General features: G+C 38.5%; 1 protein-coding gene and 1 long non-coding RNA gene across 2 annotated transcripts; both read left to right on the plus strand.

The window, feature by feature from the left end:
- Nucleotides 1–26,811: 26,811 nt before the first annotated feature.
- Nucleotides 26,812–27,282, plus strand: LOC121990424. The gene is made up of 3 exons (XR_006114592.1): nucleotides 26,812–26,872; nucleotides 27,006–27,107; nucleotides 27,212–27,282. It is a non-coding gene; the product is annotated as an uncharacterized LOC121990424 (long non-coding RNA).
- Nucleotides 27,283–35,812: 8,530 nt separating this feature from the next.
- LOC121991241 (chloride conductance regulatory protein ICln-like) lies at nucleotides 35,813–38,306 on the plus strand. Its single transcript, XM_042545252.1, has 4 exons — nucleotides 35,813–35,979; nucleotides 36,047–36,170; nucleotides 36,642–36,756; nucleotides 38,275–38,306. Exons 1-4 carry the CDS (start codon nucleotides 35,813–35,815, stop codon nucleotides 38,304–38,306), a joined length of 438 nt encoding a protein of 145 aa, XP_042401186.1.
- The last annotated feature ends 33,783 nt before the right edge of the window (nucleotides 38,307–72,089 follow it).

Below are 72,089 nucleotides of genomic sequence, written 5' to 3' on the forward strand. Positions count from 1 at the left end.
GGCAGTATTGCTTCTGTTTTTCTCTTCTCGAGTGGACGGTCGGGACCGTTCTCTAGACGCCCGGCGATTATCCTGTCTCGGAGATCGGTGCCGATCGGGTGTCTGTTGATGTCGCCTCTCGGTGCGGGTCCGGTCAGCTTCATGAGTCCTTTGTCTCCTGTCAATGGGAGGTGACCGTCGTTCGGCATTCCTGAGAACGGGATTGGCCACGAAGGGAAGACTTCGACAATCCTTCGTGTTGTGCGTATCCGTCCGGTGGAAGGAGCAGAACATAGGGGTCCACCTCTTCTTGGGCTTGGGCCGAGCGGCAGCCACTTCTTGTACGTGCGACCTGGCGTGGGGGGATCGGATCGCTTCGGCTCTCGGTCCTTTAGGTGGCTGCTGAGCGGCGTGCTGTTTCCGCTCGGCATGAATAGGTGCCCGCTCGGTAGGAGTTTCCTTTTTCCGGGCGGCTTGTGCTTCTTCCACGTTTATGTATTCATTGGCCCGATGTAGCATATGATCATAATCTCGGGGCGGCTTTCGGATGAGCGACCGGAAGAAGTCCCCATCCACAAGGCCTTGCGTGAAGGCATTCATCATCGTCTCCGATGTGGCCGTTGGGATATCCATCGCCACTTGGTTGAATCGCTGTAGGCTCGAAGCGATTCTCTCGACTCTTGCTTGATGGCAAACAAGTCGACACTTGTCTTCCGATAACGCCGATTGCTAGCGAAGTGGAGGAAGGTCGGAAGTCCTTGAAGCTAGTGATGGATCCGTCCGCCTCCGAAACCACCGTTGAGCCGATCCCGAGAGAGTTGTAAGGAAGACGCGGCACTTTACTCCATCTGTATATTGATGGAGTGTAGGTGTGTTATCTTACCCGGATGATCATCCGGGTCCATTGTTCCGTTGTACTCGCCGATCGTCGGAGGCACGTAGTGCTTGGGTAGAGGGTCTCGAAGAATAGCCTCCGAGAATTGGCGATTGATCCGCTGGGAGATGAGTCCGCCCGGGAGCTTTCCCTTTTCTGTCTGGCATTTCGTCTGAAGAAGAGCCTCTATCTCTTCGAGTTGGTCCGGGGTGCGAAATAAGGCCCGGTGAAATACGACGGTGGCTCGAGGTGCTTCCGCCGGCCACCCGACGCAGATGTTGCTTGTTGCTCCGCCTGCTCGGCTGCTTTTTGTTTTTGCTCCACCGTTTGGCGGCCCTCATCTCGACCGGAGCGTCCAAGCGTGTCGTCCAGCCTCGTCCATCGTTCCCGTTCGGATGCAGGAGTGTTCCCACAGACGGCGCCAATTTGATCCTGTCCGAACCAGGAGTCAACGGACATTGGGCACGTGGCGCTCCCTGCTGGATCCTCAAGTGCTCCGGTGAACCTGCAGCAAAACCGAGCCGAGAGGGGTGTCCCGGCGACGGCCCTCCGACGCTCAAGTCAGGCGAGGAATAACAAAAAGGTGGCCTCAAGATGAAGACTTTTCATACCTCCGGTGAAGAAATGGAGGCCTTATATAGACCTCTCGAATAAGCCTGGGCGCGCCAATCAAAGCAACCACCAGCCTTTGACCATGCCCAGGCATGGGTCTGTCAGAAGGGCCATGCCCAGATATGGATCTGGCAGGAAGACGTCCATGAGGCCATACTGCTACTGTATCAACCTTTCCATGATGTGACGGCAAGATCCTCCATCGTGCGATCTTGTGTACGGCCTAATCATCAGACATGCTTCTGCTGATATCCCATATCCCGAGCCGAGAGCATAGGCCGCTCAGCCACCTTTGTACCCTCGCCCTTATCTTGGCCGAACGGACAACCCGCTCGGCCCTTTGGCCCCAGCCGAGCGGACTCCCGCTCGGCCCTTCGATCCTCCTGCCTTGGCGTCGGAAACCCAAGCCCCTGGATGGGTTATCTCTAGATCCGCTCAGACCTACTCAGCTGCTCGGCGCGGCCATTAACCGCTTAGTCAGCTCTTCATCGGTCCTCAAGCTGAGACCCTTCAGGAAGTGGGTCCCCCATTCTTACCGCCGGATCACAGGTCAAAAGTATGCATCCAACCAAAATGCAGCAACCAAATGCAGCAAACACAATCATAAGAATATAAATGCATCAATGCATATGATGCTAATGATGCGTCCTGGTCACCCCTGACGCCAGTCAGTTATCTCACACTCAAATAGTGAGACCGTGCACTCTGTCGTCACTGCTCCTGATGAGTGACCGAGTGGACGGGATGCTGTCGGAGTACTCCTGTCCTGTGACCCGAAATCATAAATGGGGGAGCTCAATGCTCTCATCTCCCGGTACATGATGACGGGGAGGTATCTCTGCCGGCTACCACGCCGAGTCACCTGACCAACGGAGCCAAACAGAGTCCACCGTCTGCCGGCTACTACACTGCTACACTAAATGCCAGCGGAGCCAAACAGAGCGGAACTGACTGCCGGCTACCACGCTGAGTCATATGACCAACGGAGCTAAACAGCAGAACCGCCACACACCTGCCTGATATACCACTAAACCATGAGTGGGGGTGTGTGTGTGTGCAGTACATGTAACTGGCGATGGGCTCAACCATAGTGGAGCCGACAATCACACAGCATGCAATCATGATGCATGTCACTATGCATAAAAAAAACTGATTAACAAAACCATATCCATATATACAAAATGGGTACTGTAAAAGCGATGGTCACATACCAAAATCTATAGTACACAGGTCAGATAGAATATCAAAAACCTATGTCCTGAACATAATAAGTATGGAATATCCTGATCAGCATAGAAAAATCCATATATACATAATATGGGTACCACAGTATCAGTAGGTAATCCACGGGTCTAGGGCATACAGGTCCTCTATGGTATAGCAACCTAGATCCTAAACATATCTCCTTCCATAACATATGTACCAACAATATGCACATATCAAGAATCAAGGTCTAGGTACACGAATCATATATGATATACAAATAGAGGTACACAAGCCAGTCACGACATAAAACCTAAGTATCAGATAATCTCGATACACATGACTGAAACCAAAAGTCCAGAACCTAGTCCTAACCTCAGTAAAACATGGTATGTCACTTATTCTAGAAACTAAGATACTCATGGTAATACAGTACTCATGGCAATAAATCACATGATATAAGCACGGATGCGTCACAGGCGATAAACCTAACATGCTATGGATATCAAACAGTGACATACCAAAGACAAACATGTTCATTGCTTGTAGTTATAAAATACTATGCATATCCAAAGACAATATCATAAAAGATAAGTCAAGAGGTACCCGCCTTAAAATTTGTCGATCGTGATAAGCTATCCCGCGTCGAGACGCTCGCCTCGAAACAAAGTCCTGAAATCACATACTGTATTTAGTTAATTACTTATACAGTAAATAACTAAATAAACTCCCCAATCAAATTAGGGAAAACCCTAATCGCAACAATTAACCTAATTTCATAATCTAATTAGGTTTAACTAAATCCAAAATCATTCACTTCAATCCAATCAACCTATCAACCATATCATCAATCACAAACTCTACCATCCTTTAGAAACTAAATTTAGCAACAATCCTAATCAACAACCGAAGCTTACCTCAACACTGACCGCCGGAAATCCCTAGATCAACGATGGCGGTATGTGATCGACAGAGGACCTCAACTTCTAGCTCCTGTCCAAAACCCAAAGTGAGCTGCTGGATGAAGGTTGTTTGCTGCTGGAAAAATGTGACCGAAGCAAACCAGTGTGGCTGTTGATCCCTAAAGCAAATCCAGCACTCGATAATTCATAGCAAACAAAGATTCATTGTTGAAATCGATAATCAGGGTTGGATGAAACTACTAACCTCCAAATCAAATCCCCTTAGGTGTCGAGGAATCCACGATTCTGTCAGGGTGGATTGTGGCATTCTGTGGCAAGAAAAAGGGAGGAAGGAACGACGACTAACCAAGGCTAGTGCATGAATCCTTCCTCTTGGCCGAAGTCCAGCCCATACCGAGGCTACACTCTAATAGGGAAGAAGGGGCGACGATGAATCAAGCTAGGCTCGGGTGGCGGTTGTGCTGCCAAGTCGCAGCAAAGGGGCAGCCATCTGCCGGCGCTAGGGTAGAGAAGAGATTCTGGCCGAAACAAAGGAGATAAATCCAAGAGAAAAGAGTAAAGCTCCGACGTCCAGTGGATGATGATCGGCGGCCGGCTGGCTGGCGACTAGGGCACAGGTGAGGGGGTCGGCGTCGGTAGAGAAGGGAATCGACTGGGCCGATTAGGGCATATCTTGCGGTCCGCGAGGAAGACACGAGGAAGAGAAATCAAAGGAGAGGAGGAGAACTGGAGAAGAACTGGCGTTGAGGAAATGGAAACCGTCGGTGTTGGGGAGAAGAAAAGGATCGGGCACGCGGGGAGTCGGCGAAGAAAAAGAAGTAAAGAAAATAAAAGAAAAAGGAAAAATAAATAAACATTTCCTCGCTAAAACGGGGTAGTCTACACAGGCTTTTCCGGGCCCCGTTTTAATCCCCGTTAACTCGTCCGTACGAGTTCCGAAAAATTTCCGAAAAATTTCCAAAAATTCCCTTATCAATATTTGCCTATTTTTGGTATTTTACATTCTCCCCCACTAATAAAAATTTGGTCCCCAAATTTCGTTATCTACCATCAGCAAACACTAACAACAGGTAAAGCGTATAAATACTGAACGGTAAATTAAATCACATACCTCAAGGAAAAAGATGGGGATATCGAGCTCGGATAGTATCCTCGAGCTCCTAAGTAGCCTCCTCATCCGAATGATGCTGTCATCCGACTTTAACCAGCCGGATAGTCTTGTTCCGCAATTGACGCTCTTTCCGGTTAAAAATCCGTACCGGAACCTCCTCATAAGTGATGTTCGGCTGAACGGGAACTGATATATCTGTCAGCACAATGCATCGGGTCGGGTACGTATCTTCTCAGCATAGATACGTGGAATACATAGTACACGCCTACCAAGGACGGTGGTAGTGCTAGCCAGTAAGCTACCGCTCCAATCCTCTCCAAGATCTGGAAAGGTCCAATGTATCGCGGAGCTGGCTTACCTCTGAGGTCAATCTCTTCACTCCTTTCGTGGGTGAAACTCGCAGAAATACATGGTCGCAAATGGAGAACTCTAAAAGTCTCCGACTCCGATCAGCATAACTCTTCTGGCAGTCCTGTGCCTCTGACACTCTCCGTCTAATAGTACGGACCAACTCCGTCTCAAGCTGAGCTCTATGAGGTCCCAATAACTGGGCCTCCCTAACCTCCTCCCAGAGGGTGGGTGTCCGACAAAGTCTACCATACAACGCCTCAATTCTCGATACATGCAGTTCCGCCTGGGTGGACCACAAATCGAGAGCGATGAGCCTCCCGAAGTAGCTCCTGTAAGACCGGTTGATACTGAGGTACACAAAATCTGCCTCAGAAGTGTATAACACCCTCCTCGTCTCGTGTGAACTTGGTCTGCTACCCGGAAGCTATCTGGATGCCAATAAACTACAAATGCTGATCTCCAGCCTGGGCCTCTCGGATCCTCATCCTGGGCGACGACTGAGCAACCACGGTAACAAGAATACCCTGCTCTGTCTGTCCCTTTTACTCGAGGCCCAATTCGGAGAATTCCTGTACCAAGTCTGTGACCACAACTCGGTGGCAAGCTAGAGTCTCTCTGGACTTCCGACTAAGTGCATCGGAAACCACATTAGCTATCACCTAGCTAATTGTACAATTGTAATCCTTCAAAAATTCCATCCACCTCCTCAGTCAGAGATTAAGTTTCTTCCCAAGTGAACAAATATTTGAGACTCTTATGGTCAGTGAGAATCTCAAATGTAACACCGTACAGATATTGCTGCCAAACCTCAAGGTAAAAATAATGGCGGTCAGCCACAAGTCATGAACGGGGTAGTTCTCCTCATGCTCCTCCAACTGCCGAGAAGTAGGAGACTACCCTGCCGTGCTGCATCAAAAGCAACACTCAAACCCTATACAGATGCATCGGTATTGAGCACGAATCCGTCCTCTCCAGAAGGTAAACCCAAAACTGGAGTCGACACTAATCTCCGCTTCAGCTCCTAAAAGCTGGTCTCGTAGTCCTTGGACCATGTGAACTTCACGCCTTTCCTAGTCAGGCGTGTCAGTGGCATAACAACGTGTGGAAATTCCCAACGAGCCTCCGATAATCACTAGCTCGACAAAGAGAGTTGCGAGTCTCATGTATAGACTATGATAACTCCCAACTGGTAACAACCTCTATCTCCTGTGGATCCATGATATGCCCCTACTGGTGACCTTGTGTCTCAATCATCTCTCAGAAGAAAATCAAAACACGCACTACTGATCTTCGCATATAGACGTTTCGGTCGAAACATCTCTAGCACTTTGCGAAGATGGTATACGTGATACACCTCAGATCAGGAATAAAACACCACGTCGTCAATAACGATAACGAATTCTGATCCAATATCCTAGGGATACCCAAATCATTGAGTCCACGAAAACATCTAAGGCTTCGCAAGCCCTAATAGTAAAACCAAGACACAAAATGTCCGTATCACAGACATTCCTAACCATAAGATCCTCAACAATAAACAGATCTGATCACCAACTAATAACATATCACCATAGAATAGATCCTCCAGTGTGAGAGCAACGCTCCATCACACGAAATACCACATATGTGGGAGCAACGCTCTACCACAAGAAATCCTCCATATGTGGGAGCAACGCTCCACCACAAAATACTCTGAAATATGTATCTATAATAAACATGGGAGCAATGCTCCGCTACAAGTAATCCGCAATATGTGGGAGCAACGCTCCACCACAAAACAATCCCTAAATATGTGGGAGCTACGCTCTACCACAACAATCCAGAATATGTGGGAGCTACGCTCTACCACATTCAAACAATAATATGTGGGAGCTACGCTCCACCACAACAATACATAAGTGCCCAAAGCACCTAACTATCTAGCTAGAGACTGCACGAGATCTCTCTACCACAGATCACTGTGGGTAGCCTAGGGTATAACCACCCAGTAAGCAAATCAAATCCATAGTCAACTCTATCATCCTTCTAGTGGGTCGGTCACCCACTAATAGGAGAATTAGTTGACAGGGTAATACAACCAATGTCATAATATAGACATTTAACATTCTACATTCCACATAAATAGACTCATCATGATGTTACCAACCATACACCTAACACACGTGCACACACAACATAGGTATGATCAACATAATCCTCTAATTAGTGCACACCCAACATACTCACAATATAGGTGTAAATCACCGTGATATCTCCAACAATACATACCGAACCCGTGTGCATATATCATCATGGGTAAAATCAATAATACCCCTCAAACAACACTCACATGCCATACATACACCTATGCCAAGAATATAATCAATGTACACTTCCAATAAGGCATACCAGGTGCACTCACAAATCACACATAATCAACAAGATACCTCAGATACCACACCAAACACATATGTACATATCACAATACCGATTTAAATCGATAAGATACCTCCAACATGTCAATCAGGCACGTACAGCTAACTAAATAGCTATAATCCATAAGGAACCTACAATAACCACATCAAGATGAGAATACCCACACTATCTGCAAATGAACTATCCATCATAGAATTCCTTCAACTCATAACAATCATATCTACACACCACATAAATATGCATAATCAACATATTTTAAATCCAATCTACCACACAAACCCTACGCCACCTTCTAAGTTATCCTACAAGATACATACAGTCTAAATTTAAAGTACCCACGGAATAGGATAAATCAATCCTCTAAAGACTGACCAAACCAACAACGATATACGGCTAATTCAGTCTTTTCCCACGTCAGTAACAGTCATGTACTCCAATGTGCTCATAATATCCAACTAAGCACGAAAAATCAAAAGATTCGAACCTCTAAAAATAGAGTATAATTGTCCTCTACTGATCAAACGAACAAAACTAAATCAATCATCTTCTAACTAATCAAGAATACCTTAATCCTCCACAAGCAACTAAGGTATATCAATATACGACTACCCAAATCAATAAGTGTAAATCAGACTCCTACTGACCAATCTAACAAGAGTAAACCAATATTTACTGATGAAATTAACTGAGGTAATATGGTATTCTACTAGCTAAGTCAGCATGAATATATAGATAATATTCACTATCCAGCTAATAATATCAGAGGCTGGTATGTGCCTCGATCTTCTAATCAACTAATAATAACAGAAACTAAAAACTACTGGTGTATGATATGATAAATCACCAGAAACTGTAACCCTTAACCTCTATCAAGGTCGATCATCATCAGTGGTTTACCTAATGCATAAAATGTATGATATATCAACTAGACAGGTACTAGTAAAGAGTGCTAATACATGTCATAAACTGTAATACTCAACAGTGCATATACTAACAGAAAGGTAGGATAACAGTATTCCAACATACCTCCTATAGCTTGGAGATGTCCTGCTGCTGCCCAAAATCCAAAAGTCACATCGAGAAGACCAAAACACAAAACCAAACACCAAAAATTAAACGTAAGTCGATCTCGATACCAAATAAATTGATATCGATAAATCTGAAATCCGTAACACATAGCAAGTATCGACACCGCCTGATACACTAAATCACACGCCCGGAGGAGTCTCAAGAAATTTCAAAGATCTCCCCATTTACGGACAATCCAAACTTTCTACAAGCACTATATACCTCCACATGCGGCTAGAATAATAACAATAAAAGAAAACAAACACCACGCTTAATATCAAATTCACCGTCGACACAACCACGCAAAAAATAAAGCAACCCACACTGCAAAACCAAAACACAAACTGCTAGCCACTAGACTTACACAACCAATAACATAAATACAAAATACCACATAACAACGTCAACACTCCAAAAATAAAACCAGAGTACAGAGTTAAACAAACTGATACATAAAACAAACAAAACATACGTGAAACCGATAAGTCTTCTGATGTGACGTGGGGACCAGCAGACATGATGCTCCAAACGACACCATAAATAACCTGGTACCTGAAAAAGATAGTGTCAACGGGGGTGAGTTCAACAACTCAGCGAATACCAATGGACATGAGTAGTAAGATATATCTAACAGCAACAAACATGGAATACAGCTTCCTAATCATATATAGGGAATATGCAAAACTGAAAGGTAACTGAGGAAACTGTACTCACCAGGAACTCCTATCCAGACAAAAGGGTCGTCAAACCGAAAGTGTCAATAATCCTGTATGCAGGTCAAAAGTATGCATCCAACCAAAATGTAGCAACCAAATGCAGCAAACACAATCATAAGAATATAAATGCATCAATGCATATGATGCTAATGATGCGTCCTGGTCACCCCTGACGCCAGTCAGTCATCTCACACTCAAATGGTGAGACCGAGTGGGTAGGGCTGTGACAACCGTGCACTCTGTCGTCACTGCTCCTGATGAGTGACCGAGTGGACGGGATGCTGTCGGAGTACTCCTGTCCTGTGACCCCAAATCATAAATGGGCGAGCTCAATGCTCTCATCTCCCGGTACACGATGACGGGGAGGTATCTCTGTCGGCTACCACGCCGAGTCACCTGACCAACGGAGCCAAACAGAGTCCACCGTCTGCCGGCTACTACACTGCTACACTAAATGCCAGCGGAGCCAAACAGAGCAGAACTGACTGCCGGCTACCACGCTGAGTCATATGACCAACGGAGCCAAACAGCAGAACCGCCACACACCTGCCTGATATACCACTAAACCATGAGTGGGGGTGTGTGCAGTACATGTAACTGGCGATGGGCTCAACCATAGTGGAGCCGACAATCGCACAACATGCAATCATGATGCATGTCACTATGCATAAAAAAAAACTGATCAACATAACCATATCCATATATACAAAATGGGTACTGTAAAAGCGATGGTCACATACCAAAATCTATAGTACACAGGTCAGATAGAATATCAAAAACCTATGTCCTGAACATAATAAGTATGGAATATCCTGATCAGCATAGAAAAATCCATATATACATAATATGGGTACCACAGTATCAGTAGGTCAATCCACGGGTCTAGGGCATACAGGTCCTCTATGGTATAGCAACCTAGATCCTAAACATATCTCCTTCCATAACATATGTACCAACAATATGCACATATCAAGAATCAAGGTCTAGGTACATGAATCATATATGATATACAAATAGAGGTACACAAGTCAGTCACGGCATAAAACCTAAGTATCAGATAATCTCGATACACATGACTGAAACCAAAAGTCCAGAACCTAGTCCTAACCTCAGTAAAACATGGTATGTCACTTATTCTAGAAACTAAGATACTCATGGTAATACAGTACTCATGGCAATAAATCACATGATATAAGCACGGATGCGTCACAGGCGATAAACCTAACATGCTATGGATATCAAACAGTGACATACCAAAGACAAACATGTTCATTGCTTGTAGTTATAAAATACTATGCATATCCAAAGACAATATCATAAAAGATAAGTCAAGAGGTACCCGCCTTAAAATTTGTCGATCGTGATAAGCTATCCCGCATCGAGACGCTCGCCTCGAAACAAAGTCCTGAAATCACATACTGTATTTAGTTAATTACTTATACAGTAAATAACTAAATAAACTCCCCAATCAAATTAGGGAAAATCCTAATCGCAACAATTAACCTAATTTCATAATCTAATTAGGTTTAACTAAATCCAAAATCATTCACTTCAATCCAATCAACCTATCAACCATATCATCAATCACAAACTCTACCATCCTTTAGAAACTAAATTTAGCAACAATCCTAATCAACAATCGAAGCTTACCTCAACACTGACCGCCGGAAATCCCTAGATCAACGATGGCGGTATGTGATCGACAGAGGACCTCAACTTCTAGCTCCTGTCCAAAACCCAAAGTGAGCTGCTGGATGAAGGTTGTTTGCTGCTGGAAAAATGTGACCGAAGCAAACCAGTGTGGCTGTTGATCCCTAAAGCAAATCCAGCACTCGATAATTCATAGCAAACAAAGATTCATTATTGAAATCGATAATCAGGGTTGGATGAAACTACTAACCTCCAAATCAAATCCCCTTAGGTGTCGAGGAATCCACGATTCTGTCAGGGTGGATTGTGGCATTCTGTGGCAAGAAAAAGGGAGGAAGGAACGACGACTAACCAAGGCTAGTGCATGAATCCTTCCTCTTGGCCGAAGTCCAGCCCATACCGAGGCTACACTCTAATAGGGAAGAAGGGGCGACGATGAATCAAGCTAGGCTCGGGTGGCGGTTGTGCTGCCAAGTCGCAGCAAAGGGGCAGCCATCTGCCGGCGCTAGGGCAGAGAAGAGATTCTGGCCGAAACAAAGGAGATAAATCCAAGAGAAAAGAGTAAAGCTCCGACGTCCAGTGGATGATGATTGGCGGCCGGCTGGCTGGCGACTAGGGCACAGGTGAGGGGGTCGGCGTCGGCAGAGAAGGGATTCGACTGGGCCGATTAGGGAATATCTTGCGGTCCGCGAGGAAGACACGAGGAAGAGAAATCAAAGGAGAGGAGGAGAACTGGAGAAGAATCGGCGTTGAGGAAATGGAAACCGTCGGTGTTGGGGAGAAGAAAAGGATCGGGCACGCGGGGAGTCGACGAAGAAAAAGAAGTAAAGAAAATAAAAGAAAAAGGAAAAATAAATAAACATTTCCTCGCTAAAACGGGGTAGTCTACACAGGCTTTTCCGGGCCCCGTTTTAATCCCCGTTAACTCGTCCGTACGAGTTCCGAAAAATTCCCAAAAAATTTTCAAAAATTCCAGAAAATTCCCTTATCAATATTTGCCTATTTTCGGTATTTTACACTTTTCTTGTGATCTCTTATTACCTTGATCCCAAGAATATGTGCGCATTCTCCCAAGTCCTTGATATCAAATTGCTTGGACAACCATACCCTTACTTTCAACAATACTTTGATATTGTTTCCAACTAACAAAATGTCATCTACGTATAGTATAAGAAATACCATCATGTTTCCATCACACTTCTTCTTTTACACAAGACTCATCCGGACACTGAATAAATCCATATGACTGGATTACTTCATTAAATCGAATGTTCCAAGACCTTGAAACTTGCTTTAGTCTATATATAGACCGATTGAGCTTACATACTAGATTCTCTTTGCCCTTTGCAATAAACCCCTCTGGTTGCTACATATGGATGTTTTCTTCAAGACTTCCGTTAAGGAAAGTTGTCTTGACATCCATTTGCCAAACCTCATGATCTATATGAGCAGCAATAGATAAGAGTATCTGGATAGACTTAAGCATAGCTACTGACGAAAATGTTTCCTCATAATCAATTCCCTCTTTCTGAGTATACCCCTTCGCAACAAGCCTTGCTTTGAAGGTTTCCACCTTCCCGTCTGTCCCTCTTTTCCTTTTGTAGATCCATTTACATCCAATAGCTTTTACACTATTTGAAGGTTCTACTAGCTCCCAGACTTTGTTAGAATACATAGATTCTTTTTCTGAATTCATTGCTCTTTGCCAAGATGCTGCATCTTTATCTTGAGTGCTTCGTCATATGTACGGGGATCAGGTTCATGTTTACCTGGGATTAAGTCCGACGACTCTCCCAAAAACATGAATCTTTTAGGTTGCCTAACAACCCTCCCACTACGACGAGACACTGTCTGTAGTTGTGTATCATTTATGACACGTGTTGCAGTTTCTTATGGTATCTTATCTTGTACTGTTGGTACTAGATTAGACGTTTCCTTTATTATTTCCTTAAGAATAAATTTACTTATGGGCTTGTGGCTCATTACATAGTTCTCTTATAAAAATCGGGCATTGGTGCTAACAATGACCTTCTGACTTTTAGGACTATAAACCTCCTTTCGTTTATCTAGGATAACCCACAAACAAGTGAACTCTTGTTCAGTGTCTCCCTTCAGCATATATGCTCGACTACCCCAAATTCGAATATGCTTCAGACTAAGCTTACGCTCATTCTACAATTCTATGGGAGTAGAGGGTTCTGACTTAGAAGGTGCTATGTTCACTTCCATTTCCAGAGTATATCCTCAAAATGAATTTGGTAATTCTGAATAACTCATCATTGATCTAACTATTTCCATAAGAGTTCTATTCCTTCGTTCAACACACCATTCTGTTGGGGTGTACCAGGTGCAGTTAGTTGGGATTGAATCCCGACTTCTGATAAGTGACTCTTGAACTCTCCTAAGAGGGACTCTCCACTACGATATCACCGTAGTGTCTTGATACTTTTATCATGACGTTTCTCCACATCAGCCTTGTACTCTTTGAACTTATCAAAGCACTCAGACTTGCAGCATATCAAGTAAAAGTACCCATATCTCGAATAGTCGTCTCTTAAAGAGACAAAATATTTGAAACCACCTCTTGCCTGGATAGTCATAGGTCCATACAAATCAGAATAATTTCAATACATCTTTGGCTCTATACCCCTTAGATTTAAAAGGCCTTTTGGTCATTTTCGCTTCCAAGTAAGACTCGCAGGTTGGAAAGTTTTCTACCACCAATGAACCCAAAAGTTCATCGGCTATTATCCTTTGAATCCTACTCAAGTTAATATGACCTAGCCTTAGATGCCAAAGATATGATTTGTTCATTTCCGAAGGTTGTTTTATCTTATTAGAGTTAGAAGATGCGTTATTAATTCTCATTTGTTGCATCGTGGGAGTTTTTGGATTTAGAATATATAAATTGCCAACCAACGTACCAGAACAGATAACTTTCCTATTTTTCATGATAACAACTTTGTTATTAGGGGTGTAAATGAGTCAAGTCGCTCGTGAGCTATTCGAAGCTCGATTCGATAAAAGCTCGTTTGAGCTCGTTGAATAAGGCTCGTTAAGATAAACAAACTAAGCTCAAGCTTCACAATATTCGGCTCGTTAGCTCGTGAACATGTTCGTTAAGCTCATAAATCAACTTTTAAATAAAAAAATAATAGTTTTGATATTGAATTTATAAATTTTACACTCTACTTATGAAAAACATAGACAAATATATTAAATTTATTTATTAGAATAAAATTATAAATTTTAACAAGAATATTATAATTTTTTAAGAATATATCATTTAGTTTTTAATGAACATTTAAATTTATAATTTATATTTATTAAGCTTGTTTAGGTTCGATAAAAGCTCGATTAAGCTCGTGAGTCATGAATATATTCGTTAAATAAAGCTCGAGCTCGGCTTGATTATAAACGAGCCAAACTCAAACATCCAAGAGTTCGGCTCGGCTCGGCTCGATTACACCATTATTTGTTATCAAAAGAGACAGAATATCAAGTTCTTTGAATATTTTAGAAATTGAAATCAAGTTCTTTCTAAACTTGGTACGTAAAGATAATTTCTCAAAATCCATGTTTTATTCCCATTTAAAACACGTAAAGATAAGTTCTTTCTTAGTATGTAGATTAATTGTAAGCATGTGGTTCTATTAAGCATATCAGTACAGAATTCCCATTTAAGTTTATGGTAGTTCTTGTGTTGGCAGTAGGCGTGATCAATAGATGAAACAGTGCAGACTTCTCATTTAGCTTCTAGTTTCGTTCGCCATGAGTTGAGCATGACCAGTTTTCTTTACCATTAGAATGACATGAACAACATGTGTTTAAGTGGTTCATTTTATGTTAGCTTTGCAGATTTTAGTTCGTATGCAATTAATTGGACATGTACAGCTCTCATTGCTATTAGTTGAGCACCAGTAGTTTTCATTGTTACGAATATGAGCAGTCTTCCTTGTTTTGCTATTAGACTTTATTTATGCACTGTAGTTGTAGAATTGTTTAAGCATTTTATTGAGCTTAAGTGCAGATTTTTATTAGTCATATGTGCAGATTTTTATTAGTCATATTTGCAGATTTTTATTAGTCATATATGCAGATTTTCTAGTATTCATTTGCTATTATTGAGCACGTGCAGCTTTTAATTGCCATGAGTTGAGCATGATCAGTTTTCCTTACTACTAGATACACATGAGCAGTTTCTTTAGTTTTCATTTGCTATTTTAACAAGCATGAGCAGCCAGGTATTTAGTGGAATGATTATGTGCCCTATTAAATCTTTTTAGAGGATTATTAGAAGTTATAAGTAAAGAAAAGACCAAGGTCTAGAGAAGAAAAGATAACAAGTAAATCTTTTAAAGATGCTAGTACCCGACTTCCAAGGTTGTCGTTAAACAAATCCAGGTGACCAATTCCGAATTCTTGGCCCTAGTAAGACCAAGGTCTTTATCCTCATAGGACTAGAGGCTCGCTACCTCAGTCACTATTAGAGAGCGCGCATAAGATGGTACTAAGCCTGGGCCCAAGAAAAGACAAGAGAAAGAGAAATTTAATTAAATAATAATTTCTAAGTGTAAGACTATAAGTATAAGACCATAAGTATAAGACCATAAGTATTTGGGACAAATGAAACAAGCTTCATATATGTTTAGGATTAGCAAGTGTAGCTCTTTTAATTCTAAACACACAGTATCAGTTTTCATTTATTTTCCTTATGAGTTTATTGAGCATGATTAGCTTTATTTCTAGCATGCAGATTTATTCTTATATCATGAGTATGCAGATTTATTCTTATATCATCAGTATGCAGATTATTTTAGTGTTTTGCTATAGATGAGCATGTGTAGCTTTTCTTTTTAGCACTTTAGTTTTAGCATCCTTTGCATCGTATGCATTTTTTGAGTTTTTGTGAGATAGATTAGTACTTACTAAGCGTTTCGCTTATAGATTTATTTTCCTCCTACTGCAGATAAAAGTAAAGGGAAGTTATAGTCAGAAGAAAGGTGACAAGGAGATGTGTGGTGGATGTGCGATGCCTGGACTATGGAAGCCTTGTGACTAGAAAGGAGTTTTTTTTTAGTTTTCTTTTCCTTTTGCTATGTTAGAAGTATTAGGGATGGTATATGTTATCTTGATGTTATTAGGACATAGTAGATGAATTGTGATCTTGTGTGATGATTTTTGGTATAGTTCTCTTGTGTTTTGGATTATCAACTGCGTGAGTTGTTTGATATATGTTCCAGCCGCCTGTGGCTGAAGTATATAGTGTTTGTATTTAAGATTTTGGTCACCGGTACAGGGGAGACTCTGCCGAAATTTTTCGGTAAGGACTCCTCGTGGTTTCGATCACACCGGTTAAGTGGAGTTAGTAGTTAAGTAACGGTCACCCTTAGAGAGTAGTAGTAGTAGTAGTAAGAAGGGTGGTCGTTACAGTTGGTATCAGAGCAGGTCTCATTCTCTAGCATCACACACATCAGCATCATCCTTGCCATCTTTAAGTAAGAAAGTATTTAAGTTCTTTCTTTATTGCTTTCCTTTATTATTATTTGCAGTATAGAGTAATTATTTATAAGTGCCTAAGTCAGATAAGAGTTTTTACTATTTTCTTTATTCATATACACATATGTTTGTTTAGAAATGATAGGGAAGATATCAAGCCTTTTTCCTTGCATAATTAGATGGCAAGAAGAGGACACCCTCGTACTGAGGAACCAGCTCAGGAGAACCAAGTGCCCCGAGCAACTGAGCCCAATCTCTTTTAAGTTGTTGCTCAACTCCAGAAACAGGTAGCAGAGCAACAGCAAGTGATTGCCAATCTGATGGCAAATCAGCAACTAGTTCCTCCCACTCCTCCAATAGTAACTGTGGAGACTCCAGGGGTAACCGAGGTTCCAGCAGCTACCCTAGGAGTCTTGACAGCACCTCAGAGATAAGAAGCTTACCTCATACAGTAGCTGAAACTGAAACCAGAGAGCTTCTCAGGCACTACTGGGCCCTGGGATGCCCAGGCTTGGTTCAAAACACTGGAGAGCACAATGGATCTTCTTGACTGGCCAGAAGTCGAGAAGGTCAAGTGCCCCTCTTTCTGCTTGTCAGGAGATGCTCATATGTGGTGGGAGAGGATAAAGACCAAGAGGGCAGCCAATCAGATGAGCTGGGCTGATTTCCAGTCAGAGTTTTATGAAAAGTACTTCCACCTACAAATCACCAACAAGCACTATGAGGAATTTATAGAGTTCAAACAAGGTGACCTAATAGTGGAAGAAGCAGTCAAAAAGTTCAACAGACTAGCTCGTCTCTGCCCAGAGCTAGTAAGTACAGAGAAGGAGAGAGTCAGACTGTTGCTCAGAATGCTGAAACCACAAATAGCACTGAATGTGAGTAGTGGAGCTCACCGGCCCCAGACTGGTGAAGAGTTGATCAGTAGGGCATTAATTGCTGAGCACTACCTGAACGACATCAAAGCACAACGAGCGCAGCACAAGCCAGTGAAGATAGAAGGCAAGACAGTGGGGAGCCAGAAATCCCAGTCAAGTAAACAGAACTGGAAAGGCAAGGGCAGCAAAAGAAAACAGTGGAACTCAGGAAGTAACCAGAAGGGAGGACCAGCAAACAAGCAGACCAAGTTTCCTCCCTGTCCCAAATGTGGGAGAATGCATCCAGGAGCCTGTCTTTTGGGTAAGACTGGATGTTATTCCTGTGGTCAGGAAGGACACATGGCTAAAGAATGTCCTAACAAGCTCAAAGCACCTCAGCCACAACCAGTACAATATGGAGGTAAGCCTGCACAGTTATATCACATGGAAGCAGCACTAGAGGGACTCTATATCAGTCAGGGAAGGTTGGAAGCTCCACCAGTTCCATCCTTTGATAGTGCCAGAGTATTCTCCCTCACCAAAGAGGAAGCTACTAGTGCCTCCACGGTTGTAACAGGTCAAGTAGTTATTTTTTAGCATTTAGCTACTGTACTATTTGATACTAGGGTGACCCATTCTTTCGTATCAGTACCCTTTGCCAGTAAATTACAGGTACCTACAGAAAGCATGAACTCCAAGTTCTTGACGACCCTACCTTCTGGGGAAGTCATGGAGTCCAATCAGTGGCTTCGAGCTGTACCGGTCAAAATTGCAGACCGAGAACTATATGTTAGCCTGGTAGTCCTCACCGTGCAAGATTTCGATATCATTTGGGGTATGGATTTCCTCTGCAAGTATAGTGCTTCAGTAGACTACCGCAGAAGGAAAGTAATCTTCAGTCCAGAGGGTGAACCACCTTTTGAATTCACGGGAGTGCCAAGGAAGAAGACCCAGAAGTTCCTTTCTTCTCTCACAGCTCACCAGATGTTAGCTAAAGGATGTGCTGGTTTTCTTGCACACATTGTGAGTATAGAAGAACAAGAAGGACCCAAGCAGGAGGAAGTTCGGGTAGTCTGTGAGTATCCAGAGGTATTCCCAGAAGAACTACCTGGACTACCTCCCAACAGAGAAGTGGAGTTTGAGATTGAACTGGTTCCTGGTACCGGTCCAATTTCAAAAGCTTCATACCGCATGTCTCCAGCAGAGCTGAAAGAGTTACAAGAACAACTTCAGGAGATGCTTGACAAAGGCTTCATTCGTCCTAGTCATTCACCATGGGGAGCTCTTGTGTTGTTTGTCAAGAAGAAGGATGGATCTATGCGGATATGCATAGATTATAGGGCTCTGAATCAAGTGACCATCAAGAACAAGTATCCACTGCCCAGAATCGACGACTTATTTGATCAATTGAGAGGGGCGACAGTATTCTCAAAGATAGACTTGTGCTCTGGGTACCATCAGTTGAAAGTAAAGGAAAATGATATACCCAGAACGGCTTTCAGGACTAGATACAGATACTACGAGTATGTAGTCATGCCTTTTAGTGTGACTAATGCACCAGCGGTCTTCATGGACTTAATGAACAGAGTGTTCAGAGAATACCTTGACAAATTTGTCATTGTGTTCATCGACGACATTCTATTCTATTCTAAAACCCCAGAGGAGCATGACACGCACTTGAGGATAGTTCTGCAGACTCTTCAGCAAAAGCAGCTTTACACTAAATTCTCAAAGTGCGAGTTCTGGTTAGATCAGGTGGCATTTTTAGGTCACATAATTTCTAAAGAAGGCATCCAAGTGGATCCAGCCAAAATAGAAGCAGTCAACAACTGGAGTAGACCCAAGAACGCCAGGGAGATCAGAAGCTTCCTTGGTTTAGCTGGGTACTACAGAAAATTTGTGGAGGACTTTTCCAGGATAGCCTCTCCACTGACAGCCCTGACCAGAAAGAACAAGAAGTTTGAGTGGTCAGACAAATGTGAGCAGAGTTTCCAAGAGCTGAAGAGGAGACTGACCAGTGCTCTCATTCTGACTATTCCAGCTAGTGACAAGAGTTTTGACATCTACAGTGATGCCTCCAAGATGGGTCTAGAAGTTGTTCTCATGCAAGAAGGAAAAGTGATAGCTTATTCTTCCAGACAACTCAAAGATTATGAGAAGAATTATCCCACTCATGATCTTGAACTGGCAGCTGTGGTCTTTACACTGAAACTATGGCGACATTACTTGTATGGAGTCCAGTGCAGAATCTTCACAGACCATCAGAGTTTAAAGTATTTCTTTACCCAGAAGGACTTAAACATGAGACAGCGTAGGTGGCTAGAGTTGGTCAAAGATTATGACTGTGAAATCCTCTACCACCCAGGCAAAGCTAATAAAGTGGCAGATGCACTAAGTAGAAAATCTAGTGTATCCCCATGATGTCTTTGTCATCATTAGCCCTACCACTGTAGAAGGAGTTGTTAGACTTTGGAATAGAAATTATTTATGGGCAACTCTCTGCATTGACCTAAGAGTCAACCTTGCTTGAGGATATACAGAGAAAGCAAAGTGAAGACCCAGACATCCAGAGGATCAAGCAAGGGATACAATAAGAAGACATTTTAGAGTTTTGAGTATCAGGCAGTGGAATTCTTTATCAGGGGAGCCACCTTTGTGTCCCCAATGATGAAGAGTTGAGAAATAAAATTTTAGAGGAAGCTCATAGTACACCATACTCCATGCATCCTGGTTCTACCAAGATGTATCAAGACGTGAAACAGAGGTTCTGGTGGTCTGAACTCAAAAGAGATGTTGCTAAATATGTCAATACCTGCCTGACATGTCAGAGGGTCAAAGCAGAACACCAGAGACCAGGAGGAGTTCTACAGCCTCTCCCAATACTAGAGTGGAAGTGGGAAGACATATTCATGGACTTCATAACATGTCTCCCAAGAACCACAAATGGATATGATGCGATATGGGTAATAGTAGATCGATTGACCAAGTCTGCTCATTTTCTAGCCATCAAGGTGTCCCACTCTATAGAGCAGTTGGCACAGTTAAGGAGGTGATCAGACTTCACAGAGTTCCTAAATCTATTGTTTTCGATAGAGATGGACGCTTCACCTCACACTTTTGGGAGTGAGTTTAGACTGCACTAGGCACCAAACTCAAGTTCAGCACAGCCTTCCATCCTCATACTGATGGACAGACAGAGCGAGTAAATCAGATCTTAGAAGATATGCTCAGAGCTTGTGCACTAGATTTCAAGGGAAGTTGGTGCAAGTATCTGTGCTTAGCTGAATTTTCCTACAACAACAGCTATTAGGCCACCATCAAGATGGCACCTTATGAAGCGTTGTATGGCAGGAAGTGCAGATCACCCATTTGCTGGCAAAAAGCAGGTGAGAGAAAAGAAATGGAAGTAGAGCTAGGCAAATTAAGTCCTTGCTACGTAGGACCCTACCTAATCACAGAAAGGATTGGGAAAGTAGCATACAAGCTGGACTTACCTCAAGACATGTCAGCAATACATAATGTATTTCATGTCTCCATGCTAAAGAAGTGTCTCCTCGACCCTAGCCAAGTGATTCAGCCTCAGTCAGTACAGATCCAGAAGGATCTTAGCTATGAGAGCAGACCTATACAGATAGTGGACAAAGAAGTTAAGAGACTAAGAAATAAAGAAGTACCACTAGTGAAGGTCATCTGGTAGAATCAAAAGCACGAGGAAGTCACTTGGGAACGTGAGGACAGTATGAGGCAGAAATATCCAAAACTATTCTAAGTTCGAGGACGAACTTTTTATAAGGTATGGGGGATTGTAACGACCTAATTTTCCCTATTTCGAGTTCTAAATATCCTTAAAAATATTTAGAAATGCTTTTAAAATATTCTAGAGATTTTTAGGAATTTTTAGAGTATTTTTATGTAATTTTTGGAAGTTGTTTGGTATTTTTACTAAACGAAATAAGTTTTGACAAAAAATGTCCAAGCCGAGGTTTGAACTGGAAACCTTGGGTTAAACAGAGATTCGCTTAACCAACAAACCAGCCAAATGTTTCTTAATTAAACTTACAACGAAATATATTTAAGTTGTAGTTGGAACCCGAAATAACCTAAGGGATAAGTTGAGGCTCGGTTTTCCTGTGACCTAAATCTCTCGATTCCTCTTCCCTTTCTCGCGTGCGACGGCGTCGGCGTTGCTTGGGCGAGGACGAAGCCGAACCTAGGGCTTCACTCCGGCAGCCGGCGAGCGCCCTCCTCCGCGGGTCCTTCACAGATCCGAGCCCCTCTCGGCACGGTGACCGCGCGGGCACAAGAAGAGGCCGAAAGCTTGCAAGCACCCGGAACCCTAACAGCCTCTCCCTCTCGGTTGTAAGTCCAAGCAAACAAGGGGTAAGTTGCTACTCACCTGCAGTATGATAGCTCTGAATCTCTTTGTCCCTCTTTTTGTTTCCGATGCATGCATGAACCCTAGAAGTTTCTAAGAGTTTGTTAGGAGTTTCCTTAAATCGTTAGGGAAATTTATGGATTGATTCTTTTGTTATAGCTAGAATCGTTCCTTCTCGTTATTGCTAGAGTTGCTTCTTCTTGATTCGGTTCTGTTCCTTACCGTTAGTGCTATGCAAGTGAATGAATTTGATCCTTCTCCTTGATCCGAACCCTAGCTTTAAGTTGGGGATTAGTTCATTTTTATTTAGCTTCAGTTTTAGTTAGCTTTTAGTGCTACTCTAACATGTGTTCCAGATTCCTTGATTTAGCATTCCAGTTTTGCCTTTAGTTTGATTGCAGTTTTATTGGTTGCTGTAAAGTATATTAGATTGCTGTTAGCCCTTTTTCGTCCATGCTCGGTATGGTTTTTCTTTTGGTGTAAACGGCTTTAAGGATTAAGCTTAGTATGTAGATTAATTGTAAGCATGTGGTTCTATTAAGCATATTAGTACAGAATTCCCATTTAAGTTTATGGTAGTTCTTGTGTTGGCAGTAGGCGTGATCAATAGATGAAACAGTGCAGACTTCTTATTTAGCTTCTAGTTTCGTTCGCCATGAGTTGAGCATGACCAGTTTTCTTTACCATTAGAATGACATGAACAACATGTGTTTAAGTGGTTCATTTTATGTTAGCTTTGCAGATTTTAGTTCGTATGCAATTAATTGGACATGTACAGCTCTCATTGCTATTAGTTGAGCACCAGTAATTTTCATTGTTACGAATATGAGCAGTCTTCCTTGTTTTGCTATTAGACTTTATTTATGCACTGTAGTTGTAGAATTGTTTAAGCATTTTATTGAGCTTAAGTGCAGATTTTTATTAGTCATATGTGCAGATTTTTATTAGTCATATTTGCAGATTTTTATTAGTCATATTTGCAGATTTTTATTAGTCATATTTGCAGATTTTCTAGTATTCATTTGCTATTATTGAGCACGTGCAGCTTTTAATTGACATGAGTTGAGCATGATCAGTTTTCCTTACTACTAGATACACATGAGCAGTTTCTTTAGTTTTCATTTGCTATTTTAACAAGCATGAGCAGCCAGGTATTTAGTGGAATGATTATGTGCCCTATTAAATCTTTTTAGAGGATTATTAGAAATTATAAGTAAAGAAAAGACCAAGGTCTAGAGAAGAAAAGATAACAAGTAAATCTTTTAAAGAGGCCAGTACCCGACTTCCAAGGTTGTCGTTAAACAAATTCAGGTGACCATTTCCGAGGTCTTGGCCCTGGTAAGACCAAGGTCTTTATCCTCATAGGACTAGAGGCTCGCTACCTCAGTCTCTATTAGAGAGCGCGCATAAGATGGTACTAAGCTTGGGCCCAAGAAAAGACAAGAGAAAGAGAAATTTAATTAAATAATAATTTCTAAGTGTAAGACTATAAGTATAAGACCATAAGTATTTGGGACAAATGAAACAAGATTCATATATGTTTAGGATTAGCAAGTGTAGCTCTTTTAATTCTAAACACACAGTATCAGTTTTCATTTGTTTTCCTTATGAGTTTATTGAGCATGATTAGCTTTATTTCTAGCATGCAGATTTATTCTTATATCATGAGTATGCAGATTTATTCTTATATCATGAGTATGCAGATTATTTTAGTATTTTGCTATAGATGAGCATGTGTAGCTTTTCTTTTTAGCACTTTAGTTTTAGCATCCTTTGCATCGTATGCATTTTTCGAGTTTTTGTGAGATAGATTAGTACTTACTAAGCGTTTCGCTTATAGATTTATTTTTCTCCTACTGCAGATAAAAGTAAAGGGAAGTTATAGTCAGAAGGATGGCGACAAGGAGATGTGTGGTGGATGTGCGATGCCTGGACTATGGAAGCCTTGTGACTAGCAAGGAGTTTTTTTTTTAGTTTTCTTTTCCTTTTGCTATGTTAGAAGTATTCGGGATGGTATATGTTATCTTGATGTTATTAGGACATAGTAGATGAATTGTGATCTTGTGTGATGATTTTTGGTATAGTTCTCTTGTGTTTTGGATTATCAACTGCGTGAGTTGTTTGATATATGTTCCAGCCGCCTGTTGCTGAAGTATATAGTGTTTTTATTTAAGATTTTGGTCACCGGTGCAGGGGAGACTTTGCTGAAATTTTTCGGTAAGGACTCCTCATGGTTTCGATCACACCGGTTAAGTGGAGTTAGTAGTTAAGTAACGGTCACCCTTAGAGAGTAGTAGTAGTAGTAAGAAGGGTGGTCGTTACACAAACGTCGTGTGGGTGACGATCTAGCAAGGCGAGAATCCACCCAAGCCTTCTTCTTCCTTTCAAGTTTCGGCCACCAACTTTCTCCAAGAGATAATGAAGTTCGGCCACCAACTTTCCTCCAAGGGATGCTAGACAAGAGAATCTCCTTCTCTTCTTCTTCTCCTTCAAGCAACTGGCCATCCATGGATCTCACACCAATATGCCGCCGACCACCAAGAGGGAAAACAAAGGAGAAGAGAGAAAGAGTAAGGGCCGGCCACCGCCAAGGAAGAGAGGAGAGGAATAGAAGATGTATTGTTGTGAGATGAGGCACCTCTACCCTCTCTTTTATATTCCTTGGTCTTGGCAAATAAGGAAAGTTTTAAACATAATTAAAACTTCCTTATATTCCTTGCCAATGACTAAAAAGGAATGTTTTAAAAAAAATTAAAACTTCCTTTTCTGCTTGTCATGGTCGGCCACATGCTTGTTCTCCAGGCAGGGAAAGATTTTAAACAAAAATTAAAATATCTCTTTTAAAAATCCCTTTTGTGGATAGTTCTAAAAGGAATGTTTTATAAATTAAATTTTTTCTCTTTTAAATCCTTTTATGAATATCTATAAAAGATAAGATTTAAAATAAAACATGGGTTTTAAGAAAGGAAAGTTTTATCCAAAAATTAAAATCTTTCTTTCACATTATAGATAACTACAAATAAGGAAAGATTTCAAATCTCTCTTTTATTCCTTTTTAGAAAGCTATAAAAGGAAAGATTTTAAAATTTTAAAACCAACATAGAAGGAAAGTTTTCAACAAAATAAAAACTTCCTTTTATTTCCTTTTATGACCGATTTAAAAAAGAAAAGTTTTATATTAAAATCATCCTTTTAAATCCTTTTAATGGATCTCTATAAAAGGAAAGATTTTACTAAATAAAACTTCCTTTTGAATTCAATGTGGCTGACCACCCTTGCTTGGGTTCCAAGCTAGGGTCAGCCACAACTTGAACTCATCTAACCTTGGTTTGGCCAACCCTAGCTTGGGCTCCAAGCTTGGCTTGGCCGGCCACCTTAAGGTGGGTAAGAAGTTGGGTTTGGCTGGATATAAGACTTTATAAATAAGAGACTACAATACAGACCGCGAGGAGGAATTGGTTTTGGTCTCCCGATAAGCTTGAGCTTCCCGTGTTCGCCCCGAACACCCAACTCAAGTTCATCAATAATATCTCATTCCACTAAAAAGTTATTATTGCACTACTGCACCAATCTCATATTACTATATGGGCTCCTTCTTATCATGAGTGTGTTAGTCTCCCTATGTTTAAGATATTGAATGCCCACTAATTAAATGAGTTACTGACAACTCACTTAATTAATATCTAGCTCCAAGAGTAGTACCACTCAACCTTATCGTCATGTCGGACTAAGTCCACCTACAAGGTTTACATGACAATCCTTATGGGCTCCTCAAGGGGGCATCATCAACCTAGATTATTAGGACACAGTTTCATTCTATAATCAACAACACACCATATAAATAATATCATTTCCCAACTTTTCGGACCTATTGATTTAACGAGCTAAATCACACCCTTTGTTAAATCAAAGAAATAAATACTAAGTATATGTGCTTGTTATTATATCATGATTAAGAGTACACACTTCCATAATAACAGAGGTATTGTTCTTTTATATAGTCAGTATAAAAAGATACTACCTCAATTGGTCCTGCTCACACTATAACAAAAACCCTCATAGACATCGGTGGAACAACAACAGTTTTAAACAAAAACCGATGTCTTTGAGTATTTTACACCGGTTTTTCCAAAAACCGGAGTCTATGAGCGCAGATTTTCGCTCATAGACATCGGTTTTTTAGCCGATGTCTATGAGCGCCCTTTTTTTCGTTAATAGACACCGATTTTAACAGTGGTTTTTTAAAACCCGATGTCTATGCACCAAAATAAAATAATATAATTTTTCCACCAATACTTAGTCAAAATTTTCAACACTTCACTCTTCCCTCCAAACCTAAACCTATATCGCGCCGTCCACCGTATACCGTCGCGACGCCACCACCACTTTCCTCCTTGCCTCATCTCCCTCTTCCCCTTCCTAGATCTACGAAAGATGGCATCTTTTTCGTGGACGGAGGAGGATATGCTACGGTGCTGCGGTAGCAAGCGTTTCGCCAAGGAGCTCGCCTCCACCTCTCCATTTTCTGACCTCCACCACGCAATCCAGTCCGCCCACGGGATCTGGTTCAATAAGGTCGCACTTTTGACCTCTTCTTCTACCTCTTTCTCTTTTTCAGTGTTTCTTTTTTATTCTTCCTTCCAACCTCACCACCTTTCTTCTTCCATAATTCTATCTTTATATTTGCTTTTGTTTTCTTTAATCTGAATCTCTTATTTCTGCCCCGTTGTTGTTTTGGTGCTCGATCATCTGGTAAATCTCATTTCTTTTTTCCTTTAATCCATTTATCAAAGGTATACTTTCCGATCTGAAATTTGTCTTCCATCGTATTGTTGTTTTGTTTTCGATCCTTAGGTTTTATCTCTTTTTTTTCTCGATTTTAACTTATGCGACTGCTTTGATTTGATTTGGTGAAGAAAAAGTGGAGTTTTCTACTGAGATTTGATGGATTCTCTATCTATGATGGAGCGAGAGCTGATTTCGTCTCGAGTTTGATGGTATTTGTTTAGCGTTTAGTCTGGCGATTGTTGAGTTGCTTTTCTTTTTGTATCTGGAAGACGAGATCGATTATTTCTCATCTAGTGGCGATGCTACTTATTTTGAGACATTTAATGATGTCTTTAACCGTGTGTTTGATGTCTGCTGTGTAGAACACCTAAGGAAATGGTGAAGGTTGTTGATGTCTTGGGTAACAGTGAGGGTGTTAAGGGCACAATTTACTTCATCCAGGAAGGAGATGGTGAGAAATCTCTTGAAATACTACTTGTGGAATGCTAAATTCCTTTCAGATCTAGGGTTTCAACTTCAACCATTTTGATTTTTCTGTGAATTTGTGATCCGATCTAATTTTGGGATGTAAATCTCTGTGATAGGTCCAACCACCGTCACCGGATCCATCACTGGCCTCAAGCCTGGGCTTCATGGCTTCCATGTGCATGCTCTTGGAGACACCACCAATGGATGCATGTCAACTGGTAAAATTATTTACCTTTTCCTTCATGGCGATCTATTGAGTTGCAAGTTTATGATTGAAAGGATTAAATTATTGATTATGTACTCATGCTCTTGTATACTGCAGGGCCTCATTTTAATCCTGCTGGAAAGTTACATGGTGCTCCTGAAGATGAAAACTGACATGCTGGTGATCTAGGCAATGCCACTGTTAGCGAGGATGGTAAGTTACTTTATCATCAGCTCATGATGTTACTTTTGTTATCTATTTTTACCCATATTTACTATAACGCTTTTTCTCGTAACAAAAAAAAATCAAATGATTTACCCATTTACTATAACGCATTTACTATAAAATGATTTATGCAGATTGAGGCTTCAGGACGTCAGGCTCTCACTTATGGAGGAGATGTTTCAAAAGAAGAGGATGTGTAATCCATTGTCAAAACTGTTAGTAATGAAGATTGCATAGATCTGGCTTCTTACAATTTCATCTTTGACTTATTTTATTGCATGTGCAATGTTTTTTAGGCAGTAGATGCTTGGGGATCAGTTGACATTTTAGTTAACAATGCAGTTGTCTGGAATTATACTTATGTTCATCTTGTCATGAGACACACTGTTGATGAGAATGAAAAAATCACAATGGAAGGAAGTCATTGACCTGAATCTTACTGGTGTCTACCTTTGCACACAGGCATGCATTTTCATATCTTATTATCTTGCAATCTTTTATGATGAATACTTATTTCACCACGATGACATTTCTCCTGCAGGCAGCAGCAAAAATTATGATGAAGAAGAAAAAGGTATTCTCTTCATATATATAATTTTAGCAGTTGGTTACCAATTAGCTAAGTCATTCAATATAGTATTTAACCTGAAGGATTTATATCTATATGAGCAGTTGGCTTGGTAAAAACCATATTTATGATTATTCATTTGTTATTAGCATAGACATTGTGGATTTCCAAAAGTAAATCTTGTTATTGAGTTGTCAAAATGTTGCTTCTAATTAAACCCTATCATTAAAATTGATTATTACAAGGAAGGGAAAATGCTACTAGAAGAGCTAGAAAATAATTTGGAGGAAATGGATAGAAAAAGATTTCTCAGTTTGTGATTTCTAGATAAAGAAAAAATGGGAAATCATTTGATGTGATTGTTCTTTTATTTTGTTGATCCTTAGCATTAGCTAAGATCAATGTTCCCTTTGGTTCAAATACTACCTAGACCAATCAAGTGTTTGGTATACCTAAATTCTGGAAATAATGGTGCCAAAATTGTTGGAACATTGATGATTTAGGTGGATGGGATGAATAGATGGCATGAAGTTTTCGATAAAACATAAGTCAAATTAAGGTTAGTAGCAAATATGCATGTGTGATAATATCAAGGCTCAGAATTTGGAATCGTGCTAAAGTTTTAGACTTTGACTGAAATGATACAATTTCTTGTTTCATCATGTGGTGTTGGTGTAGAGTTAGAGAGGAAGGAGATAAAAAAGAAGAGAAGATAACTATATACCTAACTTTGATCTGTGTCCGTAACTTCTAACTTTGTGTCCATGTACAGAATTGACATTGTATTATATGAATACAAGGTACAAAAGGATAACAAACATTATTAATTCAGCTTGAAGTATTTTGTAGTGTGTCCAAAATTTTTGGATTTCAATACGGCGTGATACTTATCAACATGACTGACACAATAACTTAGGATACATTACTTGTTGTCCGACATTGTACAATATTTTATTAGAACAATATTTATAATATTCAGTTTTGATAATTTATTAGAATAATTTATTAGAACCATTTTAAAAACTCGTCACTACCTTAAATAAATTCAACATTTACATTCATATAATCATAATTCAGATAGGTTCACAATGGAACTGATAGAATTTTTTGGGAAAATGTTTAAAATGATTTAGTATTCCAAATTCTAATAAAACGCATATTTGCAAACGAAACTTCAAAAACTTTGTATGGAAATATGTGTTATGAAACATGAAGTAGCCAATACAAAATCCACAACTTTGTAAAGTTGCATGCTAAATTATGTTTGTTGTAATTATCAGGTGCATTCTAAATTGGTGATATTTAACAGGTGAATTCTAACTTGGTGATAATTAACAGGTGAATGCTATTGTGCCGGGGTTCATTGCATCTGATATGACAGCTAAACTAGGAGAAGATATCGAGAAAAATATTTTGGAAACTATTCCAATGGGTATGTATGTTTTGAAATATTCATTCCTTGGATATACCGAACTATCATATCGCCTTCACAAGTATCGAAAATACACTTGCTAGATTTAAAAAATGAACTATCGCCTTCACAAGTATCGAACTATCATATCGTCTTAACTCTTATCAGTTCACTTCTATTAATCTCTTGGAGTTGGATAAATATTATTCCTTTTGCTTTGATTCTGTTTAATTTTTATCAAGATTGTAGTTATATCTAAGAGGTCAAGGAATATGCAGACCAAGGTTCTAGGTGCTCTCTAGCCCACATTTTGCACCTCCTTTGAGCTGGAGCATTATTTTTTCTAGAAGAATTCATGTTCCTTTTCAATCTCATGTTTAATGAACCTTTCAATAAATTAGTGTTAATGTGAAACAAATCTTGTGCTAGAATCTCTCTTGTGGTTACCAGCAGATTCCTCCTTTCAGCAACAATCATTTATATGAATCCTTCCGAAACTTCATCTAAAGACTTCTTTTTTCTGGTCGGCAACATTAATCTTTCACTAATACATGTTTTGGTATATTGTCTTTCTTTTCTGCATCAAAATCATTTATTTGGTCGCTGTCAGTTCCTAAATTAGGCTAGCTTCACTCATAAAATTCTATCATTTCACTGCATATTTTTTGGTTCTGTTCTATTTGCTCAACTGCATTAGATCCCAATAGAGCCCAGTGCTATCATGGGCTTCGTGTAAACAAATATTTCTTTTTCTTTTCCAATTTGGAGCTAGTGTGCTATTATGCTTTCATTTTGTTTGAAGAAAGCTATACTAAAAACAGGGCAACCTATTAATCCTTCATGTATTTTTCTTGCTATGAAGGGCTTCCCCTCAGAACGTACTACAACATGGACTCCATTAAGGAAAAATATTATGGCAGTAGGTGAGTCTCTCTCCTACAATATAGTGTGGTCCTATGTGGTTTTTTACAAGTTAAGATTCTCAATTAATTTAATCTCTTTTTTTAGTGGTTATTGCCTTCTTGACTTTGCCAAATGTAGATGTCAAGCTGCTTCTAATTTATTGATCCTACAGTGATTAGACCGGGTTTCTAGCTTATCTGTTTGTAGACTTTAAAACATTTTATCCAACTTGCTGATGCACCAATCAAACTTTAAGACATCACCATCTTATGAATTCTTTAAAACGTAAACTGTGTTTTATATGTTTTCCTTCTTTTATTCTCCAATCAGGATTGAGTGTAGACTGTTTAAGGATCATATGCAGAACATGTCTTTGTCTCCTCATGCTGGTCATGGGATTCCTACACAGTCCTTTGAGGAAAATCAAGGGGGCAGAAATTAATAGATGCCAGGAAATAGGTGATAGTATTGGAAATATGTTGTCAACATGTAAATTTTTTTGCTTCTTTTCTTACCTTTGTTGAAACATGGATGTATTTTGATGTGGCAATACAATTCCCACTGATTATATGCATGAAGGGCCTTGAAAATGTATAATGTGGAGGCGGGAAGGAAAGGGAAAAAACAACCAACATGGGTAGTTGTCAAGGTATGTCCTTTTGATTAGCAACTGTTTTACTTCTTTACTTATTTCTTGTTTTACTTGATGTATTATTGAGCATCCTCATCCATATATTATAGGCCTTGGAAATTATATACAGTTATATATTGACCACAATATTAGTAATTTGATTATCAAGTTGATCTCATAGTTCTGTTGGTTCTAAAGGAAATTTATTCTTTGTCACTTTTTATACTACAAGAGTTTTGGATTGTTTAGGGGAGAGAATTACAAGTCAGAAAAGCTCAAGTTCTTTAGTGGATATATATAGTTGTTTGTTTCACCTTTCTTGATCTCAATGCACACCAATCCCTTAGTTTAGGGAGGTAGTTCATTTTGTTGAGTTGTTGTTACAAATTAATCCCTTATATTTATGTGATAATTGATGAATGTTTCTTTTTTTAAGTATTTCAGTTAGTCATCTTGTTACCTGATGCCCTTACTGCTTTTTCAACTATGATTTTTTGTCTTGGTTTACTAATAGATTATTTATGTGTTTTTACAGTTTACAAATCTCAAGTACTCCAGAGTTAAAATTGATGAAGTGCGGTTCGAGTGGGCTGAATGCATGTTAGATTACATTTGAAGTGTGGTTCTACCTTGATGTGTTGTTAAAAGAATGTTCTACCTTGATTTTGATATCTATTAGCTAGCTTTTGATGTAAAAAGAATGTTTGGGTATTTTATGGATACTATTGTAAGAAGATTATTTATATAATTTGTGAATATTTGTGTATTTTATGGATATTGTTGAATGAAGAATATTTGTATAATTTGTGAATATTTGTGTTTTTTTTATTATTGTCGGTTTTTCATTGTTTCGGAAATCAAATTGTTAAAAAATATCCATATTACATCGATTTTCCACCGCTGCAAAACCGGTGTTATTAATTAATATTACATCGGTCATTTACCGCTGCCAAAACTGGTGTTATTAACATATAATATTACATCGGTTTTACACCGTTGATGAAACGGTGTCGTTAAATGATACTACACCGGTTAATAACCGATTCGAAGACCGGTGTTGTTAAGTGATACTACACCGGTTTTAAACCAATGTCTAAAATGGCAGACCTTTTACATCGGCTTCATAGACATCGGTCGAAAATGAAATACACACCGGTGGAAAATCGATGTCTATGAGGGTTTTTGTTGTAGTGTCAATACACTCATAGCGTACTAGTGTAATTTATTAGTCAAGATAAACTAATACCTAATTACACTACAACCACTCCAATGGTTTGTCCCATTCCATCTTGATTATGAGCAACTGTTTATAATTTATAAGGATATGATAACATGATCTTCTGTGTGTCTCCTCACATCATGTTATCTACAATATAAATTAAATGGACAACTACACTTAGCATAAATATAGGCATTTGACCAATGTGATTCTTATATGTTTATACAGAAAGCTAGACTTTTAGTATACACTCTAACAAGTCTGACATGTCGATAAGGTTGAGTGGTACTACTCTTGGAGCTGGATATTAATTAAGTGAGTTATCAGTAACTCATTTAATTAGTGGGCATTCAATATCTTAAACACAGAGAGACTAACACACTCATAATAAGAAGGAGCTCATATTGTAATATGGGATTGGTGCGGTAGTGCAATAATAACTCTTTAGTGGTATGAGTTATTATTGATGAACTTGAGTTGGATGTTTGGGGCGAACATGGGAAGCTCAAGCTCATCGGGAGACCAAAGCCAATTCTCCTCTAGGTCCCTATTGTAGCATCTTATATAAAGCCTTATATCCACCCAAAGCCTAGCTTCTTAAGGCTCAAGCTAGGGCCGGCCAAGCCTTACTTGGAGACCAAGCAAGGGGCCAGCCAAGCTAAGCTTGGAGCCTAAGCTAGGGCCGGCCAAGTCTTGCTTGGTACCCAAGCAAGGGGCCGGCCACACACAAGAAGAAGGAAGTTTTATTTTTTGTAAAATCTTTCCTTTTATAGAGATCCATAAAAAGGATTTAAAAGGATGATTTTAATATAAAATTTTCCTTTTTTAGATTGGTTATAAAAGGAAATAAAAGGGAGTTTTTATTTTGTTAAAAACTTGCCTTTTATGTTGGTTTTAAAAGAGAGTTTTAAATTTTAAAATATTTCCTTTTATAGCTTTCTACATAGGAATAAAAGAGAGATTTGAAATATTTCCTTATTTGTAGTAATCTATAATGTGAAAGAAAGATTTTAATTTTTGTTATAAAACTTTCTTTTTTTGAAACAATGTTTTATTTTAAATCTTATCTTTTATAGATATCCATAAAAATATTTAAAAGAGAAATTTTAATTTATAAAACATTCCTTTTATAAATATCCACAAAAGGGATTTTAAAAGAGAGATTTTAATTTTTGTTTAAAATCTTTCCTTGCTTGGAGAACAAGCTTGTGGTCGGCCATGCTATGATAAGAAAGGAAGTTTTATTTTTTGTTACAAAACTTTCCTTTTTTGCCAAGACCAAGGAATATAAAAGAGAATGTGGGGGTGCCTCACCCAATAACACATCTTCTATTCCTCTCTATTCTTCCTTGGTGGTCGGCCCTTGTTCTTTCTCTTCTCTCCTTTTGTTTTCCCTTTTGGTGGTCGGCGGCATCTTGGTGTGGAGATCTCTTGGTGGCCGATTGCTTGAAGGAGAAGAAGAAGAGAAGGAAGCTCTATTGTCTAGCATCCCTTGGAGGTTAGTTGGTGGCCAAATCTTGGAATCCTTGGAAGAAGCTTGAGTGGATTTCATCTTGGAAGATCGTCGCCCACACGACGTCCAAGAGAAGGAGAGGAATACAATAGAAGATCAAGAGGTCTATAAGCTACAAAAGGTATAACTAGTTATTAGTTTCTACATCATGACTAGTTCATCTTTTGTATAGATCTTGAAAACCAAACACAAGAGGTTTTTGGTTTTAGTTATCATTTTTGTTATTGATTTTATTTTTCGATTTCATGTTTCGATAATGTGTTTCTCTTGATGTCTCTATAGTTAAATCTAGTTTACTGTAAGAAGTTAAATATCTGATTTCTTTGTGAGGTTTTGTCTAGGAAGTGGTGGATGATCTCATACTCAAGACGGCCTAGTACCTCGCCATGTTTAACCTGGAAGCTGATCTTTGAAATAGATATTTGATAACTTCTGTAATATGGTTTAACTTAGGATGATCACATCAGTTGAATTTGGAGTAAAAATGTCAAGTTCTGTTCTCAATCCAAGTTTAACTTCTAAAGGAAAATTTGGATTAATAATGTTAAACATCGTTTGCAATCCAAATTTAACTTTAGTAGAGCACATGGGAAGCTAGGATAGTTCTATGCTTGTACAAATTTTTGTACAGGGGAACTAGGACGGTATTCCGAGTAGCAACCAATAATTGGTATCATAGCTAGATTTTAACCTTTGTATGTTTGGTTTTAGTTTAATTATGCACATGTCATACATATTTTAGGCAGGATAATAGTAGAATGTGCAAATAGATTAACTCTGTGGACTTAATGGACTTGAGCTTCCTATGTTCGACCTGAATACTCAACTCAAGTTCATCAATAATAACTCATACCACTAAAGGGTCATTATTGAACTACCGCACCAATCTTATATTACAATATGGGCTCATACTTATCATGAGTGCATTAATCTTCCTGTGTTTAAGATATCGTATATCCGTTAATTAAATAAGTTACTAACAACTCATTTAATTAACATCTGACTCCAAGAGTAGTACCACTCAACTTTATTATCATGTCGGACTAAGTCCACTTGCAGGGTTTACATGATAATCCTTCTGAGTTCCTCAAGGGGGCATCATCAACCTAAATAAATAGGACACAGTTTCCCTTTATAATCAACAACACACCATATAAATGGTATTATCTCCCAACTTATCAGGCCTATTCATTTAATGAATAAATCTCACCCATTGATAAGTTAAAGAAATAAATATTAAGTATATGTGTTTGTTATTATATCGAGATTAAGAGTACACACATCCATAATAATAGAGGTTCTGTTCTTTTATATAGTCAGTATAAATCGAACATCATCAAATGGTCCTACTCAATACACATATAGTGTACTAGTGTAATTATATAGTCAAGACAAACTACACTACAAGAAAAACCCTCATAGACATCGGTGGAACAACAACGATTTTAAGCAAAAACCGATGTCTTTGAGTATTTTACACCGATTTTTCCAAAAACTGGTGTCTATAAGCGCAGATTTTCGCTCATAGACATTGGTTTTTAAGCCGATGTCTATGAGCGCCTTTTTTTCGTTAATAGACACCGATTTTAACAGCGGTTTTTAAAACCCAGTGTCTATGATAAAATAAAATAATATAATTTCCCCACCAATACTTAGCCGAAATTTGCAACACTTAACTCTTCCCTCTAAACCTAAACCTATATCGCGCCGTCCACCGTATATCGTCGCCTCATCTCCCTCTTCCCCTTCCTAGATCGACGCCCCTTCCTCTCCCGATCAGGATCAACACAGGACGTCCTTGCTTCTCCGTCCAACCACACCGCATCTCCTCCAACTCCTCCCTTTGGGTGAGAAGAGGTTGCCTGTGTGGCTTGGAGTCGTCGTCGGGTCGCTAGAAGTCACCCTCCTCCACTCTTTCTCGATCCCATATCTGGTAACCTCGATTCCTCATCTCCTTCTTCTGATTTGATCCCTCCTTGTTGATCCTCGTGTGGCCAGGACTGATCAAAGCTCCTTGCTCGCTGATTTTGCTGCTCGCGGTAGGATTCGACGCTTCCTCCAGGTGTGTTATCAACTAATCGGTTGACATGGTGAGGGGGAAGACATAGATGAGGAGGATAGAGAACCTGGCCAGCCGGCAGGTGACCTTTTCCAAGCACCGGAGAGGCCTTCTGAAGAAGGCCTTTGAGCTCTTTGTGCTAGATTAAAAAGGGGCATTGTGTCCTGGGAACCCTAAGATACTCCCGCTATGGGTTTAGGGCTGCTGCACTTTGATGGTCACGTCGTTGACGACGATGGACGACCCCTGCTGGAATCCGACGACAGCGAGGAGCTGATGCATGTTGAGCCTGGTGTCGCCGTCGCCCTCGATTCCCGACCCATGGAGTCGCCTGGAACTCTCTACGTCACCTCAAGGTATCAGTGCCACGCTCACTCAGTTTCTTGCTTCTTGTCTTCTCTCAGATGTGAGTGGATACTGCAGGAGGGTGATTTGGCTGAGCAACACCGACAAAGGGAAAGGGTATGCGGTGGATTTCTTGTCGTTGTCCCTCCACGTTGTGTCAAGGGACCTGGAGACCTACCCCTTTCCTTGCATCTATACTCAGGTATTTGATCTATGACTGAGTTTGGGGCAGTTCTACCTGAACTTCTATTGAATCCAAAGGATCAAAATTACAAAACGTAACTTTTTTTTCTTTTCTGTTTATCTTGAACATTAGAAAGCTTTCTGTGTGTTTTTTGGGGAATTCATTGTGGTGCTCGATAATGCGCTATTTTCCCTCACTGATTGGTAAACTTGAACTTTTGTTGCCTCTGACTTGAATTTTCTAAGCATGAATTAAGGGGCTACCGGTAAGCTGTTTCTTGGATAGCTACATGTTGGTGCTTGAGGTTGCCTATTTGAGTTGGTGATTACTAACTGAGAATGGTCCTTTATAGTAATAATGTCCTGAAGGATTTGAATTATTTGAGAGGTAAATTTGATTTACACCATTGAGGATAGTCAGATTGGCTGATGGCTCATGTGCTACTTTTTGCTTTATTGCTTATGTACTATTTGCTGGATTCTTCATCAGATCGAGATAGGTGACGAAGATGAAGAGTCTAAAAGCTCAGATTCAGAAAGTAATGATGATTTGGAATTGTCAAAAGTCACTGAAATGAGACTTCTTCCTTCAGATGCTGGAAAGTGTATCCTTGCTATCATCCATGCCTCATATTGTTTTCATTTGTGGCAAGTTCATTGATTGATGCATTTTCATGTATAAAGTAGGCGTTGCTGAATCTTTTGTGGTCAACTTTCTATTTAATGCTATTATGAGTGTGTTTGTCAAAGTAGGAAATAATCTGATGAAGTTGGCATTGCTTCATCATGGATTTTAGTTATGGCATAATAATACAATTATGAATGTCATCTTATCTTATTGTTCTGATTATCCTGCAAGTTCATTGCATCGATCTTTAACTCATTGATTGCATATTCTGGGACTGTGTTTATCTTCTTATCAAGTCCCATCTTTCACTAAGAGAAAAATCTCTATGCTTTTTATATAGTTGTTAAGTTCATATCATCCTTGCATGTTGCTTTTTTTTTCTTTTCTTGATACTGAAAAAACCTTAGAATTTGGGTTTGGTCAATTGTTTCTTTCATATTCTGTATCTTGGTAATATAAAAATATTACATATTGGGTAATCATATGTTGTACAATGTTGATCTACAATGCTAGTAGCAGTTATGTTTGTGAATCATACTGTTAGTGTGTAGAGTGTACCAAGCAGTGATTTAGCTCTCTTCCGGTTGATTTACAACATCATGGTAATTAGTATATTCGATCCTTAAAACATTTTACTGTACTCAAGACCAAAGGAGGCAGTAAATTTTTGTACTTGTTAATGTTAATTTGAAGAAAATATTAATAGTAAGCCATTTGGAAATTATGAATGGAAAAACGTTAGAATCGTTTATAATGCATTTTTAGAAAATGAGAATATCATATACAATAAAACATTGGTATCATATACAATTAAACATTGGCCCTCGCGTATTCCCAGGATATGTTAATGCCGTAGACAACATTCCATAGCTTTCTACTTATATTTCCTTCTAACAACTCAAAAAAACCTTTTAACAGATTTTGTTGATTCAATTGTTCATGTTCCTTGAACAATGCTTGATGTATATTTATTTATCAAGTGATGAAGAAGCTTATGACTAGTCTGTTTCACTTTTTTTTTTTGTTTCCCAAGCAAAAGGTATGTTATTATTATTATTAAAGTCATAAACCGTGTTCTTTCTGTCTGTTGTTCTTCATCAAGCAGGATGGACTGCAAGCACATTTATGAGAAGGAACCAGTAATCCACTACATAAGCACAAAGAAACCACATCCTCGATGCCCAGTTGCAGGTAAGTGCCCTATCTATTGCAGTTGATCTTTCGTTGTTGATCTTTTTGCTCATTACAACTACATCCTATCAGGTTGCCTAAAAATTCTCCAAGTTGGACAGGTTGTATGCGACGGCTTGCTTACAATAGAAATTGATGAAATGCGTTTGGCATCAGCTACAAATATAAAGTCAACAATGGTAGAAGATTTTTACAGAAGTTGACTGAAAATGGCAACACTGCTCCCTGCAACTATAAGCTTGATATAATTTTTCAAGGTGATTTAGCCCCTGTCGGTGATTTGTCATCAGCCAATGCGATTTAGGCATCATAGTTAATTATCTTTTGATGTTGTAAGAAGAATATTTGTGTAATTTGTGGATACGGACTTGATGTGTACAATATCTATTATCTTTTTATATTGTAAGAATAATATTTATGTGTTGGTTATATGGATATTGACTTGGTGTGTTTAGATACACCGATGTATAATAATATTAACTAAATTTTGTACTATTAAAATGTTGTATAATATCAGTTTTTCACTATTTCGGAAATCGAATTGGCATCGTTAAACAATATTGATATTACATCGGTTTTCCACTGCTGCCAAAACTGGTGTTATTAATATATAATATTACATCGGTTTTACACCGTTGATAAAATGGTGTCGTTAAGTGATACTACACCGGTTAATAATCGATTTGAACACCGGTGTTGTTAAGTGATACTACATCGGTTTTAACCCGATGTCTAAAATGGTAGACCTTTTACATTGCCTTCATAGACATCGATCGAAAATGTAATAGACACCGGTGGAAAATCGATGTCTATGAGGGTTTTTGCTGTAGTGCTAATACCAAATTACATTACAACCGTTCCAATGGTTTGTCCATATCCATCTTAGTTGTGAGCTACTATTTATAATTTATAAGGAACCGATAACATGATCTTCTGTGTGGCACCACATACCATGTTATCTACAATATAAATTAAATGGACAACTGCATTGACATATATAGAAATATATAATACAGAAATTTAACCAAAGTGATTCTCATTTCAAAATATCTCAAAATAGATGTTCATACAAAAGCTAGGCTTATAGTATATATCCCAACAGTTAGTTGCATAACTAGTAATCGCTACACCTTGTAGCAGCTCACATCTCTACAGTAGCTACTACTTTGTGAGACTCCAACTCTACACTAACTCCTACACCTTGTAGCAGCTTGCAAGAATAACTGCTACACATTGAAGTAGCTAATGGTCGAAAAAACTTTTTTGTACCACTTACCTTTTAGCAATTATTTTGCAAATATATATACTGTGCCACTATATTTTTACAATCATTGACCCTTCCAATAATATGTAGATGGAAGTGTTCTATGTTGTTGCAGTTACCGACTAGTAACTGCTACAACTTCAACTTGAATAAAATTAATTTTCACCGACTCCTCCCGGCTCCCGTTGCCTTAAATGTGTTATTTGAGAATGATATTTTAGTTCTTACAATGGTGTTTATGTCTACCACAAAGTAGCTGCTCCAGCGTAGAGTTTCTTTGGTCGCGTGCTTATTCAAGTATTCATTTGTCCACTTGAATTTACCACTTCATGATATAACGATATACTTACGAAATAAAATGGGAATAATATATGCAAAAATAAATTTATCCGGTGTTTAAAAATATTTGGTAGTAGCTACTACATAATGTAGTAGCTACTTAGTACTACTACAACAAGGTATAACATCCATACATTAACTTAATACATTCACCTAAGAAAATAATGTCAATACCTTTACATTACGATTGCATCGTCAGTTATATATTGAACACTGGTCAAAACCCCCATGATCGCTTACATTGCTCTCATACAGACAATGTCATTTTCATATAGGCCAAGTTTCGTCCACATTCATCTCTATTCGGGAGCACCCTTCACCAACGTACAGAGTGTTGTGAACACCAAACAGATTAGATTATTTTCCACGTGCCTCGCATCCTTTGGAAGTGACTGGGAAAAGTACTTCGAGGCGATCATCCTCTCCCTAATGCACTCCAGCGGCCTAACCTCATTAACATACACGCATCAGGGCTAGACGATGGTGTTTGGAATAAGGAACTACGTTTACGAGTATGGAAGCATAATCTAAACCGCGGAAGGCAACATGATCGCTTTGTCTTTCCCAATTTGGGAGCTTGATACACTTCATGGTGGTAAAAGGCGATTACGTTCACCCACAACGGCCCCGACAACCCGTCCCAGGGCCAACACGGAGAGGGGATTGATACACTTCAGGATCTAGAGAGGATGACATGAAATAAATGACGAAGGTGGTGGCAGTAAAATGTGTGCATTCCATGATTAAGCTACACATTTTTGTTTTTTGTTTTTGACAACCAGGAACGGTGCGACCCTCTGTTATATAGGAAAACAGTGGCGCTATATTATTAAATATGATAATGGGTGTGGTCACAAGCCCATAGTTGCCCTTTTGACATAGCAGCTTCATATTTTCAAACACGGGTTATGATTTATGACAGTTATAACTTGTCATATGGGTTATGGCTACTATTGCTATGAGTGGTCATTTTATGGATGATGAGAGAGTAATGTACTAGATTTACACTATATTTTTCTATCAATGATTTGAGATGTGGAGCCGAATGCCTCTCTCTATATTATAGCAACTACGGATCGATAGCTGCTACAACGTGAAGTAATATGTTGTAGCAGTTTTCGGCCCCGAACTGCTACAACATCAACCTAATCACCTGCTGTGTCAAAATGCCACCAGTGGATTCGTGAATACAACTAATCCCTTAGTAATCCAATCTCACAACCAAACGCTACCTTAGTATATATAGAGTTGCCTAACGATGTAGCAGCTTCCCAAGAGTAGCTGCTACACTATGTAGCAGTTACTTCATATTAGCTTCTACATTGTGTATTAATAACTCAATGGTTAGTTATATAATTTAAATAACGTGGTAATCTGAGTAGAATGTGCAACTGATTATTAACGGCTACACGATGTATCAGTTAGTGCGGATTAGCTGCCACACATTGTAGTAGCTACTTCGGGGACGTGATCGGCTACAAAGTGTACCATCTCCTGCGGATGCAGCAAACAAACCTTAATCTATATACATAAATCCATGATCAATTATATTATTTGAAATTATTTTATTTATGGAGTTAACCAATCATTAATTGAGTGATCGCAGAAAGAGGGATGGTGATGAAAGGTAGTTTTGTGGAGAAAATGATTTTCTAATAACTAAATTTAGTTATATGTGATACATCTCAGATTCTTATCGGAATAATAGCGTAAGGTTCATAGCAAATGGAAACCGATATGTAATCAGTCATACCCGCTCGCCGATAGTTTGGCAGACCTATCCTCATAACGTAAAGGTCAAGGCGTTAGACCCTACAAAAATAGTGCAATAATTATAAGCCGCAATTTATCTAGATATAGTTATATAGGGACAAAAACACATGAACATACCAGCTATAGATGCCAAATCTTCTTCATAGGATTCGTCATCGTTGGTATTATCCTTCTCTATAGTAGTTGACCTGGCAATCGTATAGTCATTAACTTTATTGCTAATGGATGATAATCATTGATATGCTTAGCTAATAACTTATACTCTAAGGAGATAATTAATGGACGCATACCCCTGCTGCAATAATGGATAGTTACGCTTGTCGTGTGAGACACCTCGGTGACCGCATCCACCATAGCTTGGATTTTGAGGTTGACGTCTCTTTGGAAGATTTCAATTGTTTTCCATAACCCTTTGCCCTTACTAAAGAAGGATCAACAATAGAGGCGCCCCCATCAATGCCTTTCTTCCTTTCACTTAGGTTGTCAATTTTTTGACTAATGTTCAGTTCTTGAATTTTACTATATATACAATCGAATTGGTCATCCAAAAAGTTTGTCCCCTCATCAGTCTATTATAAGTAGGTTCCAGTGATCATCTGCATTATTTAATGGACAGAATATATACCTGAGTGGCTTGTCAGTGTCAGTGCTTGCTGATAGCCCAAATGCCTCATAAGACAATATTTCAAACATTTCCTGTGCCAGCAAACCAGTATTGTTAAAAGAATATATGGAGAATAAAAAACTGGGTAGTAGGAGTTGGCATTATACTCACAACAAATCCAGCAAGACAAAATATAGATGGCCAATATGGTATGTCAGAGGTTTTGGCTTCCTCTGCAATGATTGCAAAATATGCGTTGATGCAATCGCCATCTGTGCCTATAGTCCAATCAAAAACACATAGGAAAGATGACATATCCAATGAAATCATTCCGTTGGACCATATTACCTTTGTTGTAGCCCTACATAAACAAAAAAATAAAACATGTCCAAAAATTATGTTTTACAACAATAGTGTCTTTTGCTGCTACAATTGGAGCAGTTACGGAAATTATTGTTGGATCGAGACACGCTAGAGGGGGGGTGAATAGCGCTCGTGGCTATTTGTTCGATTATCGGAATCGTAAAGCGTTTGTAGAGTAATTAAAGCAGCGGAATAAAGGAAACAAACACAAGAACACAGTTGTTTACTTCGTTCGGAGCCTAGGTCGACTCCTACTCGAAGGCCCGCGATCCTTGATCGCTTTCCGTGGGCAACAACTATAATTTCGTATGAATATTACAGATTAATTACAAAATATAACTGCAATTAAAAATATACTGACAACAGTAGTAGAAAAGAAATCTGAGCTCCTGGTCTTCGGAATGTTGCAACAGCACTTCGGAAGCAGCTAAACACAGAATGGAAGCTTGGAAGTTGTGTCTTCAAGCTGCTGGTCGAATCCCCTTTATAAACAGTGTTCAAGGCGCCTTAAACCCCTCCAAGGCGCCTCCAGGCTGGCCGCATCACCCGCGTGGATCAGAACCGGCCTGGTCGAATTCTATCCTGTTCAAGGCGCCTCCAACCTCTCCAAGGCGCCTTCATCAACTTGTTCAAGGCGCCTTAAGCCTATCCAAGGTGCCTTGAAGCTTGCTTCGCAGCCAGCTTAGGTTTTGCACCCGAGGCGCCTCCAAGCTCCATGGAGGCGCCTCGAACACTATTCATCCGAGGTTAATCTTTGCACTTTGGTCCCTGCAAGATACATTAATCCCAAATATACCCTGCAGCACAAAGTTAGCACATAAAACATAATAGAAGTAATAATGACAGTCTCTGGACTGTCCGAGTCTGACTTCGGGTTTCCACCCAGAAACCCTAGGTCGACCCGACGCCTACTGTTCCCTCTACGGGGAACGCGTCCTCACCTACTCCACTCAGGAGATTTACCTGTTGCCAGTACGATCTTCCAGATCGACTAGACTTTTGCTCGGCACTCGAAGCTTCCGGATTTTCTGCTGAACATCCGCTTCACCGGCCAGTTCAGACTTTCACCTGGTTCGCGACACCAGGACTTTCCACCTAGGGTTACCACCCCCTAGGACTTTTGCCTGAAGTCATCGACCTGCCAAGACTTTCCGCATAGGGTTACCACCCCCTATGACCTAGGGTTACCACCCCCTAGGGTTTTACCTTGCCTAACCGCAGTTAGGACTTTCCTGAAACACTCAGCAAAAGCTGTCAGATAACAAAGCACCTTAACTTTGAATCCTTTGCCATTATCAAAACTTAGGTTCGATCGTCGGATGCTTCCCGCACCAACAATCTCCCCCTTTTTGATTATGGCAACACGTAATTCAAAGTTAAGAAAAACAACATATGTAATAACTGCATAAAGTTAACCCAGCTCAAGTAAATAAACTTCAAATGCAATAACAGTTAAGCTGGAAACTTTGTACTTTGTAATATTAGACTCCCCCTTAATAAAAGCCCTCCTTTATTAAATACTTTGAATTTAACTTTAATTTGCCTACTCTCTGCTTTGAATTTTCCTTTAACTTTAATTTACCTACTCTCCCCCTTTGCCATATATCAAAAATAAACCAGTTTGAAAGTAGATTTGTATTTTTCTGAAGGAAAATTTTCAAAGAGGGAAAAAGATAAATTTTCTTATTAGCAAAAACGACTTAGCTTTTTGAATTTTGGAATTTGCCAAATTTGAAAATACTTAGCTATATATTCAGCTTCGAAATGATTTGTATTGAGAAAATATTTTGCCAAATAGCTAAGTTTAGAGTACAATCTAACTAAGTCTAGTTAAAGTATTCTTAAAATTAACTAAGTTTGAAAATTTGAGTATTTGAATTTTCAATAAAAGGATTTGCTTAGAAGTTATAAAATATGAGGTCACTTAAAAAAACTTTAAAACGTTATAAAAAGATGACTAGATTTGAATACTCAATTACATGGACAAGTTTTTTGAAAAACTGTAATTAAGTTTTGAATACTCATTTTGAAGAACCTTTGATATTAAAGAAAAATATTTAGTTTTAGGACAGAGGGAGTAGCAGTAGTTTGTTTTCTAGTCCAAGCATGAGTCAAATTAAATTACTGAGTTTAATTTGATCAAGTATCAGAGCCTTAAAATAATCAGGTAAAGTAATTTGATTAGAACCTTAAAGTACAATCATGCTTAAAAAATGAAACACACTTTTCCCAATTGTCTAACCTTTAGCTACTTGCTGATTGCCTAGAGGGCAGTAGCTTTCACATGGTTAGTCAAGTTGAGTTATTTTGATCCAGGTAGACTTGACTAGAGCTGGAGAACTTAACTTGATTAATGTTTATTGCATATTTAACGCCCAGACTCATATTGATGCACAGATATAAGCATTCTTGAGTCTAGGCTGTACCCTATGCATCTCACGCCATTCTAAGTTTGTCAAACACAAGCAAGGTATACCTAGGTGATTGTGAGATGCTCTGGCTTTAATCTAGGGGTACATGATATCTAGGGGAAAACCTAGGTGTAATCCGAATTTTTTAAAATTCTAAGAAATTGGAATTTTGAAATAAGTATTTTCCTAGAATTTTAAAAGTAAATGATAAACCAAAAATAAGAAAACATTGTCTATTCTACCCAACACATTCCTATTTGTCTTCTAAGTGAGCTGAACTCAAGTTCAGGTAAGGGTTTTGTAAAAATGTCAGCTAGATTTGATTTTGACTCAACATAGTTGAGTATAATATCACCCTTAGCTATATGATCTCTTACAAAATGGTGCTTCACTTCTATATGTTTAGTCCTTGAGTGATGAATTGGGTTTTTTGTTAAATTTATGGAACTTATATTATCAATTGAGATTTTTGTGTTATGATAGTTCAGTTGATAGTCTTTAAGAGTGTGCATCATCCAAAGCAATTGAGATGTGCATTCACCTAAGGCTATATATTCAGGTAGATAAAGCAACACAATGTTGCTTTCTACTTGACCAACTTACTAGGCATTGTCCTAGAAATTGACAACTACCACTTGTGCTTTTTCTATCTAACTTGCATCCGGCGTAATCCGAGTCAGAATAGCCAAGAAGGTCAAAGGTGCAAGTTCTAGGGTACCAGAGTCCTATATTTAGAGTACCTTTAATGTACCTAAGTATTCTTTTAACATAGGTTAAATGTGACTCTTTTGCACAAGATTGGTATCTTGCGCACATACCAACCGCAAATAATATGTCGGGTCGGCTTGTAGTTAGGTAAAGCAAGCTTCCTATGGCACTTCTATAGTACTTTGGATCTACTGGTTTTCCTTCAGAGTCAGAGTCTATATTAATGTTGGTGGCCATTGGAGTATTTATTATTTTTGAATTTTCCATGCAGAATTTTTTAATTAATTCCTTTGCATATTTAGTTTGATAAATGTATATACCATCTTTAGTTTGTTTTATTTGTAAGCCTAAGAAAAAATTAAGTTCACCAACCATACTCATTTCAAATTCATTTTCCATTAATCTAATAAATTCTTTTAAAAATTTAGAGTTATTTGATCCAAAAATTATATCATCAACATAGATTTGAGCTATGAAGATGTCTTTTTCATTTTACAAATAGAGTTGGATCTATTTGACCTTGGTTGAAACCTTTGGATATTAAGTGATTTGATAATCGTTCATACCATGCCCTAGGGGCTTGTTTAAGTCCGTACAAGGCCTTTTTTAACTTAAATACATGATTAGGATATCCTAAGTCCTCAAATCCTGGGGGTTGGCTTACATATACTTCCTCCTTAATAAATCCATTTAAGAATGCTGACTTGACATCCATTTGGTATAGTTTAAATCCTTTGTTTGCTGCATAGGCTAACAACATTCTAATGGATTCGAGCCTAGCTACTAGGGCATAGGTTTCATCATAGTCCAAACCTTCAACTTGGCTAAATCCTTTAGCTACAAGCCTAGCCTTATTTCTAATTATTTCGCCTTGATCATCTAGCTTGTTTCTAAATACCCATTTTGTATCGATTATTGATTTATTTGAGGGTTTAGATACAAGTTCCCAGACTTGATTTCTCTCAAATTGGGCTAACTCTTCCTGCATAGCTATGATCCAGTCCGGGTCAGGTAGTGCTTCTTCTATTGTTTTTGGTTCGATTTTAGAAATTAGGGCAATCTGACTGGATTCTATAGGAGGATCTCGACTCCTAGATTTGGATCACCCAAAATTTGATCAGATGGGTGAGAGGTACTGGCCCTAGTTGGTCTTATAAGTGGGTCAGGGGCTGGTTCCTCTGGTTTATTAAGATTTGGTTGAATTTCATCATCTTCTATATTTCTTGGATCAATATCAACATTCTCATTTATATTTGGTAGATTATTTTCTTCATCAAATATTATATTAGTTGTTTCTTCAACTTTTAGGGTGTTTTGATTGTAGACTCTATAGGCTCGACTGTTTGAGGAGTATCCTAAAAATATTCCTTTGTTAGATTTGGGTGTGAATTTTCTTAAATAATCTTTAGTATTTAAAATGTGAACTTTACATCCAAATACTTTTAAATAATTTAAGTTAGGAATTTTATGATAATATAGTTCATAAGGGTTTTCTTGTGAAATTTGTTGATCAAAATTCGGTTTTGAATATGACAAGTTGTATTTATTGCTTCTTATTTAAATTATATTCATTTAACATGGTTCTAGCGGCTTCTTGTAGAGTTCTATTTTTACGTTCCACCAGACCATTTTGTTGGGGGGTTCTAGGACATGAAAATTCATGTTGATATCCATTTATTTTACAAAATTGGGTAAATTTATGATTTTCAAATTTCCCTCCGTGATCACTTCTTATTCTTTTAATTTTAGTATCTTTTTCATTTTCTATTAATTTACAAAAGTTACTAAATATTTCATAGGTTTCATCTTTAGTTTTTAGGAATTTTACCCATGAAAATCTAGAGTAGTCATCAATTATTACTAAGCAATACTGGTTCTTGCTTAGTGACTTAGCTCCATGTGAATCAAATAAGTCAAGGTGAAGGAGCTCAAGTAAGGAGCTGGTTCTTTCAAGATTTGTTGATTTGTGTGTTGACTTAGTTTGTTTTCCTTGTTGACAAGTATTACAGATAGAATTTTCAATGAATTTTAGGTTTGGTAAACCTTTAACTAGACCATTATGACTCATTTTTGAAATGAGTCTAGTGTGAGTGTGACACAATCTTCTGTGCCACAAAGCAGTTTCCTCTTCTTGTGTTAGAAAACACTTTGTTGAGGATGTCGGTAGATTAATTGAATACATATTATTTATCCTAAGTCCCTTAAGTAAGATTTCAGGATTTTCAATGTTTTTAACTAAACACCTGGTTTTGTCAAAAGTTACTAAGTATCCGCTATCATACAATTGACTTATACTTAGTAAATTAAACTTGAAATTTTCAACTAAAAGGACTTTTCGAATAATAAAATCGGAGTTGAGTTCGATATTACCTCTTCCGATTACCTTAAGTTGACCTTCGTTACCGAATGCAACTGATCCTAAGTTCTTGTACATGAGTTTAGTAAACTTCAATTTATCTCCAGTCATGTGTCTGGAGCAGCCACTATCCAACATTCATTGATCCAATTCCTACATAGGAAGTGGTTGAATTGTTTTAATGGATTTCACGATAGTTAAATTGAAGTAAACTTGTTAGAGATAAATTTTGAAGGAGTTTTGAAATTTAGTTTTAAAATAATTTTGAAATTGAGTTTTGAAATAATTTTGAAATTGAGTTTTAAAATAATTTTGAAATTGAGTTTTGAAATTGAGTTTTTAAAATAATTTTGAAATTGAGTTTTGAAATAATTTTGAAATTGAGTTTTTAAAATAATTTTGAAATTGAGTTTTGAAATTGAGTTTTAAAATAATTTTGAAATTGAGTTTTGAAATAATTTTGAAATTGAGTTTTGAAATAATTTTGAAATTGAGTTTTAAAATAATTTTGAAATTGAGTTTTGAAATAATTTTGAAATTGAGTTTTGAAATAATTTTGAATTTTAATTTTAAAATAATTTTGAAATTTAAGTTTTAAAATAATTTTGAATTTTAAAATAATTTTGAAATTTAAGTTTTAAAATAATTTTGAATTTTAAGTTTTTAGAATAATTTTGAAATTTAAGTTTTGAAATAATTTTGAATTTTAATTTTAAAATAATTTTGAAATTTGAGTTTTAGAATAATTTTGAAATTTAAGTTTTAAAATAATTTTGAAATTTGAGTTTTAGAATAATTTTGAAATTTAAGTTTTAAAATAATTTTGAATTTTAATTTTAAAATAATTTTGAAATTTAAGTTTTAAAATAATTTTGAATTTTAAGTTTTTAGAATAATTTGGAAATTTAAGTTTTAAAATAATTTTAAATTTTAATTTTAAAATAATTTTGAAATTTAAGTTTTAAAATAATTTTGAATTTTAAAATAATTTTGAAATTTAAGTTTTAAAATAATTTTGAATTTTAAGTTTTTAGAATAATTTTGAAATTTAAGTTTTAAAATCATTTTGAATTTTAATTTTAATATAATTTTGAAATTTAAGTTTTAGAATAATTTTGAAATTTAAGTTTTAAAATAATTTTGAAATTTAAGTTTTAAAATAATTTTGAAATTTGATTTTTAGAATAATTTTGAAATTTAAGTTTTAAAATAATTTTGAAATTTGATTTTAAAATAATTTTGAATTTTAATTTTAAATTTCTTAATCATCTCACCCGACCTAAATTTTCAATCAGGGAATCCTATAATGGTTGTGAGATGAATTATAATTCAATTTTAAGGTTTGGGTTAACTTTGTGTTAGATTCAGGTTTAGCTTTGGGTTCAACAAGTAAGCATTCTTTGGATAAACTTCTGGACTATGGTGAGTCACAAGGAACTCATTAAAGTAACCATGCTTTCGAGGTTTTCCAAATAGTCCTACCCATTGGGCTTAGTACTAAACCTTGGTCTAACTAGTTAGGATCCATTTAAGGGTAGCTTCGGTCAGTTCCACTTGGCCAAATGCACCAGGTCGAAACCATATCTTCCTAGACATGCGATGCCCAAGCTTCCCTAACGTACTATCATCCAAAAACTTCACTAGTACTGTGGTTCAAGTTAACCTTAGTCCGTTTTAATCTAACCTTAATTACCCTGCCGGGTAATCTACTCTTGTTTTACCCATTTCGGGTGGATTAGGTTCAGTTACCCTGCCGGGTAGTTTAGTTGGGGGTGCCAGCGAGTCTGGATCCTCCATCTTCATTTTGAGTTTTAATTGAATCTTGAATTTATAACTTAATTTTAAATTTTGAAGTTGCTTTTAATTTTGAATTTTGAATTTATAATTTAATTTTGAATTTTGAATTTAATTTTGAATTTTGAATTTAATTTTTAATTTCAATTTCAAATTTTGAATTTTGAATTTTGAATTTAAATTTTTAATTTCAATTTCGAATTTTGAATTTTGAATTTAATTTTTAATTTCAATTTCAAATTTTGAATTTAATTTTTAATTTCAATTTCAAATTTTGAATTTTGAATTTAATTTTTAATTTCAATTTTGAATTTTGAATTTTGAATTTAATTTTTAATTTCAATTTCAAATTTTGAATTTTGAATTTAATTTTTAATTTCAATTTTGAATTTTGAATTTAATTTTTTAGGATTGTTTTTCTTTTTGCTCCCCCTGGATCATGGCCTCGATATGGTCTATCGAGGTAGTATATTTGATCCTTCGGAACCCAGTATTGGCCAAGTCCAACTTGATTGACCAAGTTAGACTTGGAGACCCATGCTTGGACTGATTTAATACTTTGTTTGTTTATTAATGATAGATAAGATCTATATTTACTTTTGTATCCCAGCCCAGTTCTGTTGTAGACGGCTCTTTGTGTCCCAAGAATCAAGTTCAAATTCTTGGAGCCCAAAGTAAACCGTTCTAAGGTATTTTCTAAATCTTTAACCTGATTTGTTAGACTTGAATTTTCTTCCTCAAGTTTTTGAACTTGAGTTGGAAATCCAGTCTGACTTTGGTCAGGTAAGGGTTTGGTGTTAGCTACTTCTTTAAGGACACTTACTTCCTTTAGAAGTGACTTAACTTTCAGGTTTGACTTAGCTAATTTGCGCAATAAGTAGCTAACTAAAATGTTCAACCGGGAGATACTTACAGCGGGGTCTGGTCCTTCGGAAACGGATACGGATCTGTGGCTTTGCTCGGACTCTGCCTCAGACTCGCTCTCGCATCCGTATTCGACGACTTGGTCCCGGGCCATTAATGCGAGTAGACTCGTTTGTTCGAGCTCGTCGTCGTCGTCCTCCGATGAAGATTCGTCCCATGTTGCCTTAAGGACCTTTTTCCTTCTTTGCTTTTTGGCCTCCTTCAGGTTAGGGCAGTTGGTTTTGATGTGCCCTTTTTGGTTACACCCGTAGCATATAACTTCAAACTTCATCTTTGTATTTTGTGGGCCTTCCTTTGATTTTACTGCCTTCTTTAGATCTCTTTTGTCGAATCCTTTCGTCTTGTAGAGCTTTTTCACGAGGTTTACCAGCTCGGCTGTAATGTCACCTTCTTCATCGTCCGAGTCTGGTTCAGCTTCCGATGCTGGTTCGGTTCTCCGTCGGCTGTACCTGCAACCAACGCAATACCTTTCTCGGTAGGTTGTGCATCTGCTCATGAAGTTCAAATTCACTAAAAAGTTCATCTAGTTTTAAAGAAGATAAATCCTTGGAAACTTTGTAGGCATCTACCATTGATGCCCACAGTGTATTCCTTGGAAACGAGTTTAGGGCATACCTTATTACGTCCCGATTTTCTATCTTCTGGCCAATTCCGTGAAGAGAGTTAAGGATGTCTTGTATTCTCGCGTGAAGAGAACTCGCCGTTTCGCCTTCCTGCATTTTTAGATTATATAATTTATTAAGTAAAAGATCTCTTTTACTTACCTTGGTGTCGTCAGTGCCTTCGTGGAGTTCGATTAGCTTTTCCCAGAGCTCCTTTGCAGAGGAGAACGGGCCAACTCTGTTGAGTTCTTCCTTGGTAAGACCACACTGGAGGGTGCAGGTAGCTTTGGCGTCGGCTTCCACCTTTTTTATTAGAGAAGCGTCCCACTTCTCGCAGGGTGTAGTTTTGCCGTCGTCATCGATTGGCAGTTTCAGTCCCGTCTTTATAATCATCCACGTTTCGAATTGTATCTTTAGATACGTTTCCATTCTTCCCTTCCAGTAGCCAAAATCCTCTCCGGAGAATAGCGGGGGACGTACAGTGCTGAAACCCTCTTGTTGGGCCATTTATAATATGTAACAAAAGAAAATAACAGAATATGTTCCAAGACTAAGTCTTGGATTAGTAGTGCTGAAATAAAGAATAAAAAAAATGAACTCGAGTGGTGTTGCACCTACTTCGAGCAAAAGTCGATTCGAGGGAAACAAAAATTAGAATATAGCTATAAGGCTAAATTCTAATTCGACTCCGAAAATGAAAACAAAAACTGCGTAAAATTTGTTTTGAAAGGTGGTTGCACCAATTCAAAACGATCCCGCTCTGATACCAATTGTTGGATCGAGACACGCTAGAGGGGGGGTGAATAGCGCTCGTGGCTATTTGTTCGATTATCGGAATCGTAAAGCGTTCGTAGAGTAATTAAAGCAGCGGAATAAAGGAAACAAACACAAGAACACAGTTGTTTACTTCGTTCGGAGCCTAGGTCGACTCCTACTCGAAGGCCCGCGATCCTTGATCGCTTTCCGTGGGCAACAACTATAATTTCGTATGAATATTACAGATTAATTACAAAATGTAACTGCAATTAAAAATATACCGACAACAGTAGTAGAAAAGAAATCTGAGCTCCTGGTCGTCGGAATGTTGCAACAGCACTTCGGAAGCAGCACTTGAGCAGAACACAGCAGAATGGAAGCTTGGAAGTTGTGTCTTCAAGCTGCTGGTCGAATCCCCTTTATAAACAGTGTTCAAGGTGCCTTAAACCCCTCCAAGGCGCCTTAAACCCCTCCAAGGCGCCTCCAGGCTGGCCGCATCACCTGCGTGGATCAGAACCGACTTGGTCGAATTCTATCCTGTTCAAGGCGCCTCCAACCTCTCCAAGGCGCCTTCATCAACTTGTTCAAGGCGCCTTAAGCCTATCCAAGGCGCCTTGAAGCTTGCTTCGCAGCCAGCTTAGGTTTTGCACCCGAGGCGCCTCCAAGCTCCATGGAGGCGCCTCGGACACTGTTCATCCGAGGTTAATCTTTGCACTTTGGTCCCTGCAAGATACATTAATCCCAAATATACCCTGCAGCACAAAGTTAGCACATAAAACATAATAGAAGTAATAATGACAGTCTCTGGACTGTCCGAGTCTGACTTCGGGTTTCCACCCGGAAACCCTAGGTCGACCCGACGCCTACTGTTCCCTCTACGGGGAACGCGTCCTCACCTACTCCACTCAGGAGATTTACCTGTTGCCAGTACGATCCTCCAGATCGACTGGACTTTTGCTCGGCACTCGATGCTTCCGGACTTTCTGCTGAACATCCGCTTCACCGGCCAGTTCAGACTTTCACCTGGTTCGCGACACCAGGACTTTCCACCTAGGGTTACCACCCCCTAGGACTTTTGCCTGAAGTCATCGACCTGCCAAGACTTTCCGCATAGGGTTACCACCCCCTATGACCTAGGGTTACCACCCCCTAGGGTTTTACCTTGCCTAACCGCAGTTAGGACTTTCCTGAAACACTCAGCAAAAGCTGTCAGATAACAAAGCACCTTAACTTTGAATCCTTTGTCATTATCAAAACTTAGGTTCGATCGTCGGATGCTTCCCGCACCAACAATTATATGTGTCATACCAACTTCTATATCTACCATGGTAGATTTTATTCAATAAAATAAAATGTTTGTTTTACAATTCAATAAGAATACACTTCTAAAGCAATTTATCCTTGTGTTACCAATATAAGTATACATATATAATCCATCATATAATTGCATTACGGTAAATGTATAAGTCAACAAACTTTCAACTCACTTGAGTTGACTCAGTTTCAACAATACCTCTGCCACCACATCATCTTTGGTTTTCTTAAAATATGACTTTGCTTGCTGAACAAATACATAGAGAACATTTTTCAGCGAGAGACTAATTATATGTTATATAGGAGTAAAAGACAAAACAATAAACCAACCTAAATCATACCTTCATGATTTTATATTTGTGTTTGACAAGCGTATGCAATCATTTAGATGATGAAGTTGTGGCTGCTACATCAGTAGATGAGTCATGACCCTCTTGAACTTTACCAGGAACTTCAATATTTTCCTCTCCGCTGCCCTTAGCAATCTCTAGCTCGTGCTCATCTTGGAAAGTGACTTTTTAAATTCTTTTGGCCAAGGGCACTACCTTAATCTCTTTTGTAGTTGGGGGTGTGATTCTCTTTCTAGCACTCCTTTTTCCCCTTGTTATTGGTCATTTAGCAGGTAATTCCACTATATCTTTGGCAAGCAACTGACTTTGAAGATCTTTGATTTTTCTCTCTTGCTCTGCTATAATTTTATCTTTTACAATTATAATTCTGTCCTTTTCCTCTATCATATTGTCCTTGCAATCTATTGAAGTTTTTGCATCCCTGGCACCATTTTTATTCTCCTCAGTTAACTCAATAATTGTGGGCTCCATCTGGGCAATGATCTGGTCCTTGCCCTCAACCACAGACTCCAACCGAGAAATTTCGACCTCCCTCGCACTACAATTTGTGCAAGCCCCTTTCTCCTGAATATATTCTAGAGTTAATTTCTCAATAACTTGTTCAGGCATTTCTAGAGCTTCTGTTGCCTGTGCAGGAACTGGGTGGGGAATTTCCTGAGCATAGGTTGCCTCTTAAGGAAATTGCTCAGGAAGTTGTTTAGAATTTCCCTCAACAGCTAATTGTAAAAACCCCTCTGCAATTTGTTGATCAATATGCTCTACAAGATCTTCTAGGGAATCGTTTGAAAGCAGGTGTGTCTCTAGGTCCGATGGAGTTAAATCAACAATTATTTTTGCAGAAGGTAATTCAGTGATCCTAGACTTTATTGTCTCAACGCGGGAGCCTGACCACTTCCATCTGCATATTCTTAGAAGGACATGTTGTCTGTAAGGATCCATTATTCTGATATGTTCACACATCCAAACCTGCAATACAATAAAAATTGTTTAAATATGATACTCTCTACATAAATCTTATGAGACTATCATTATATTTAGGGACTTACAGTAAGGAGATGTGTGAACCCTCTAAGCATGGGGGCTTGATTTCCCGCAAGGCTCTCTGGTTTTGGCCTCTATGAAAGTATCGGACCAATGACCCCCAACTGTAGGCTGATATAGTCATATACAGCCTTATACCAATTATACCTACCTAAATTGGTAAAATCATCTACGCAATCTATTAGTGATTGTACTGGTAATCTAGATATACTGCTAGTAGTAGTAAATAAAATAGTAACAAAGAAATATTGGCAAAAGAGAGTATCGAATTCAGCAGTTGGAGGTTGTTTGCTGAGGGTGACCATCTTGTTCTCTAACTGCTTCTGTGTACACTCCACATTATGGAAGTGTTGAAGAAATAGTGGGGTGGTGGCTGCATGCTGTTGCAAATTAACTTCAGCGCCTTGGTCTGGCAGTCCAAGAATCAATGAAACGTCTTTCCTAGTGAAGCTAATCTCCTTATTTTGAAAGATGAAGCATCTGGCTTGAACACCCCAATTATCAAACATATTTTGGATTAGGATTCGAATATTTACAATTTCAGGCATGGCTATTGCCCAAGCAAATAGGCTTCCATTGATCATCTCCATCTTCCTGGCCTTTATGTGGAGTGATGATATAAACCCCTTGAAGTGAGGGTAGTTACTTTTTCAGTGCACTTTCTTGCGATATGCACGGGAAGCAGTAGTTCTTTGGCTCACCATTTAGTTTTGTATGTTGGATCGAGACCGCGCTAGAGGGGGGGTGAATAGCGCTCGTGGCTATTTTGTTCGATTATCGGAATCGTAAGAATTATCGGAGTAATTAAGCAGCGGAATAAAACAAAACAAGCACACAGAGACAGGAGGATTTTTACTTCGTTCGGAGCCTTGATCGACTCCTACTCGAAGGCCCGCGATCCTTGATCGCTTCCGGTGGGAAACAACTATAAGCTCGATAAAATGATTACAAGATGAAGTACAAGTAAATGGAAAAACTAGTTATACCGACGACAAGAGTAGAATTTTGAAGCTTCAGGTCGTCGGAGACTTGTGGCAGCACTTCCGGGCGTCTTTCGGAGCAGCACGTTGAAGAGAGCAGACTTAGAATGCGTTGTACTGAAGTGCTGGTCGAAACCCCCTTATAAAGGGTGTTCAAAGCGCATTGAAGACTGTTCAAGGCGCCTCCATGCTGCCTGGTCTTCCGCGTGGATCAAAACTGACCTGGTCGAATTTCATCCATTCAAGGCGCCTTATATCCCTCTCAAGGCGCCTCCCAAGGCGCCTTCTGCCTGCTTCAAGGCGCCTCCAGTGGTGCTTCGAAGCCAGCTCAACTTTTGCACCCGAGGCGCCTCCAAGCTCCATGGAGGCGCCTCGGACACTGTTCATCCGAGGCTTTAGGTTGCTCCTTTGCACCTACAAGATACGTTAGTCCCAAACACTATCCTGCAACACAAAGTTAGCACAATACACATGATAAATGAAGTATAGACAGTCTCTGACTTCGGGTTTCCAACCGGAAACCCTAGGTCGACCCAACGCCTACTGTTCCCTCTTCGGGGAACGCGTCCTCACCTACTCACTCAGGAGATTTACCTGTTGCCAGTCGATCCTCCAGATCGACTGGACTTTTTCTCAGCACTCGATACTTCCGGACTTTCTGCTGGACATCCGCTTCCCCGGCTAGTCCAGTCTTTAACCTGGTTCGCGACACCAGGACTTTTCACCTAGGGTTACCACCCCCTAGGACTTTTGCCTGAAGCCATCGACCTGTCAAGACTTTTCGCATAGGGTTACCACCCCCTAAGACCTAGGGTTACCGCCCCCTAGGGTTTTCCCTTTGCCTAACCGCAGCTAGGACTTTCCTGAAATCCTCAAGTAGACTTGTTAGACTACAAAACATCTTAACTTTGAATTCTTTACCGTTATCAAAACACGAGTTCGATCGTCGGATGCTTCCCGCACCAACAATCTCCCCCTTTTTGATTATGGCAACTCAAATTCAAAGTTAAGTAAACAAACGAATAGATAGACATTTTTAACACAGGCAAATCTGCTAAGTATAGTTAAACAAGGTAACTAAAGCAAATTTTCCCTATATGCTCCCCCTTAACTTTGGCTCCCCCTTAACTTTTGCTCCCCCTTAATTTTTAACTTGAATTTTATGTTTACATTTTTGCTACTCTCCCCCTTTGCCATAACTCAAAAATGGGCAATAATAGGTGTTTGAATGAGTTGTACATGATTTTATTAAGGTTAGCAATGTTCAACAGGGTTTGAAAGTTAAGGTCAATTGGAATAATAGTTTAAGTTTTTAGGACAAGATTATTCATTTAAGTTCAGTTGGTCCTTAAGTCCAAGCACAAGTCATGTTCACTAGATTGATATATTAGGTATCAGAGCCATAGAGAACAAAACATTTTTAACTAAAAAATTGAGTATCTTTTGCCAACTGTCTAACCTTTAGTTACTTGCTGATTGTCTACAGGACAATAGCTTTTACTAGGTTAGTCAAGTTAAGTTATTTTGGTCAAGATAGACTTGACTAGAGCTGGAGAACTTAACTTGATTAATGTTTATTGCATATTTAACGTCGAGACTCATATTGATGCACAGATATAAGCATTCTTGAGTCCAGGCTATACCCTATGCATCTCACGCCGTTCTATATTTTTCAATCACAATCAAGGTAAACCTAGATGTTTGTGAGATGCTCTGGCTTAATCCTAGGGGAACATGATATCTAGGGGGAAACCCTAGGCTAATTTCATAAAATTTTTAAAAATCTAGCAAAATTGGAGTTTTGAAAATAGTTTTTCCTAGAATTTGAAAAAACAGTAATAGAAATAATGGTAAGATATCTACTCTACCCAACACATTCCTATTTGCCTTCTAAGTCCACTGAACTCAAGTTCAGGTAAGGGTTTTGTAAAGATGTCAGCTAGGTTTAATTTAGACTCAACATGGTTGAGTGCAATTTCACCTTTAGCTACATGGTCCCTTACAAAGTGATGTTTTACCTCTATGTGTTTAGTCCTAGAATGGTGAATAGGATTTTTGGTCAGATTAATTGAGCTGATATTATCAATAAAGATTTTAGTATTTTTATAGTCTAGTTGATAGTCTTTTAGTGTATGCATCATCCACAGTAGTTGAGATGCACATTCTCCTAGAGCTATGTACTCAGCTTCTGTAGTGGATAAAGCAACACAATGTTGCTTTCTGCTTGACCAACTTACTAGGCACTGACCTAGAATTTGGCAGCTACCACTTGTACTTTTCCTATCTAGCTTGCACCCAGCATAGTCTGAATCAAAATAGCCGTAAAGGTCAAAGGTGCAAGTTCTTGGATACCAAAGTCCTACATTTAGAGTTCCTTTAATATACCTAAGTATTCTTTTAACATATGTTAGGTGCGACTCTTTTGCACAGGATTGGTATCTTGCACACATACCTACTGCAAACAGTATGTTAGGTCGACTTGCAGTTAGATAAAGTAAACTACATATGGCACTCCTATAGTATTTTGGGTCAACTGATTTTCCTTCAGGGTCAGAGTCAATGTTTATGTTGGTTGCCATTGGGGTATTTATAATTTTTGAATTTTCCATACATAATTTTTTAATTAATTCTTTAGCATATTTAGTTTGATAAATGTAGATTCCATCTTTAGTTTGTTTAATTTGTAAGCCTAAGAAGAAATTAAGTTCTCCAACCATGCTCATTTCAAATTCACTTTCCATTAATTTGACAAATTCTTTTAAGAATTTTGAATTAGTTGAGCCAAAGATTATGTCGTCAACATAGATTTGGGCTATAAAGATGTCTTCTCCTATAGTTTTCACGAACAAAGTCGGATCGATTTGTCCTTGGTTAAATTCTTTGGATATTAAGTAATTAGATAATCTTTCATACCATGCTCTAGGGGCTTGTTTTAGTCCATATAGTGCCTTTTTTAATTTAAATACGTGATTAGGGTAGTCTATGTCTTCAAACCCTGGAGGTTGGCTTACGTAGACCTCTTCCTTGATAAAACCATTTAAAAAGGCTGACTTAACATCCATTTGGTACAATTTGAATCCTTTATTTGCCGCATAGGCTAATAACATCCTAATGGACTCGAGTCTAGCTACTGGAGCATAGGTTTCATCATAGTCTAAGCCTTCGACTTCACGAAACCCTTTGGCTACTAACCTTGCTTTGTTTCTTATTATATCACCGTGATCATCCAACTTGTTCCTAAAAACCCATTTGGTGTCTATTATTGATTTATCTATGGGTTTAGGTACAAGGTCCCAAACTTGGTTTCTCTCAAATTGTGCTAATTCTTCTTGCATTGCAATGATCCAGTCTGGGTCAGGAAGAGCTTCATCTATAGTTTTAGGTTCAATTTTGGAAATTAGGGCAATCTGACTAAGGTTTCTATGGGATGATCTAGTTCTGACTCCTAGGTTTGGGTCACCCAGAATTTGGTCAGGTGGGTGAGAAGTATTTGCTCTAGTTGGTCTTGGTTGTGGTTCAGGTACTGGTTCTTCTGCCTCATTAAGATTAGGTTGGATTTCATCATCTTCTATAGCTCTTGGATGAATGTCGACATTGTCAGTTATATTAGGTAAATTGTTTTCTTCATCGAATATTACATTAGTTGTTTCTTCAACTTTCAAGGTGTTTTGATTATATACTCTAAAGGCTCTACTGGTTGAGGAGTATCCTAAAAATATTCCTTGGTTAGACTTGGGTGTAAATTTTCCTAAGTAATCTTTAGTATTTAAAATGTGGACTTTACAACCAAATACTTTTAAATAGTTTAGGTTAGGAATTTTGTGATAGTAGAGTTCATACGGTGTTTTATTGTGATATTTGTTTATTAGAATTCTATTTTGAATATAATTTGCCGTATTTATTGCTTCAGCCCAAAATTGATGACTTAACTTATATTCGTTTAACATTGTCCTAGCGGCTTCTTGTAGTGTTCTATTTTTACGTTCTACTAGTCCATTTTGTTGGGGGGTTCTAGGACATGAAAATTCATGTTGGTATCCATTTATTTTACAAAATTCGGTAAACCTATGATTTTCAAATTCTCCTCCGTGATCACTTCTAATTCTTTTAATTTTAGTATCTTTTTCATTTTCCGTTAATTTGCAAAAGTTACTAAATATTTCATAGGTTTCATCTTTTGTTTTTAGGAATTTTACCCATGTGTACCTAGAGTAGTCATCAATTATTACTAAGCAATATTGATTCTTGCTTAGTGACTTAGCTCCATGTGAGTCAAATAAATCAATATGAAGGAGCTCGAGTATGGTGTTAGTTCTTTCTAGGTTGGTTGATTTGTGGATAGACTTGGTTTGTTTTCCTTTTTGACATGCATCACAAATTGAGTGTTCAATGAATTTTAATTTGGGCAAACCTCTGACTAGACCATTGTGACTCATTTTTGAAATGAGTCTGATGTGAGTGTGACCCAGCCTTCTGTGCCACAGTTGAGTTTCCTCTTGTTGTGTCAATAGACACTTTATTGAGGATAACGACAAGTCTATTGTGTAGATGTTATTCTTCCTAAGTCCCTTAAGCCTAATTTCAGGGTTTTCGATGTTTTTAACTAGAGATCCAGATTTGTCAAAATTGACTAGATATCCGCTGTCACATAATTGACTTATACTTAGTAAATTAAAGTTAAAATTTTCAACCAATAAGACATTTCGAATAATGAAATCGGAACTAAGTTCAATATTACCTTTTCCGATTACTTTAAGTTTACCGTCGTTGCCGAATGCAACTGATCCTAACTTCTTGTACTTGAGTTTAGTAAACTTCAACTTATCTCCAGTCATATGTCTAGAGCATCCACTATCCAACATCCATTGTTCCAATTCCTACACATGAAGTAGTTTGAATTGGTTCTTAATAGATTTAAAGATAGCTTAATTGAAGTAGACTCCTAGGATTTTCTAAGTAATTCAGCAATTTTGATCAGGATAAAGATAATTTTAAAGTTTTAAAAGTTAAGTTTTTTTTTTTAAATAATTTTGAAATTTAGGTTTTTTTTTTTAAATAATTTTGAAATTTAAGGTTTTTAAAATAATTTTGAAATTTAAGGTTTTTTAAATAATTTTGAAATTTAAGGTTTTTTAAAATAATTTTGAAATTTAAGGTTTTTAAAATAATTTTGAAATTTAAGGTTTTTTAAAATAATTTTGAAATTTAAGTTTTTCTAAAATAATTTTGAAATTTAAGTTTTTTAAAATAATTTTGAAATTTAAGGTTTTTTAAAATAATTTTGAAATTTAAGGTTTTTAAAATAATTTTGAAATTTAAGGTTTTTTAAAATAATTTTGAAATTTAAGGTTTTTTTAAATAATTTTGAAATTTAAGGTTTTTTTAAATAATTTTCAAATTTAAGTTTTTTTAAAATAATTTTGAAATTTAAGGTTTTTAAAATAATTTTGAAATTTAAGGTTTTTTAAAATAATTTTGAAATTTAAGGTTTTTTTAAAATAATTTTGAAATTTAAGTTTTTTAAAATAATTTTGAAATTTAAGTTTTTTAAAATAATTTTGAAATTTAAGGTTTTTTAAAATAATTTTGAAATTTAAGTTTTTTTTAAAATAATTTTGAAATTTAAGTTTTTTAAAATAATTTTGAAATTTAAGTTTTTAAAATAATTTTGAAATTTAGGTTTTAAAATAATTTTGAAATTTAAGTTTTTAAAATAATTTTGAAATTTAGGTTTTAAAATAATTTTGAAATTTAAGTTTTAAAATAATTTTGAAATTTAAGTTTTTTTTTTTTAAATAATTTTTTTAATTGAATTTGAATTAATTATCAGTTTGATTTTAATTACTTAGTCATCTCACCCGATCTAAATTTTCAATGAGGGAATCCTATAATTTTTGTGAGATGAATTATGGTTGAATTTTTAGGGTAAGGTTTAACTTTGTGTTAGATTCAGGTTTAGCTTTGGATTCAACAAGTAGGCATTCTTTGGATAAACTTCTGGGCTATGGTGAGTCACAAGGAACTCATTAAAGTAACCATGCCTTCGAGGTCTTCCAAATAGTCCTACCCATTGAACTTAATACTAATCCTTGGTCTAACTAGTTAGGATCCATTTAAGGGTAGCTTCGGTCAGTTCCACTTGGCCAAATGCACCAGGTCGAAGTCATATCTTCCTAGACATGCGATGCCCAAGCTTCCCTAACGTACTATCATCCAAAAAATTCACCAGTACTGTGGTTCAAGTTAAACTTATCCCGTTTAAATCTAACCTTAATTACTCTGCCGAGTAATCTACTCTTGTTTTACCCATTTCGGGTAGATTAGGTTCAGTTACCCTGTCGGGTAGTACAGTTGGAGGTGCCAGCTAGTTTGGATTCTCCATCTATTTTTCAATTTTGAATTTATAATTTAATTTTCAATTTTCAATTTAATTTTGAATTTAGAATTTAGAATTTATAATTTATAATTTATTTTTGAATTTTTAATTTAATTTCGAATTTTGAATTTTGAATTTATAATTGAATTTTGAATTTTGAATTTATAATTTATTTTTGAAATTTTAATTTAATTTTGAATTTTGAATTTAGAATTTAGAATTTATTTTTGAATTTTTAATTTAATTTCGAATTTTGAATTTAGAATTTATAATTTAATTTTAAATTTTTAATTTAATTTCAAATTTAGAATTTTAAGATCGTTTTCATTTTAGCTTTCCCTGGATCACGGCCTCGATATGGTCTGTTGAGGTAGTATATTTGATCCTTCGGAACCCAGTATTGGCCAAGTCCAACTTGATTGACCAATTTAGACTTGGTGACCCATGCTTGGACTGATTTACTACTTTATTTGTTTATTAGGGATAAATAAGATTTATATTTCTTGTTGCTTTTATATCCTAGCCTAGTTCTATTATAGACGGCTCTGTGTCCTAAGAATTAGGTCTAGATTCTTGGAGCCCAAAGAAAACCGTTCTAAGGTATTTTTTAAGTCTTTTACCTGATTTTTTAAACTTGAATTTTCTTCCTCAAGTTGTTGAACTTGAGTTGAATCTTCAGTTTGAACTTGATCAGGTAAGTATTTTGAGTTAGTTGCTCCTTTAAGAATAGCTACTTCTTTTAGAAGTGACTTTATTTTTAGATTTGATTTGGCTAATTTGCGAAGTAAATAATTGACTAAATTATTAAGCCTATGAATACTTACAGCGGAGTCTGGCCCTTCGGAAACGGATGCGGATCCGTGGCTTTGCTCGGAGTCGGCTTCTGATTCGCTCTCGGATTCGATGATCTGGTCCCGGGCCATCAATGCGAGTAAACTCGTTTGGTCGAGTTTGTCGTCTTCGTCCTTCGAAGAAGATTTGTCCCAGGTTGCCTTTAGGGCCTTCTTTCTTCTTTGCTTCTTGGCTTCCTTTTGGTTGGGGCAGTTGGCTTTTATATGCCCCTTCTGATTGCACCCGTAGCAAGTGACTTCGAATTTTACCTTTGAGTTCTATTGGGCTTCCTTAGTTTGAACTGCCTTCTTCAGATCTTTCTTGTTGAAGCCCTTCTTCTTCTTGTAGAGCTTCTTTACAAGATTCACAAGTTCGCTGGTCAGTTCATCTTCTGAATCTTCTGAATCGGGTTCGTCTTCTGATTCCGATTCAATTTTTCGCCGTCCTCTTGATTCCCGTGTTCGACTTGTTCCTGCAATCAAAGCAATACCTTTCTCGGATGGCAGTGCATTAGTTTGTTCATGGAGTTCAAATTCGCTAAATAACTCGTCTAATTTTAAGGACGACAAATCCTTAGAGACTTTGTAGGCATCTACCATTGATGCCCACAATGTACTCCTAGGAAATGAGTTAAGTGCATACCTTATTATATCTCTGTTTTCTACCTTCTGCTCGATTCCATGAAGGATATCTTGAATTCGGACGTGTAAAGAACTTGCTTTTCGCCTTCTGCATTTTCAAATTGTATAGTTTATTAAGTAACAAATCACGCTTACTTACCTTGGTTTCCGAGGTGCCCTCGTGAAGTTCGATCAGTTTCTCCCATAGTTCCTTTGCGGAGGAGAATGGACCGACTCTGTTGAGCTCTTCTTTGGTAAGACCGCACTGGATGGTGCAGGTGGCTTTGGCGTCGGCTTCCACCTTTTTGATAAATGTTGGCTCCCAGTTCTCACAGGATGTAGGCTTACCGTCGGTACCAGTTGGTAGTTGCAGTCCTGTTTTGACTATCATCCAGGTGTCGAACTGGATCTTCAGATATATCTCCATTCGCCCCTTCCAATATCCGAAGTCTTCTCCGGAAAATAGTGGGGGACGAACGGTGCTATATCCTTCTTGTTGGGCCATTTAGATCTAAAAAAATAGAAACAACAAGATCTATTCCAAGACTAAGTCTTGGATTAGTAGTGCGGGAGGAAGGAAGAAAAAATAACAGGTTCAAGTGGTATTGACCAACTTTGAGCAGAAAATCGATTCGTGAAAAGAAATTAGAATATAGCTATGAGGCTAGATTCTAATCGACCAAAAAAAATGAAAATACCACGTGAAAATTGTTTTGAATAGTGGTTACACTGATTCAAAACGACCCCGCTCTGATACCAATTGTTGGATCGAGACCGCGCTAGAGGGGGGGTGAATAGCACTCGTGGCTATTTTGTTCGATTATCGGAATCATAAGAATTATCGGAGTAATTAAGCAGCGGAATAAAACAAAACAAGCACACAGAGACAGGAGGATTTTTACTTCGTTCGGAGCCTTGATCGACTCCTACTCGAAGGCCCGCGATCTTTGATCGCTTCCGGTGGGCAACAACTATAAGCTCGATAAAATGATTACAAGATGAAGTACAAGTAAATGGAAAAACTAGTTATACCGACGACAAGAGTAGAATTTTGAAGCTTCGGGTCGTCGGAGATTTGTGGCAGCACTTCCGGGCGTCTTTCGGAGCAGCACGTTGAAGAGAGCAGACTTAGAATGCGTTGTACTGAAGTGCTGGTCGAAACCCCCTTATAAAGGGTGTTCAAGGCGCCTTGAAGGCTGTTCAAGGCGCCTCCATGCTGCCTGGTCTTCCGCGTGGATCAAAACTGACCTGGTCGAATTTCATCCATTCAAGGCGCCTTATATCCCTCTCAAGGCACCTCCCAAGGCGCCTTCTGCCTGCTTCAAGGCGCCTCCAGTGGTGCTTCGAAGCCAGCTCAGCTTTTGCACCCGAGGCGCCTCCAAGCTCCATGGAGGCGCCTCGGACACTGTTCATCCGAGGCTTTAGGTTGCTCCTTTGCACCTGCAAGATACGTTAGTCCCAAACACTATCCTGCAACACAAAGTTAGCACAATACACATGATAAATGAAGTATAGACAGTCTCCGGACTGTCCGAGTCTGACTTCGGATTTCCAACCGGAAACCCTAGGTCGACCCGACGCCTACTGTTCCCTCTTCGGGGAACACGTCCTCACCTACTCACTCAGGAGATTTACCTGTTGCCAGTCGATCCTCCAGATCGACTAGACTTTTGCTCAGCACTCGATGCTTCCAGACTTTCTGCTGGACATCCGCTTCCCCGGCTAGTCCAGTCTTTCACCTGGTTCGCGACACCAGGACTTTTCACCTAGGGTTACCACCCCCTAGGACTTTTGCCTGAAGCCATCGACCTGCCAAGACTTTCTGCATAGGGTTACCACCCCCTATGACCTAGGGTTACCGCCCCCTAGGGTTTTCCCTTTGCCTAACCGCAGCTAGGACTTTCCTGAAATCCTCAAGTAGACTTGTTAGACTACAAAACATCTTAACTTTGAATTCTTTGCCGTTATCAAAACATGAGTTTGATCGTCGGATGCTTCTCGCACCAACACTGTATACTAAAAATATGCATGAAACTGTTATTTTTATACCATATTTAAATACATTACAATGTCTATTCTTTCTCTTAGGTAGTACAACGTGATTAGTAGATTATACAACATAGGTACTGATCTCGTTGTAGCAGTTAGGATAAAGTAGCTGCTGTAGGACCGTTGCGGCCGGCTGGAAGGGGGTTGTTGGATAGTCCTGTAGAATAAAAAACAAAACAACCCTTCCTCGAACTCTTTAAGCTAACACTTGTATATATAAAGTAAGCCGATAAATTAAAAACATAAAGAAAAAGCGAGGCACATGGATTTACTTGGTTACAACCGATGTGGTTGTTAATCCAAGGAAGATTAAGCTCACTAAAAACTCCTTCAGGCGGAGAAGCCTCGTACAGCGTTGAAGCGCAGAAAACAGAAGCTCAACTCTAGACTAAAGCTTACAAGCGTTGGAATTACAATTCTGAGTTCGTTGAAAAGCTTCTGGACCAAGGCTATATTTATAGCCTTGGTCGGGGTGCCTAGAAGGGTTCCGGGCGCCCTGGGGGGATAAAACTTTATCCCCCAACGTTCAGAATGCATTAGACGCCTTCTGGTCAAGAATACTGGTCCGGGCGCCCGGAGCCATTCCGGGCGCCCCGGAGCAAAAAGTCAATAGTTGTTGACTTTTTGTCCGGGACCTCTTCTCTGGTTCAGTCCCGCCTCGGTCTGGGTCTTCTGCTCCGGATCCACTCGCTCGGGTGATCTCTATCATCTGGAATAGGGCTCACCCGAACCCAACTTTCGGTCTTCTCAAGCAGCCTTCAGCTCTGGCTTCTCGTCCCTCGGAATCGCCGCGTGTTTCCTTCTCGTCCACCAGCGTACCCATCCACAGTCTTCGTCCCTCGATCGCATCCCGTGCCCACCTTCTCGCTAGCTGTGTCTCTTGCTCCCCGAGCAAGCTTTCGCTCCGGCTTTCGTCCCTCGGAATCACCGCACGCTTCCTTCTCGTCCACCGGGGTACTCTTCCGCAGCACCTCGTCCCTCGGACGCACCGCGTGCCGTCCTTCTCGCTAGCTGCGTCTTCCGCTCGAGTACCTGTGCTCCTAAGCTCCTGCACACTTAGACACAAGGTTAAAACAACATAGGACCTAACTTAACTTGTTGATCACACCAAAACAACCTTGGGGTTCCAACAATCTCCCCCTTTTTGATGTGATCAACCCAAGTTAAGCTAGAGACAAAATAGATATGAAAATTAAACATTTTAATATTGCAATCACGTGCAACAAGATAGAAAAAATTAAATTCCAATTTTAATTTTTCAATTTCTACCTTCCCCTAGACTTATACTTTTTCTTCTCCCCCTTTAATCACATAAAAAAATTGGGGTTGCAAGAAAATCTAAGGGTTGACACTTAGAAACTTTATAAAGATCTATTTCACTGATTTTCTGGACAATATTTCTAAGTCAAGGAGAATTTCTAAAAAAAAATTCTAAGTCATTAAGAGCTTTTAGAAAATTTTGAGAACTTTGAAAATTTTGTAATAATTTTCACAAAAGCAATCTCAAAATATCAGAGAAAATTTCTAAGTTAAAAATAACTTTTGGAAAATTTCTAAGTTTTCGTCATGAAAATTAAGAATTTTCTCAGTAGAAAACTTTATGCAAAAAAAATTTTTGGAACATGTAGAAATAAAAAAATTCTATGTATTTTTTTTTTATTTTATTTCATCATTTTTTTTATGCTTTTATCAGAAGGTTTTAAATTTCCATTTTAACTTATTATAGCTTCTTAAATCACACTTTTTCAGATTTAAAGCAACCATGATTAAATATGCAAAGATTTGTATCATGTTAATCTCTATTTCACAATAATATTTTGATAATCTAAATTCTAATTTGATAAAGTTTTTCGACAACATATCCAATTTGCAAAATTTGTTCGACAAAATATTTTGTAATTTGCAAAAATATTTTGACAACATAAATTTTAATTTGAACAAATCTGTTGATAATCTGAAAAACTCTTTCGATAATATCTCTAATTTACAAAATTTGTTCGAAAAAATATTTCTTATTTTGCAAAATTTATTCGTCAGAAGATTTTCTAATTCGAAAAATTCTTTCGACGATTCGATTTTTAATTCGCAAAATTCTTTCGGCGACATTTTGATTGATTTAACTAATTGTTCAGAAGTTGGAGTCTATACCTGACTTACCTTTTCGGTCGTTGGTTCTCCTCCTGTCGAGTTGTTTTCTTCCGACGTTACTCCCCCTTTATTGATGCTCTCGATGTTTATTAAGGAAGAGTTGATTGCTTCTTCTGGTAGATGCTCGGTGGTGAGAGATGTTTCGGCAATTTCCTTGATCTCTGACTCTTCTGTCAGTGACTCGATGTCTATTGAGGAGTTGGATTCGACTGCAGGTGGTTCTTCGTAAAGCTTCAAGAACCTTTCCCAAAGTTCCTTTGCACTTTTGTATGTTCCGACTCTGTCGAGATCCTTAGCAGGTAACACGCTCAAAAGACTGGATTCAGCCTTACCGTTTGCCATGAATTTGTCGCGCTGCTCGTTAGTCCATTGATGCTCCTTAAGTTCTTCTCCTTCTTCGCTTTTGGGCATTATAAAACCATACTTCATTATTAATAACATATTGAAATCAGTTTTAAAGTAAACCTCCATTCGTCGCTTCCAGAATGCGAACTCCCCCTTGAATGTTGGTGGATAGATGTTAGCTCTGGCCATATCGTTGCTTCGATCGGCTGTTAGTTCTCCTGAAGCGCCTCGGCTCTGATACCACTTGTAGGACCGTTGTGGCCGGCTGGAAGGCGGTTGTTGGATAGTCCTGTAGAATAAAAAACAAAACAACCCTTCCTCGAACTCTTTAAGCTAACACTTGTATATATAAAGTAAGCCGATAAATTAAAAGCATAAAGAATAAGCGAGGCACAAGGATTTACTTGGTTACAACCGATGTGGTTGTTAATCCAAGGAAGATTAAGCTCACTAAAAACTCCTTCAGGTGGAGAAGCCTCGTACAGCGTTGAAGTGCAGAAAACAGAAGCTCAACTCTAGACTAAAGCTTAAAGCGTTGGAATTACAATTCTGAGTTCGTTGAAAAGCTTCTGGACCAAGGCTATATTTATAGCCTTGGTCGGGGCACCTAGAAGGGTTCCGGGCGCCCTGGGGGGGATAAAACTTTATCCCCCAACGTTCAGAATGCATTGGACACGTTCTGGTCAAGAATACTGGTCCGGGCGGCCGGAGCCATTCCGGGCGCTCCGGACTGCTCCGGGCACCCCGGAGCAAAAAGTCAACAATTGTTGACTTTTTGTCCGGGACCTCTTCTATGGTTCAGTCCCGCCTCGGTCCAGGTCTTCTTCTCCGGATCCACTCGCTCGGGTGATCTCTATCATCTGGAATAGGGCTCACCCGAACCCAACTTCCGGTCTTCTCGAGCAGCCTTCCGCTCCTGCTTCTTGTCCCTCGGAATCGCCGCGTGTTTCCTTCTTGCCCACCAGCGTACTCATCCGCAGTCTTCGTCCCTCGGTCGCATCCCGTGCCGACCTTCTCGCTAGCTGTGTCTCTTGCTCCCCGAGCAATCTTCCGCTCCGGCTTTCGTCCCTCGGAACCACCGCACGCTTCCTTCTCGTCCACCGGGGTACTCTTCCGCAGCACCTCGTCCCTCGGACACACCGCGTGTCGTCCTTCTCGCTAGCTGCATCTTCCGCTCGAGTACCTGTGCTCCTTAGCTCCTGCACACTTAGACACAAGGTTAAAATAACACAGGACCTAACTTAACTTGTTGATCACACCAAAACAACCTTGGGATTCCAATAGCTGCTACAATAATTAGAAGCCAATCGAGAGTGTAGGGTTTAACCACAACGCATCAATCAATAGGGTTTACCTACATTGTAGCAGTTCAACTACAATAGCTACGATAGAAAATATAAACATGTTTTTTAAACCCTTGATTCGCTCAAAGTAAAACCCTCAATCATTAACGAACTAAAAACATTAAACCCAATTGTAACAGCTAATGATGGTTCAAAACCCTAAAGATTCAACCTATCAATGGAGGCGAAACTTTGGATGAGAAACCCTACCACAATACTTACGATGAAGGCGTACCTTTGGATGAGAAACAAATCATCGTGGTGAGGTTGATTGAGGAAGACTCCGTAGGGCACCGATCAACTATCAATGAAATTCCTTCAAAATATTTGTCACACGGCGAGTATAGGGGTTAAAACTTTGCCCGGTGAGGGTAAAAATATAATTGGACACTACATATATTTGCATAATATTTGCAAAAAGGAAAAATGGTAGAAAAAAGGTTATTTGGACCTTTAGCTGCTACAACGTGTACCAGCTTCAGACGATTAGCTGCTTCACCGTGCTATATTTGTTTCTACAACGAAATGTAAGAAACCCCATTTACTTGATCTATCTAAAAAACTATGATTGCTATGATCAATTATTGGTTGAAAATACAGAGTCACATTTTGGTGGAGCGTCAACGATGAAAGAGTTGTTACGTCGTTGTAGCATATATCCTACTGAGTTAGCTGCCACAAGTTGTGGCAACTACATAGGGAGTTAACTGCTACATGGTGTAGCAGTTATGAGTTGAAGTAGCTACTGCAAGGTGTAGCAGCAAAGCAAAGCAAAGGCGTTGCAGTAGCGGAAATAATTTTAAATCATTTTTTTAACAAGTTGATATACAGCCAGAAAAATATGGATACTACAAAAACGAATGAACGAGTTAGGTGCCCCAAGTTGTGGCAACTATATGAGGAGTTATCTACTACAAGGTGTAGCAGTTATGAGTCGAAGTAGCTGCTACAAAATGTAGCAGTTATGATTCGAATTAGCCATTCGGAAAGTGTAGCAGCAAAGCAAAGCAAGGCACTTAAGCAAGGAACTGTAAGACTGGGAAAATAATTTTAATTCATTTTTTTAGCATGTTGATATAAAGCTACAAGAATATGACTACTAGGTAAAGCAATGTAAGAAAATATGCCTACTAGAGAAACGACTTATTAAGTTAGCTGCTACTAGGTGTAGCAGTTATGAGTCGAAATAGTCATTCGCAAGGTGTAGCAGCAAAGCAAAGCATGGCACTGTAAGACTGGGAAAATAACTTTTAATCAAGTTGATATACACAATATGAAAACTATGGCTATGGGTTAATCTCTACTAGAAAATAGGGCTGCTAGAAACACGACTTACCAAGTTAGCTGCTACAAGGCGTCGTAGCTACACGGAGAGTTAACTGCTAGATGTTGTAGCAGCTACCTCTCCATGTAGCTGCTACACCATGTAGCAGCAAAGGAAAGTCAAGTGGTTGCAGGCGGTTGTTGCATAAATCCTTCGGACCTTCTACAATGACCAATCCAAGTCAGATGCTACAAGGACGGTTTCCTGCGAAGTAGTTGAAGAAACGTTTAGAAGCGAAGCAAGGCGCGGTGCATCTTTATACAATTATTTCAACTAGCGCCTTTACCAAATTTTGTAGGCAATAACGGTGTGGATTAACACAACAGCTGTGCGATTGAAGACGCCGGAGAAACTTTCCCGCCGGGAGCGCGAGGGATGAGGGACGACAGAAGACGTTGAAGGAGGGAGCGAGCAAGGGAGAGAGAAAGCGGTGAGGGAAATTTTAATATTAAACTTTCCCGATTTTTACCCACGAGGTCGGCCGGACGACGGAGACGGAGGTTGCGAATGGGAGAGAGAGAGAGAGAGAGAGAGAGAGTGGGGAGAGAGATTTTAATTTGGATAATTTCTACCGGTAAAATTTGAACAGAGGCACGAAGGGGAGAGAGAATAAAAGGAATATTTTATTTGTAGGGAAACCGAGCTGGCAATACCATGTCTACGCGTCGCTCACGGTCACACACACAGCATCGCCCAGTATATCTCTCACATATATATATATATATATATATATATATATATATATATATATATATATATATATATATATATATGTTAATTCATGGTAAGTTAATTATATAGCTAGCTACCTGAGTGAGTGCATGAACAGCTGTTTTGGAAGCATCATAAGCGGTCGCTCCTGGAACACGAGAGCCAATCAGGAGACCGTTGATGGATGAAACGTTGATGACGGATCCTTTCACCTTGGCGTCGCGCATCAGCCTGCATACGTGTTTAGAAACTAACCATGTACCGGTCAGATTGGTTCTGATGACGTCGTCCCATTATATTCTCCCTTTGGCCAATCTACCGATGCATGGACACCTACCTCCTGATCAGAAAGATCATCACCAACAAACAGAGCATTTAATTTAATTAAGAAGAGAGATAAAGATGTTTTAATTACTTCAACAACTACAAAATTAAATATTGGAGAATTCATTCATAAACACGTAATCAGTTTTACTTATATGAGCAAGCTTGAAGAACAGTCCATCTTTATTTATTAAAATTTTTTTAACAATTGGAGGCCGCATCCACAAAACCAGTCAATTAAAATGACTGCGTGAGAAATTTATTTATTTTTAAATCTATACGTACTACAAAAATTTAGTAGTCTCATCGATTGCATGAGACATACAGTTAATTAAAATTATGTACGTACGTATAATTGACTGGAATAGCAAAATTACCAATTTTGTTTTTAATATCTATGTGTTTTTTTTATCATTTACATGTTCTCGTGGGAATTTAAATGATTTTGTGTCATTTTAAATAATATTGC

The sequence above is a fragment of the Zingiber officinale genome, chromosome 6B, assembly GCF_018446385.1.
Source record: "Zingiber officinale cultivar Zhangliang chromosome 6B, Zo_v1.1, whole genome shotgun sequence".
Lineage (NCBI taxonomy): Eukaryota > Viridiplantae > Streptophyta > Magnoliopsida > Zingiberales > Zingiberaceae > Zingiber > Zingiber officinale.

What these genes read in the sequence shown, in the direction of transcription:
- LOC121991241 (XM_042545252.1), top strand. Translation starts at nt 35,813, where the DNA reads ATGGGTTTAGGGCTGCTGCACTTTGATGGTCACGTCGTTGACGACGAT. An exon ending in ACTCTCTACGTCACCTCAAG is followed by an intron (nt 35,980 to 36,046) that starts GTATCAGTGCCA and finishes TGGATACTGCAG; the next exon opens with GAGGGTGATTTGGCTGAGCA. An exon ending in TCCTTCAGATGCTGGAAAGT is followed by an intron (nt 36,757 to 38,274) that starts GTATCCTTGCTA and finishes AATGCGATTTAG; the next exon opens with GCATCATAGTTAATTATCTT.